Consider the following 72,089-nt stretch of genomic DNA (forward strand, 5'->3'; position numbering starts at 1 on the left):
GTGGTGAGAATGTGGAACTCGCTACTACAGGGAGTGGTTGAGGCGAATAGTGTAGATGCAGTTAAGGGGCGGTTAGATAAACATATGAGGGAGAAGGGAATAGAGGGTTGTGCTGATAGGGTTAGATGAGGAAAGACGGGAGGAGGCTCGAGTGGAGCATAAACATGGACTGGTTGGGCCGAATGGCCTGTTTCTGTGCTGTATATGTAATCCTATGTAATATGACAATGCCTATGATTGGTGTCTTTTTTTTACAGTAGTCTTCATACGGAATACTTACTGTTTGATGTAGATGCGCTGCATGATCAGTTTAGGTAGCTGATAAGAGCCGCACTCACATTAAGAAGCAAATCCTAAATCATTTAGGATTTGTTGGCTTACCCAAAAATCCCTCAGGCAAAGCCTTTCAATTAGAGCTGGTGGGCCATTGCAAGGCAGGTAACTTCAATTTGTCAGGCAAATGTCTCCCTGAAGCTTATTATAAGATCCATGTTGCCATACAACTCTTGCTGCATGACCAACTTGGTGCTTCTGTAACCACAGAGTTCAACGATCCTTTCGTCTGTATTACATGTAGCAGCAAATGTTTAACAGCACTGATCACCTCAGCTGAATATAGATCGGATTTCAGGCCGACCATTGTGTATCGGACTAGAAATAATATTCAGGAGCCCATCTGGTGAGGCGCAGATGTGCAATCCGACTGATGTTTGTAAATCAACAGCAGACGCTCTCACAAGGCCAGAATTGATTTTGTTTTACAGGCAATTTGAAAGGTGAAGGGTCGACAGGTTTAATAGTGTGTGTGACCATCCAGCGAACTTGTAAAATTAAAGTTGATAGAGCGGAGAGTATCATTTTTCAAGAAGTCATTATATCAGTCAGGCAATGTTCAAACTATTCATAACCGTACATACATAAAGTGTGGTAATGGAACATGGTTAAGAGACACAGGCTGAAATCTAGGGGGGAATTTTAACCCCCAAAATTGGGTGAGTTTGGGCCGGGTGTGATGTTAAAATTTTAGAAGTCGCATACCCGAACCTAACCCGCCTCGAACCCGCCCACTTCCGGTTTTAACGGAGGCGGGACAGGGGCGCGAGTGACCAAACCGCTCCCAGGAGGTGGGTCGTTCATTTAAATATGTTAATGAGGCTGCGTGCCTCATATTCTTCTCTCCATTTTATGTTTAACCCTGGCCCAGCTGCTAAATGAGGGCAAGGACTGTTGGATCCAGCAGCTAAATGCATTTCCAGCACTGCTGGGGGCCCAGGAGGAGCAAGAATGCTTCCCCCCTGACCGTCCAAGCTTAGCTGTAAACCATGCCCGCAATCACCAACTCTCCACTGCAATCAAACTCCACACCCGCCCACCCCCCGTCCCGATGAGCCTCAATGTCCGCCCAAGCCACGATCTCACATCAGACTGGCCTTTCCAATCTCCCCCTCGCCTCCCCTTGGCCTTTCCGATCCCTCACTTTTCTGCACTCCCCGGCTGCGGCCTCCGATCTCTCCCCGAACCTTCCGATCTCCCCCCTGACTTTTCCGATTTCCCTCCCCCGGCCTTACCGATCTCCCCACCAATGCGCCCCCCCACCCCCCGCAACCACCTGCCCGCCAGCCAGCCAGCCTCTCAATCTGGCTGGCTGCGGCCGGCAAACGGGGGACAAAAAATGTTAATCAGGTCCTGCCGTTCTTCCGGATTTCCTGAAAAGAAAACAGCCTTCTAGCCTTCTCCCTCCTCCCCCCACTCCCTCCCTGCCTCCCCATAATTAACGAGACCCAACTGTCTGTCGCTGTAAATATGATTAAAGTGATATCTGATCAACCATCCACAATTAGAACTCCCCTGGAGGCCCAGTGCTTAAAGGCCCCATTTAGTGTAATCTCTGTGCTGTTGGTGACAGCAATTCAGCTGCTTCTCTCATTCCATCTCCTCCATGCTCTGATCCAAAAAACACAGAAGAAATACATTGAACAATATTTTTTTAAACTCTGAAAAATATTTTCCCCTACTGTCACTTTAAATTTGGGCTTCAAGCAGTTTCCCTTTAATGTCAGGTTATAACGCCACCCAGCAGGACCTTTGCCTAACATCAGAAAGTGGTATGGGCCCGCCCTCGACCTCCATTAGTGTGCTGCTTGATGAAAAAGAAAGACTTGCATTTATACAGCACCTTTCTCAACCACCGGACGTCCCAAAGTGCTTTACAGCCAATTAAGTACTTTTTTGAAGTGTAGTCAATGTTGTAATGTAGGAAACGTGGCCGCCAATTTGCACACAGCAAGCTCCCACAAACAGCAATGTGATAATGACCAGATCATCTGTTTTTCTTACGTTGGTTGAGGGATAAATATTGGCCAGAACGCCAGAGATAACTCCCCTGCTCTTCTTCAAAATAGTGCCGTGGGATCTTTTATGTCCATCTGAGAGAGCAGACGGGGCTTCGGTTTAATGTCTCATCCAAAAGACGGCACCTCGGACAATGCAGCACTCCCTCAGCACGACATTGCAAGCCTAGATTTTTGTTCTCAAGTCCCTGGAGTGGGACTTGAACACACAACCTTCTGACTCAGAGGTGAGAGTGCTGCCCACTTTTTTTTATATTATACTTTATTGAACATTAAGAACATTTACAACATCGTGATCATTACATTGTATGATACAAATCAATTCCACCGCTCTGCACAGCCATTCCGCCACCACCTTTTAACATCAAAACCTGAAGTTTAATTTGTCACCTGCAACATATATTAATCGATTGTACTTTAAAAATTGGTTGTAAAATACTGTCCTTAAATTCCTTTCTGAATAAAACATCCATCGAGCCTTATAATGATCTTTTAGTTTATATTTAAATACACTTTTAGATTGATTCTCCTCCCCTTAAAAAACAGAGCATTCCTTCTTTGCACAATCACGAATCTAGCCAAACTGAACATTAAATTAATTGCTGTTCCGCTAGACTCTGGCAGACTCTCCTGCAATCCCCATCTTAAAATTGAGTCCCACGGAATTCCCATTCTCGCTCTTCGGTCCCCACCCAGCAAAAAAGCTTCACACAGCTGTCGAACATAGTACTTAAAGTCATTTAACTGCGGACATAACACCAGTAAATGGGACAGAGTCTCATCCTGTGTCCCACACATTGGGCAAGTTGCCGCCTCCACTCGTCCAATCTTGCACAAGACCATCATGGTAAAAATCCACTTATGAGCCAATTTGAAATCCAGTTCAATCCATTCTGGGCATTTAAAATTCACCCACACTCCCTGCCAAATCCTGTTGAAGTCCAGCTGTGGGTATATACTCTGCCAAAACTCCTGACCAGCAGGTGTCTTGAATCTCCATTCTCTGAATACCTCATAGAAATCTCGAGTATTACAGTTGTCAAATTGTACCAACTCTCCCCCTTTCTCCAGTACAAAGCTTGGAAAAACAGAACACATTTTACTTCCTTTGGAGATTTCCGCATTTATTTTTTCCATCCGATCCTGTGGCATTGCCCTCACAATCTTCTCATACATGATTCCTATTGCTTTTCCTTCTACCTCCTGATCCTCCTCCCACACCATGTCCCTCACTATCGCTTCCGGCAACCAACCTGGAATCACCTCGTATAATACATCTTTCACAGATATAATCCCAGCTTTTATAAAAGCTTGATTAAATAAAACCTCTCCTTCGATGTTGACCCACCTATTCAAAAATAAGGGCTGTTCTAAAAATTCCTCAGCCCCCTTGGGCATAAACTGCACACTTTTAAAAAATTGAACCCAAGTCTCTACAACCCCCTTATAAAACCTAGGGAGAAGTTTAATCGATTTCAAAAACATATTATTGTATTCCATATACAATATCCCCTGCCCTCCTATCCCACTTCGTTTTAAAAAATGCTCAAAACAACTCTTCCAAAAACTTGTATTTGACTTCTGAAGAAATCTCTTCACCCATTTGATTCTAAACGATTTTTTCTTCAAATCAATATCTGGGAAATTGAGTCTTCCCTGATTTCTCCGTCCAATGATGGTATTGTAAGCCACCAAGGCTGGTTTCCCTTCCCATAAAAACCTCACACAAGCCTCTCGGGTGGACTTTTCTGCCCACTCAGGAATATCCTCCACCGTCAATAAGTACCACAGCTTAGGTAGCAGGAGAGCAGACACCACTGTCGCTCTTCCTTGCACTTTCAACCACCTTCTTTCCCATCTTCCCAAAATCTTTTTAATTTTCATAGCCTTTGGTTCCCAATTTAATCAATCCACTTCTTCCCTGTCTTTCTTGCACCCCATATGCACCCCCAACCATTCCCCCCTACCCCTCTCTGCAACCAGGCACTGGGACTTACTATAATTCACTCTGGCACCTGAAGCTCGACAATATTCCTCCACTACCTCCGTAGCTTTCGTCACTGACTCCCCATTTCTCAATGTTAAGGTTGTGTCATCTGCATATTGGTGTATCACCGACACCAGCCCAGAACTGGGTACCACAATCCCAACTACACCTTGTTTCTTTCGCATCATGTAACCTAATGGTTCTGCTACCAATGTGTACAGCAATGGGGACAGGGGACAACCCTGTCTCACTGATCTCTGTATCGGAAAATACTTAGATAAAAAACCATTATATTTAACACAGCTAAATATGTTTGAATAAAAAATCCTTATCCACTGAATGAAATTTTCCATGAAACCAAATGCTTCCAAAACCTTCAATAAAAACTCATGAGAGACCCTATCAAAGGCTTTCTCTTGATCTATCTTTAATACATAAGCCTCCCTCCCACTCTCTTCCATGAGCTCTATCGCATCTCGGATTGAGACCACAGAGTCTGCGATGTCCCGGCCTATGACTCCATAGGACTGAGAGGGCCAAACTATCTCCGGTAACACCTCCTTCAAACGATTTGCCATAACCCTCGCCAAGATCTTATAATCCACATTTAATAGTGTGATGGGCCTCCAATTCTTCAGATCCCGTCTATCCCCTTTATTTTTATATAAGCTAAGTTTATGATACCGCTCCTCATAGATGGGGCCAGGCTTCCCTCAATATTAATTTCCTTAAAAACTTCTAAGAGTAATGGACTTAAAATCTCGAAAAATTCCTTATAAAATTCTGCACTTAGTCCATCGGACCCTAGGCTTTTCCCCCCCTTCATTCCACTTATTGCTATTTTTATTTCCGCTAATCCTACTTCTTTATCGCACATGCTTCTCTCATCCTCCTTTAAACCCTTTTCAATAAAAGCAGTAACCTTCTCCATCTCCAAATTGGAAATGTCTTCTTCTGTATATAGCTCTTGATAAAAGCTGCTAGCCGCCTCCAAAATCTCCTCACTTTCATGAATGATCTTCTCCCCAACCTTCAACTCTTCAATTAACGATAATCTCTGTCGCAGCTTCTCTTGCTCCAGAAAATATCTAGTGCATCTTTCGCCCTCCAATGCATCTCTAGCCTTTGCACGGAGAATGGCCCCCTTGCATTTTTCAGCTTGCAATAATTCCCACTCTTCCTTTAGCACCCAGAGCTTAGTCTCAGCTCCCTTATCCTCTCCGTCAACTGCTTTACAGACATCCGTAAACCTTTTGTTTATATTCTCTTCTCGATGCCGGTTAGCTGCCGCCCTCTTTTTCCCATAACGTACCGAAAAAACTTTTACCTCATATTTGAAATTGTCCCACCAAACTCTTCTTTCTTTCAAGAACAAAGGTTCCTTCCGAGCATTCTTTATTATATTTATAATCCCTTTCTTTCAGGTATTGATTGTTTAAAATCCACACCCCTGAACCGATCTTAACTCTGCTGTTCCTAATTCTAAGAACCAAAGCCGAGTGATCACTAAAAAATACTTTTTTATAATAAATCTCCATCACCTCCGAACTTAACCCTTCCCGCATTAACACAAAATCTATTCGGCTCTGTTTTAAAACATCACCCACCCAACCTGCTCTGGAGAACTCCCTTTTTATGGGGTTCCGGTCCCTCCATAAGTCTCTCAAATTTAAATTTGCCATCATTTTTACAATCATCCCTCTGGAGTTATCGGCCTAGAAATTCAGTGCCCTTAGCGCCGATTTTGCGGCGCTAGAGGGCCTAGCGCTGCAATTGGCGCCGGCGCCGAAATTGCCTGGGGCCCTTCCGCCGCGGTAGACCGGTAGCGCTGCGCCAGCACCGATGACGTCATCGGTGTGCGCAGCGTCCCGGTTGCCATGCCGACGGGCCCCAGCGCCGAAATTCAGTTGCGGCCGCCTCGCCCGTGGCAGCCGCAACTAAGGCTCTGGCAACAGAGTCTTACATGACTTTGCGCCGGTGCATTAAAGGCCCCGCGGCGGCCGGCCGCTTTCCCGCCGGCCGCAGCTCCCTCCCCGGACTTCCCCCCGCCCCCCCCCGGAACAGAAGCAAGCCCGGCACTTGTCCGAGGTGCCGGGCTCATTTTTAAAAAGATTTTCGTGGGCCGCGGCCGGGTGCAGGCAGCTCCTCCTTAAGGGAAGGAGGAGGCCTGCACTTCCCGAACCTGCCGCACCGCAGCGGGCGCCGCAGCGCCGGAATAGCGCCGAAATTCAGCGCGTTGCGCCAGTTTTCAGGCGCAAACAGCTCTCAGCAGCGCCGGCAGCCGTTTGGGCGCAGAACTATTGAATTTTGGGCCCGACCAGCGCGACTTAGCTCCGGCACTAACTTCCGGCGCTAAAGCCCTGGCTGCGCCAAAACTCAATTTCTCCCCCATCATCTTTAAAGGTCATCTGGGCTGAAATGTCCATCCAAGATAAAAATACATTAAAATCCCCCACTATCCAAGGATTTTCCACCTCTGCCACTTCAGTGAATAACCCCCGAAAAAACTCGCTACGCTTGCAATGGTCGTTCGGTGCATAGATATTAAAGAGATCACAATTAAATCCCTCCAATTTTACCCTTAGCCGTAAAAATCTCCCCTCAGTGTCCTTGTCCACCAAGGCAATGTTCTCTTCTATGGACGGACTCACCAAAACAGCCACCCCTCTACGGTTATTGTTTGCATAACTTGCAAACACCTCTCCCTTCCAAACCTTCTGAACTCTTTCTAGAATATCCTCATCCCAAAAGGTTTCTTGCAGACACAACAAGTCCGTGCCTTTAAAACCCTGCAACAACTGCTGCAATTTCTTCTCACCCCTCAGTCCGTTCACATTAATCAAGACCAATGTAATCATGGCTCCAAAGAAGGGAAGTATGCCCGATAATCTCCCCATCATTTAATCTCTGTCTCTTCCCTCCTCTCATGCTCCTTCTCAACTTTTCGGGCAGCTGTTGCTTTTTCCTACAGCCTCCGGCTCTTTTTCACCTCCTGTTTGACCCCTCCCTGCTGTTTCAGCCTCTTCCTTGCCTTAAGTTTGGACCCAGCAGCTGCCCTTTCTCCCTCCTTCTGCCCCTCACTAACCTTTCCCTTTCCACATGATGCCACCCCATCCCCGACTTCCATGTCTCTGTCCCCCTCTAATTCCTCACTCTCAAGCTCTTCTGCAACCCCCTGTGCCTGCTCCCCATCAGATACATAATCCTGCTCCCTGTCAGATACTTCATCTCCCATAGAGAGTCTTCCTGCTATTGCAGCTTCTCCCACTGTGACGCCCCCTTCGAGCACGTCTCCACCTCTGACCCTTGCACCTTGTTCCCTCACTCCATGGGACAATGGCGCACCTAAATTGTTCCCTTCTGACGTCTCTATCTCACCGATCCCATCCTGCTGTCCCTTTAAGGCTCCTGCCTCTTGCACACTCTCCCCACCCTGCCCCCTCCCACTCACCAAAATATCTGACTCCCCGCCTCTCCCCAGAGCACTCACTTCCACCACACACCCCGCTCCTGCCTCCTCTCCCCCCGCAGACACCAGACTCCCCAGGGGGAGCCAAACTGCACTAAGGCTCGAGTCTGCACTCGACCCTCGCTGCCCGCTGCTGTCTTTGTTCCCCTCCACAGCCCTTGCCGTGTTTTCCGCCATCTCCATCTCGATCTCCGCTCCGACATCCTCTGCCTCTTCCTGTGCTCCTTTTTCCTTCATTTTACCGGCTGTGTCCTCCGACTGCACCGCACCTCCGGCCGTTCCACACTCCTCTCCTGCTCCTTCTCCCATCTCCTCATCACTCATTTCGCTCCTTTCTGCCACACACTCACAGCGGATGGGGCCTTTACGACACACCCCACAGCTCTCTGCCTTGCAGCTCCGCGTGATATGTCCCGACTCACTGCAATTGTAACAATACAAATCAGGACAGTTTCTTACGAGATGGTCATGTCCCAGACAATAGTAACACACCTTTACTTGGTTATCGTGCAGCACACGAAAGTACTGCACTCCTTCCAGTGTCTCGAACTTCATACTGTACGGCAAAGACCTCACCCCCTCTGGGAACTGCACCTTTACATACCAGGTTCCGACTGCTACCCGTGTTCCCGGATAGTGCCTCCTCTTTATTTCGGAACAGATTTTAATGTCCCACGACTCCAACTTTTTGCTCAGCACTTCGTCCTCGATGTACACAGGCAAGTTCAAAAATGAAACCACCACCTCCTCTGAATATAGCAGAGTCACCTCCAAGAATTTCTCCCCAACTTTCAGACTGAGCAGCAGTTTTTCCACCTCCTCACGACCACTGACCGTCATCTCCAATCCCACATTTGGTTTTGGTCGGCAGGCAAAACAGCTTCCCTCACCACAGTCCTCATGAACCGCCTGAATTATATCCCAGGCTCGAATCTTCTTATCTTCACATTGCACCACCACCGTATTTTCTTTACCAAACCTCCTGAGGATCCGGCCCAAATCTTTGGGCCTTTTTTTCCCCATTCCCACCACAGTTCCTTCCCTAATAAAATTCCTCTCGGGAATATTGTCCTCTGAGGGGCCCGGCACTCCAGACCCCTCAGCAGCCATCTGGCTGTTTTTTGTGGGCCAAAAAGGCCCTAAATCCTGAAAACAACACCCCAAAACCCTCCACCAACTTTTTACAAAACTCCCTCCAACACCCAGCTGCAATTAGGCAACCAGTAACACCTGGCTCATTCCTAGCCCCTCCCACCTAGAGAGTGCTACCCACTGAGCCACTGAGGCTCCAGCTCAGAGCGACTGAGAATGATTTACTACCTAAACCGATATACATATGGGCCACATTTTCAATGGGGATCAGGCTGAACTGTTGGTTGCACAATTTCCCAGTTCCCCTTTGCCCAAACCCTTCTGGTGGTAGAATATTCACCTCATCATCGATAGAGGTATTCAAAATCATGAGGAGTCTGGACAGAGTAGCTAGAGGGAAACTGTTCACATTTGCAGAAGGGTCAAGAACCAGAGGACACAGATTTAAGGTGATTGGCTAAAGAACCAAAGGTGATGTAAGAAAAAACGTTTTTATGCAGCGAGTGGTGAGGATCTGGAATGCACTGCCTGAAAGGGTGGTGAAGGCAGATTCAATCACAGCTTTCAAAAGGAAATTGGATAAGTATCTGAAGGAAAGAAATTTGCAGGGCTATGGGGAATGGGTGGGGGAGTGGGACTAGCTGAAGTGCTCTTGCGGAGAGCAGGCACAGGCTCGACGGGCCGAATGGCCTCCTTCTGTGCTGTAACCATTCTATGATTCTATGATTATCTACAGAGTCACGTGACAGCAGCGGCACATTGATAAAGCAGATGTGTGCATGGTCAGGCAGCTGGAACAGAAGGTACTTAATGGTGGATAGAGCTTTTTAAAAAATTCATTTTCGGGATGTGGGCATCGCTGGCAAGGCCGGCATTTATGGCCCATCCCTAGTTGCCCTTGAGAAGGTGGTGGTGAGCTGCCTTCTTGAACCGTTGCCGTCTGTGTGGCGAAGGTACTCCCACAGTGCTGTTAGGTAGAGGGCGTTCCAGGATTTTGACCCAGCGGTCAATGAAGGATCGGCAGTAATGTCCAAGTTGGGATGATGTGCGACTTAGAGGGGAACTTGAGGTGATAGTGTTCCCATGCACCTGCTGCTGTTGTCCTTATCGGCGGTGGTGGTCATGGGTTTGGGAAGTGGGTCAGTACAGACCACCAGCATCCAAGGATTCAATGCTAAGCATTGCCTTGGACCCTATCACTTCAATAATTTCCTACGCATACACTTTTATGAGCTTTCACTGTGACTGGATACCTCCTGTACCCACATCAACACACAAATAATGAACAAGCATCATCTGCAGAGCAATACTGGGATGCCATACTGTGACTGTACACAATGACATCTTATTGATAGCATGAAAACATCCATGTTACACTATTGCCTAGAAATTGCTTCTGGTGTGCTACCAAGGGGTTAACTGAGTGTTACTTTTTTTTAATATTACAAAGATGGTTGGTTAACACAGGATCTTACTGATTTCAGCAAAACGTGCGCTTGAACGCCAGCACAGTGGGTCATCCAGCGAAGCGGAAGAAGCCACAAACCTAACAGTCGGCTGTGAACTGCAATTAGGAGCCAGTTAAAGAGCTGAAAAAGCATGTGGGAGGCACAGGGAAGATGTTAACTGAGCAACACCTCTGAGGAATGGAGCAGAGCAGGGTATTGAAAGCCAGGTCTCCTGAGCTGATCTTGGAAGCTCCTTGCTCCTGCAGGGACAGGCGGTGGTGACAGAAAGGGCGAGTGCAGTGTCGTGCTTGACAGCAATTGGTAAAGGATGTCAGACCTCAAGGAATCTACTAAAATAAACCAATAATATTGTTCTGTAATGGCAAGTAATCTGCTCCAAGGAAGCATGCTAATTCTGGAAGATGCTGTGCTTTAAGAGCAAAGTGCCTGAATGGAGTATTGTGTACAGTTTTGGTCTCCTTACCTAAGTGTAAGGGGTGGTGTGTGTGGTCAGCTTCACCTCTGACTCCCTGAGAGGTTCGAATCGCTCCCACTCCCTTGGTTCTAGACTTTGGACTTATTTGGGGGTTGTAATGAAATTGCAACAGACACCTGAGTTGGTCAAAAGAATTGAGATTTTATTTTGAGACAGGAAAATATACAATACAATGGCCTAGAAATTGGGTTTTGGCGCAGCGACGGCTTTAGCGCCGGAAGTTAGTGCCGGAGCTAAGTCGCGCTGGGCGGGCCAAAAATTCAATAGTTCTGCGCCCAAACGGCTGCCGGCGCTGCTGAGAGCTGTTTGCGCCTGAAAACTGGCGCTACGCGCTGAATATCGGCGCTATTCCGGCGCTGCGGCGCCCGCTGCGGTGCGGCAGGTTCGGGAAGTGCAGGCCTCCTCCTTCCCTTAAGGAGGAGCTGCCTGCACCCGGCCGCGGCCCGCGAAAATCTTTTTAAAAATGAGCCCGGCACCTCGGACAAGTGCCGGGCTTGCTTCTGTTCCGGGGGGGGGGGGGGAAGTCCGGGGAGGGAGCTGCGGCCAGGCGGCCGGCGGGAAAGCGGCCGGCCGCCGCGGGGCCTTTAATGCGCCGGCGCAAAGTCATGTAAGACTCTGTTGCCAGAGTCTTAGTTGCGGCTGCCACGGGCGAGGCGGCCGCAACTGAATTTCGGCGCTGGGGCCCGTCGGCATGGCAACCGGGACGCTGCGCACACCGATGACGTCATCGGTGCCGGCGCAGCGCTACCGGTCTACCGCGGCGGAAGGGCCCCAGGCAATTTCGGCGCCGGCGCCAATTGCAGCGCTAGGCCCTCTAGCGCCGCAAAATCGGCGCTAAGGGCACTGAATTTCTAGGCCAATAAATCTTATACTCTAAAAGGGGGAACACTTCAGAATATGCGAGGGAGAATGACAATAGACAAAATTACCTTACCCTCCCAATCCCACTATCCTAACTAGGTTGAATTCCAGAGGACCAGGAAATGCTCACCAAACGACTTTCTTGACAGATTGTAGAGGTACGCGATTTCGGGGTTCTCTTTAGTTGTGGCGGTTGGGGCCTGCCATACCCCGGACGTGGTGGAAGACTGCACCTGCGTTGGGTTTTCAGTCTTCGCCTGTCCGCTGATGCGGTTAGATGCGTAGTTGGATTTATCGGGGAAGTACCCAATTTCGTTTGGTTAGGTATAGTTTTTAGAGTCTTTTGTGTCAAATCTTACCCAGGGGTAAGTCAGGCTAGCTTGTAGAGTGGAAACAAGTTTGTGAATTTTCGACTTCTCGTGGTTGGTTTCTTGTTGGTCGCGGTGGCCCAATATTACCTAGTTGGTGGTAATATTGTTAGTTGTTGGTTTCTTTAGGCCTTTGGTTGCCGCGATTTCCTTTTCCTTCCATTTTATTCTTCTTTCTTCAAGTCTCCGATCCTTCGACTAAGTACAGTGATGATGATATCTTTTCTGAACCGTATTTTCTCTCTCCTGTACTGAACCTGAACCTTCTGGAGCTGTGTCCTCAACTGTGTGCTCTGTTTCACTGCACAGGCAGGCCTCAATTATATTGTTTTGAGGCCTGGCTTATCTGACCGCCATATCTCCTCTGGCCCTTTGTTAATTTTGGTGGGCTCGTTAATTTTAATATGTTTAAATTCTCATCGAGTTTCGGGGATGGTCCCATCTATTTTTAATTGGCTTTTAACTGGTTTTGGGATTGCCTTGAAATCAGTTTAAAATGTGTAAAGTGTTTTGGAAATCTTTCTGAACAGTTTTAAACTGTTGTTTGATTGTCTTTTCCTGCTGGGGCCAGGTTCTCTTTTGTTGACTGTTGGCATGAATTGTATTATTCATGTTCTTGATGGCCTTGTGAGTTTCGGCAGGAACAGACTTTTCCGTGGGCTTATTGTCTTTATGTAGAATGGCTGGGATGGCCCAGAACATTCCCAGATGATCTGGCCTTTCCAATACTCAAACTGTCTGTCCCACCCATTCCTTTTGTGGTAGCTTTTTCCACAGGCCTGAACATGCCTTTTAAACTAGCGAAATCTTCCTGGGGTTTTGATTGTAGGTCCCCTTTGGCACAATATTATTTCAAACAGTCCAATATCTCTTCTTTTCTTACTTTGGGGGAATTTGTATAATTTTGCGAGCCTTACATAAGGAAGGATATACTTGCCATAGAGGGAGTGTAAGGTTCACCAGACTGATTCCTGGGATGGGGGGAATTGTCCTATGAGGAGAGATTTGAGTAGATTAGGCCTATATTCTCTGGAGTTTAGAAGAATGAGAGGTGATCTCATTGAAACATACAAAATTCTTACAGGGCTTGACAGGGTAGATGCAGGGAGGGGGTTTGCCCTGGCTGGGGAGTCTAGAAGCAGCGGTCGCAGTCTGAGAATAATTTAGGACTGAGATGAGGAGAAATTTCTTCACTCAGAGGGTATATATGAATCTTTGGAATTCACTAACACAGAGGGCTGTGGAGGCTCAGTCGTTCAGTATATTCAAGACAGAGATCGATAGATTTTTGAATATTAAGGGAATCAAGGGATATGGGGATTTGGCGGGTTAGTGGAGTTGAGGTAGCAGATCAGCCATGAATGGCAGAGAAGGCTCGAGGGGCCGAATGGCCGACTCCTGCTCCTATTTCTTATGTTCTTATGTTCTGATGCTGTCCTGCTATAATAGGATCAAAGAAGTTTCTGTTTGAATAGCGACATTTAGTATGTAAAGTACATTTAGTGTTAGACAGGAACAATTCTTAAAGGGGCTTCAAACAAGGAATGTGGATTCTCAGTCAGGAGCATGAAGCAGTGAAGCTATACGACATTGGTGCCAATACTCTACGGGCCATTGTCTGGGTGGGTAGGGTTGGAAATTGGGGCGGGACCCAGTTATGCTTCGTGGGTTTTGTTGGAATTGGTGCCTCATACCTCTGGCCCCTTCTGTGCAAACATTCACTGCAAGAGATGGGGCTGAGATGAGCTCCTCCTCCATTGCCGCCACCACAACATATGCCTGCACGAAGGTGTAACTTGTTTGTTCTGACCTACTCCTGGAGCAGGTGGGGCCAGTGCAACTTACAAAGGCTGGTTTTCCAACAGAAAAGCCAAAATGAGAGGTTTGGCTTGCATGGCTGTTCCATCCACACAGCGAGCTTCCTCTGCCCATCCCTCCCTTCCCCCTGAGGGGTGCCCTAGTGGCACAGATAATAGTGTGGGCTTATGCCCTGACCCCTTAGGATTTGAGGTCATGCATGGGGAAGGCAAAGGTTCTCAGGTCTGCCTCTCACCAGACTTCCCAGGGCTTTCTGGCTCCTTCTCACTGCTCTACATGTTTTGACTTGCAGGACCAGATTATCTTTAATCAGTGAGAACAGACATGTACCAGAAGTGGCAAAAAGCATTTTAAGCCACTGACTTCTTTTGAAAAGGGCACCATAAAAATCATTCGCCGTGACAATCGAGGGATTGGGGAAGATGAAGCTGGAGGCTTCGTGAATAGCATGTTTACAGAGTTGGACACACCGCAGGTACAGGTTGGACAGGAAGAAAGGGAATGGGTGACCAACAGGCGGAGTACTAGGCGCAGGCAGGTAGTGCAGGGGTCCCCTGCGGACATCCCCCTCTCAAACAGATATACCACATTGACTGCTGTTGGGGGGGATGGCTTATCAGAGGAAAGCAGCAGCAGCCAACTTCCTGGCACCAGGGGTGGCTCTGCTGCACAGCACGGGAGGAAAAAGAGGGGTAGAGCTATAGTAATAGGGGATTCAATTGTAAGGGGAATAGATAGGCATTTCTGCGGCCGCAAACGAGACTCCAGGATGGTGTGTTGCCTCCCTGGTGCAAGGGTCAAGGATGTCTGAGAGCGGCTGCAGAACATCTTGGAAGGGGAGGGTGAACAGCCAGCTGTCGTGGTGCATATAGGCACCAACGATATAGGTAAAAAGCGGGATGAGGTCCTAAAAGCGGAATATAGGGAGATAGGAGGTAAATTAAAAAACAGGACCTCAAAGGTAGTAATCTCAAGATTGCTACCAGTGCCACGTGCTAGTCAGAGTAGAAATAGAAGGATATTTCAGATTAATACGTGGCTAGAGGAATGGTGCAAGGGGGAGGGATTCAAGTTCCTGGGACATTGGAACCGGTTCTGGGGGAGGTGGGACCAGTTCAAACCGGACGATTTGCACCTGGGCAGGGCTGGAACCGATGTCCTAGGGGGAGTGTTTGCTAGTGCTCTGGGGGAGGGTTTAAACTAAAATGGCAGGGGGTTGGGAACCTGAGCAGGGAGACAGAGGAAAGGGAAACAAGGATAAAAGCAAAAGATAGGAAGGAGAAAAACAAAAGTGGCAGTCATAGAAATCAGTGGTTTAAATCAAAAGTGGCCACAGTAAATAATAATTATAATAGGTCTAAGGGCGTTAAAAAAACAAGCCTGAAGGCTTTGTGTCTTATTGCGAGGAGCATTCGTAATAAGGTGGATGAATTGGCTGCGCAAATAGAGGTAAACGAATATGATTTGGTTGGGATCACGGAAACGTGGCTCAAGGATGGCCAAGGCTGGGAACTCAACATCCAGGGGTATTCGATATTCAGGAAAGATAGGCAAAAAGGAAAGGGAGGTGGGGTAGCATTACTGGTTAAAGAAGGGATTAACACAACTGTAATGAAGGATATTAGCTCTGATGATGTGGAATCTGTATGGGTAGAATTGAGAAATACTAAGGGGAAGAAAACATTAGTGGGAGTGGTATATAGACCTCCAAACAGTAAGGCGGAGGTTGGGGATGGCTTTAAAAGGGAAATTAAAGAAGCGTGCCATAAGGGCACAGCAGTCATCATGGGTGACCTTAATCTACATATAGATTGGGCTAACCAAATTAGTAACAATACTGTGGAGGAGGAATTCCTGGAGTGTTTACGGGATGGTTTCCTTGACCAATATGTCGAGGAACCAACTAGAGATCAGGCCATCTTAGACTGGGTATTATGTAACGAGAAAGGATTAATTAGCAATCTTGTTGTACGGGGCCCCTTGGGTCGGAGCGATCATAATATGATCGAATTCTTCACGAAGATGGAGAATGAAGTCGTTGACTCAGAGACTAGGGTCCTCAATTTAAATAAAGGAAACTACGATGGTCTGAGGAGCGAGTTGGGTAGGATTGATTGGGGAATGGCACTCAAAGGGTTGATGCTGGATAGGCAATGGCAAACATTCAAAGACCGAATGGATGAACTACAGAATTTGTTCATCCCAGTTTGGCATAAAAATAAACAAAAAAGGTGACTCAACCGTGGCTAACAAGGGAAATTAGGGATAGCATAAGATCCAAGGAGAGGACATATAAATTGGCCAGAAAAAGCAATAATCCTGAGGAATGGGAGCAGTTTAGGATTCAAAAAAGGAGGACAAAGGGATTGATTAAGAAAGGGAAAATAGATTATGAGAGTAAGCCTGCAAGGAACATAAAAACTGACTGTAAAAGCTTTTATAGATATGTGAAGAGAAAAAGATTGGGGAAGTCAAGCGTAGGTCCCTTGCAGTCAGAATCAGGGGAATTTATAATGGGGAACAAAGAAATGGCAGGCCAATTAAATACATGTTTTGGTTCTGTCTTCACAAAGGAGGACACAAATAACCTCCCAGAGATGCTGGGGAACATAGGGTCTGATGAAAGGGTGGAACTGAAAGAAATCAGTATTTGTAGGGAAATGGTGTTAGGGAAATTGATGGGATTGAAGGCCGATAAATCCCCAGGGCCTGATAATCTACATCCTAGGGTACTTAAGGAAGTGGCCCTAGAAATAGTAGATGCATTGCTGGTCATCTTCCAGAACTCGATAGACTCTGGAACAGTACCCATGGATTGGAGGGTAGCTAATGTTACCCCACTATTCAAAAAAGGTGGTAAATAAAAAGTGGGCAATTATAGACCGGTAAGCCTGACATCAGTAGTGGGGAAAATGCTAGAGTCCATTATAAAAGATGTAATAGCAGAGCACTTGGAAAGCAGTGACAGGATCGGACAAAGTCAACATGGATTTACAAAAGGTAAATCATGCTTGACTAATCTACTGGAATTTTTGGAGGATGTAACTGGTAAAATAGATGAGGGAGAACCAGTGGATGTGGTGTATTTGGACTTTCAGAAGGCTTTCGATAAGGTCCCGCATAAGAGATTAGCGTGCAAAATTAAAGCACATGGGATTGGGGGCAAGGTATTGACTTGGATAGAGAACTGGTTGGTGGACAGAAAGCAAAGAGTTGGAATAAACGGGTCGTTTTCCAAGTGGCAGGCAGTGACTAGTGGGGTACCACAAGGATCGGTCCTAGGACCCCAGCTATTCACAATATATATAAATGATCTAGACGAGGGAACTACCTGTAGATGTAATATCTCCAAGTTTGCAGATGACACAAAGCTGGGTGGGCGTGTGTGCTGTGAGGAGGATGCCGAGAAACTCCAGTATGATTTGGACAGGTTGGGTGATTGGGCAGAAGCATGGCAGATGCAGTATAATGTGGATAAATGCGAGGTTATCCACTTTGGTGGCAAAAACAGGAAGGCAGATTATTATCTGAATGGCAATAGATTGGGAGAAGGGGAAGTGCAACAAGACCTGGGTGTCCTTGTGCGCCAGTCGCTGAAGGTAAGCATGCAGGTGCAGCAGGCGGTTAAGAAGGCAAATGGTATGTTGGCCTTTGTAGCGAGAGGGTTCGAGTACAGGAACAAGGATGTCTTGCTGCAGTTGTACAGGGCCTTGGTGAGACCACACCTTGGGTTTTGTGTGCAGTTTTGATCACCTTATCTGAGGAAGGATGTTCTTGCCATGGAGGGATTGCAGCGAAGATTCACCAGGCTGATACCTGGGATGGCAGGAATGACGTATGAGGAGAGATTGGGTCGATTGGTCTTACACTCGCTGGAATTTAGAAGAATGAGAGGGGATTTCATTTAAACTTATAAAATTCTAACAGGACTCGACAGACTAGATGCAGGAACGATGTTCCCGATGGCCAGGGAGTCCAGAACCAGGGGTCACAGTCTAAGGATAAGGGGTAAGCCATTTAGGACAGAGATGAGGAGGAATTTCTTCACCCAGAGAGTGGTGAAACTGTGGAATTCTCTGCCACAGAAGGCAGTGGAGGCCAATTCATTAAATATATTCAAGAAGGAGTTAGATATATTTCTTAAGGCTAAAGGGATCAAGGGATATGGGGAGAAGCCAGGGACAGGGTACTGAATTTGGATGATCAGCCATGATCTCATTGAATGGCGGAGCAGGCTCGAGGGGCCGAATGGCCTACTCCTGATCATATCTTCTATGTTTCTATGTTGACTCCTTCAGTGTATGATCTTGCCTTACACCCAGCAAATTGTGGTTCTCCACAGTTGATATCTATATTTACAAATCTGTAAGAGGCTTCTCTTGTCTCTGGGTTGTTTCCATGACAATTGGCATTTTTACATGGACAGGCCGTTAGCCTGACTAACAACTCCCTACCAGCAGGATCGGTTGACTACCTTTCAGCCTGTCTGGCTGGGGTGGTCCTACCAGGAGTTACACACCCACCAGCATAGCTCTCGGGGTCATAAAGAAAGACTTGCATTTATATAGCGCCTTTCACAACCTCAGGACATCCCAAAGCGATTTACAGCCAATTAAGTACTTTTGATGTGTAGTCACTGTTGGAAGGTAGGAAACACGCCAGCCAATTTGTGTACAGCAAGCTCCCACAAACAGCAACGTGATAATGACCAGATAATCTGTTTTAGTGATGTTGATTGAGGGATAGATATTAGCCAGGACATAAGGGATAACTCCCCTGCTCTTTTGGCAATATATTGCCATGGGATCTTTTAGGTCCCATGAGAGAAGACAGGGTCTTGATTTAACGTCTCATCCAAAAGATGGCACCTCTGACAGTGCAGCACTCCCTCAGTCCTGCACTGGAGTGTCAGCCTAAACTTTTGTGCTCTGGAGTAGGATTGTGAACCCACAAACTTCTGACTCAGAGATGGGGGTGCTACCCACTGAGCCATGGCTGACACGATAGCACAAAGGAGCACACAATCTTTGTCACTATGTCAAAGTTCAGTCCCGAGTGAAGGCTGGCACAGTAGACCTACTGTGTAACCAATGGCACCTGACAGCAAGGCTTGTATGCCATCTGACATCATGGGTAGCTCGTTAATATTTTTTGCTTATCCTCCTTTGCCAGTTGTAGTTGTTGTACAAAATCCAATCCGCATAGTGCACAAAAAGTATAGGTTTCAGCTGAAGTATCCGAACATGGTGAGGAAAAGACCCACTGATCCATGGACGATCACCCGTTAAGGAAACAGTCTCCTGTCCACAAAATGCATTAGCACTGGAATATGAAGGGTGATTCCACAATATGATGCTCACAGGGAGCATATCTTGGAAAATTCATAGGAACTGTGAACATGATTTCCTGAGACGCATTTCCTGTGAGCCCCACCCCCACTGTCGGGAGTGCCAGTTTGCAGAATTACCCCTTTCCTGTACTTTCCACTTAAATATTTACTACTAAGTATATTCAAGGCTGAGATAGATAGATTTTTGGACTCTAAGGGATCGGGTGGGAAAGTGGAGTTGAGGTCGAAGAACAGCCATGATCTTATTGAATAGCAGAGCAGGCTCGAGGGGCCGAATGGCCTACTCCTGCTCCTATTTCTTATGTTCTTAAGCCAGTGACAAACTTAGTTACTGTTGTGCACATCCACAGCGCTGTAGCACACAGATTAAATTTGCCCAATGGAACAATTTTGTTGGATGTGGGTGGGAAGCGTACAACACTCCTGAAATTACTGTTCAGTTATCCCACCAAATCCGCAGGCATCGGCTTTAGTACCGACAGACATTCCCAGGCTTGAGCGCTTCGATGTTGTGTCTCCTCTATTAAAAAATGACTCCAAGTCTACATCTGTGAGCAATTACATCAGTGTGTAATCCTAAACTGTCTTACTGCAGTTTGCTTTAAGTTGTGTCTGCTGGAAAACTGCAGAAAAGAGTCGGGGAGGAACAAAATGGAAGCATGTCCCTATTTGGGTTAAATGGGCTACACTGATTGGCTGGGTGACGTCATGGTGGTGTAGATGCCGCATGGAGCCGGTGGTATACAAAGAACTGCCTTAAGGGGAAAGGGCAGAACAGAAGCGAAGAACAGGGGCCGTGAAAGGCGGCTCCTTTACGCCAGCCGTTAGCGCCTCCGGAAGGGGAGGGACGCTGAATCGCATCAGTGCTACGCGGAGCGGCCGCGTAGTGCTCCGGGGCTACCGTGCTTTGCGCAATCCGTCACCGCCCTGAGAGGAAGTAGAGCGCCCGAGATAGCGCTGCGCTTCCTCGCCAGGGCGGCAAGCTGAATTTAGCAGCCGGGGCGGTATTTCCGCGCCGGGTGCTAAACCTCCGGCAATAATTCGGGTACCGCCCCCAAATGAGGCGTAACCAAATTTCGCCCCCAAAGATTTTCAACATGTGATTGCCTGTTCTCCAAATGATTAGTGGTAATATCCATCTTTTGCACTTACTGTGTGTAACTAATTGTACTTGATCATTAACGTTATTCATGTCACCGTATTGGTTGTCTTCGCGAACTGATCTACAAGTGTCAGGACGGATTAGGGCCGCACATCAGTTCCACAATGGCATTGGCAGGCTTCACAGGTGTGGGCTATGTACAGATATCGAAGCTCACTTTCTCTACAAGCTAACACCAATTTCCATGTCTGCTGCTAGTCACACTTTTTGGATACTACATCGGTTTGGAGTTAATTTGTGCTGGTCCTTGCTGATTGCCACATTGCTGAATACTACTATCAGCTCCCCTCATTCTGACGCCTAGCAATTGCTTTTCTATCCTGTTATACGCTAGGTTCTTCTGGTATGTTAGTACATAAAAAATATCATGGAGCAGAAGAGGCCATTTTCACCAATTGAAGCTCATTACTCTGATTGTTCTGTTGCTCTCCACAGATGCTGCCTGACCTGCTGAGTGCTTCCAGCATTTTCTGTTTTTATTTCCTATTTCCAGCATCCGCAGTATTTTGCTTCTCATTACCCTGATCCCCTCCTTCCCTTTACTACTCTGGTTGCCAAATTGTTTCAAATGGTTACATAAGAACATAAGTAGTAGGAGCAGGAGTAGGCCATACGGCCCCTCGGGCCTGCTCCGCCATTCAATAGGATCATGGCTGATCCGAACCTAGACTCACGTCTGTAGTGTATGTACCTTTAAGGGGAGAACTACTTTTTACAGCTCCTGTATACTGTAGTACCGGCAGTGACCACACCTGTATATAAACCCTGAGTAGGAATCTGTACGTTTAGTTTTAGAGTAACCCTCATCCAGTAAATACCTGTAGATTGTTCCTGCAGTCTCGCGTCTAGTTATTGAAGGACACACAACATCAAAAATACACGGATCTAACAGTGGCGACGAGGCAGATTCGAACCTACCTGCAACTCTGCATTACCTCCCAGGGTTTCGCTCCTGGAGAACAGTGGAAGAAAGTTGAGGTCAAAAGCACGGGCGTCGACCACGAGCAACCGCCCAGTCATCCAGCAGAGATTGAGCATCGCAGGGGAGGCTGTTGAGAGCTGGGCTTGGTTCTCCAGTCAAGGTGGTCCAGCGAAATGGGCCGGCAACAGGTACGGCGCAGACCCTTCCCGGACAGCGGCAGCTAGAGCCGACCGACGGCACAGAAAAAGCCGAGCAGCGTCAACGGGAGAAGAGAGAGGGTAGAGTGCACAGGGCACAGCCGGTGTTCAGGACCGAGCGGCGTCGACGGGAGAAGAGAGACGGTAGCGCGCACAGGGCGCAGCCGGTGTTCAGGACCGAGCGGCGCCGACGGGAGAAGAGAGACGGTAGAGCGCACAGGGCGCAGCCGGTGTTCAGGACCGAACGGCGTCGACGGGAGAAGAGAGAGAGGCGCGAAAGAAAACGTGCAGAGCGCAGCCGGTGTTCAAGGGACGAGCAGCGTCAGCGGGGAAGAAAGGGAAATGCGCAGAGCACAGCCGGTGTTCAAGGGCTGAGCAGCCACAGCGAAGAAGAAGGGAGAGCGCGGGAAACGCCATTTTGAGCCGCAGCGGGGAAGAAGGGAGAGCGCGGGAAAACGCCATTTTGAGCCGCAGCGGAGAAGAAGGGAAGCGCAGGAAAACGCCATTTTAAGCCAGTCTAACCACACCCAGGGATGCCGAAGAGTGGCAGTATCACAGCGTTCGACAATGAAGTGGAAGATTGGACGACATATGTCAAACGCATAGAAGTGTACTGCAAGGCGAATGAAGTGCCAGATGAGAGGAAAGCGCTGGTATTGTTGAATTCCATGGGTGCAAAAACGTATGGCTTACTGCGAAACCTAGTAACCCCAGAGGAGCCAGTGGACAAGGATTTTGGAAATCATAGTGTCAACCCTACAGAACCACTTAAACCCCACACCGCTGCTGATAGCAGAAAGATTTAAGTTTCACAAAAGGAACCAGCATAAAGATGAAAGTAATGCTGAGTATTTAACGGAACTGCATAAGCTATCAAAACACTGCCAGTTTGGAGCGGGACTGGCAGATACCTTAAGGGACAAGTTTGTGTGTGGGCTTCAAAGTGAAGGAACCCAGAAACGGCTTTTATCTGAAAAGGACCTTACGCTGGAAAAGGCTTTCAGCATGGCAGTATCACACGAAGCAGCCGCACGGGGCGCTGCAGAGATACAACGGAGACCGCAAGAATATGGCACAAATGAAATGTCATACGGAACCGTGGAGTGTTATCGCTGCAGCAGAACAACACATGATCATAATGATTGCTGGTTTAAGGACAAAGTGTGCAGACAGTGTGGAAAAGTAGGACAGATAGCAAGAGTCTGCAGGTCGGGAAAGAAAACCAGCAGCAGGAAATCTCCACAGGAGAAGTACAAGAAGATACATAAGGTGATGGAGAGTAGTTCAGATGAACAGAAAAGTGATACAGACTCCGGAAGCAAGGAGCTGGGTTGTCTGAAACTACATAAGGTGATCCAAACGGAGGATCATCAAACTATCTGGGTCACGCTCAAGATAGCTGGAGTCCAAGTGAAAATGGAATTGGACACAGGATCAGCCCTAACAGTTATAAACCGAAGGGACTACAAGCGGCTATTCCCACATATACCCTTGAGAGATACAGAGATTGTCTTGAAGACGTACACGGGGCAAAAAGTCTACCCCAAAGGAAAAATAAGGGTGCACGTTGTATATAACGGTAAGGAAACACCAAAAATGGCAACCAGGAACGATATGCACACGGCAGGGGCCACTAATGTACACAGTGGATGTTGGGGAGAACATTGTGAGATGCCACGGCGACCAGATCCTAGAGTCACAGGAACGAGTCAACCCCATGTCTTGCGCTCCTGGTGATAGAAACATAGAAACATAGAGATAGGAACAGGAGTAGGCCATTCGGCCCTTCGAGCCTGCTCCGCCATTCAATGAGATCATGGCTGATCTTCGTCTGAGATCATAGCTGATCTTACCAGTTCAGTACCCCGTCCCCGCCTTTTCTCCGTAACCCTTAATCCCCTTAGCCTTCAGAAATATATCCAATTCTCTCTTGAAAATATTTATTGAATTAGCCTTCACAGCCCTCTGTGGCAGGGAATTCCACAGGCTCACCACTCTTTGAGTGAAGAAATTCTTCCTCATCTCTGTTTTAAATGATTTGCCCGCTATTTTTAGACTGTGGCCCCTGGTTCTGTGCTCCCCGGCCATTGGAAACATTCTCTCTGAATTCAGCCTGTCCAGGCCTGCCATAATTTTATATGTTTCGATGAGATCCCCTCTCAATCTTCTAAACTCCAGTGAGTACAAGCCCAAACTATTTAATCTCTCTTCGTAGGTCATTCCCGCCATTCCAGGTATCAGCCTGGTGAATCGCCGTTGCACTCTTTCCATGGCAAGAACATCCTTCCGCAGATGGGGCGACCAAAACTGTACACAATACTCCAGATGCGGTCTCACCAGCACCTTGTACAGCTGTAGTAAGGTATCCCTATTCCTATACTCGAACCCCCTTGATATGAAGGCCAACATACCATTTGCCTTCTTGATCGCCTGTTGCACCTGCATGCTCTCCTTCAGTGACTGGTGCACAAGAACACCCAGGTCCCTCTGCACTTCCCCATCTCCCAATCTATTGCCATTTAGATAATAATCTACCCTCCTGTTTTTACCCCCAAAGTGGATAACCTCGCATTTATCCACATTATAGTGCATCTGCCACGTATCCGCCCATTCCCCCAACCTGTCCAAATCGCACTGTAGCCTCCTGACATCCTCATCAGAGCCCACCCCTCCTCCTAGTTTAGTGTCGTCAGCGAATTTGGAAATATTGCATCCAATTCCCTGATCCAGATCATTTATATATATTGTGAACAGCTGGGGTCCCAGGACAGATCCTTGCGGCACCCCGCTGGTCACTGCCTGCCACTCCGAAAACGAGCCGTTTATTCCAACTCTCTGTTTTCTATCCGCCAGCCAGTTCTCTATCCACGTTAATACTTTGCCCCCAATCCCATGAGCCTTAATTTTACATGATAATCTTTTGTGTGGAACCTTATCGAAGGCTTTCTGGAAGTCAAGGTACACCACATCCACTGGCTCTCCCCCATCTATTTTACCAGTTACTTCCTCAAAAAATTCCAGCAGATTAGTCAAACACGATTTACCCTTTGTAAATCCATGTTGACTCTGTCCGATCCTTTCCCCATTTGTCAAGTGCTCCGCTATTTTATCCTTAATAATGGACTCTAGCATTTTGCCCACAACCGATGTAAGGCTTACTGGTCTATAATTCCCTGCTTTCTCTCTACCCCCCTTTTTAAATATTGGGGTAACATTAGCTACCCTCCAATCCACGGGTACTGTTCCCGAGTCAATGGAGTTCCGGAAGATGATCCTTAGAGCATCTGCTATCTCCAGGGCCACCTCCTTAAGTACCCTAGGATGTAGTTTATCAGGCCCCGGGGATTTGTCGGCCTTCAGTCCCCTCAACTTACCCAACACCATATCCCTAGAGATACTAATTTCTGTCAGCTCCTCCCTCTCATTAGTCCCTATGTTTGCCGATATTCCTGGGAGGTTATTTGTGTCCTCCTTTGTGAATACAGAACCAAAGTATGAGTTTAATTGGTCTGCCATTTCCTTATTCTCCATTATATATTCTCCCGAATCGGACTGCAAGGGACCGACTTGGGATTTTACCAGTCTTTTCCTCCTGATATACCGATAAAAGCTTTTGCAGTCTGTCTTTATGTTTGCTGCAAGTTTACTTTCGTATTCTATTTTCCCCTTCCTGATTAATCCCTTTGTCCTCTTTTGCTGTATCTTGTACTGCCCCCAATCTTCCGGTCTGGTGCTTTTTTTTGCCAGTTGATATGCCCTTTTTTTTGATTTTATGCTGTCCCTAATTTCCCTCGTTATCCACGGTTGAGTCACCTTTTTAGGTTTATTTTTATGCCAAACCGGTATAAACATGTTCTGGAATTCTTCCATTCTATCTTTGAATGCTTGCCATTGTCTCTCCACTGTCAATCCCCCCAGAAACACCACCCAATCAATCTTACCCAATTCCCGTCTCATACCCTCGTAATTCCCTTTATTTAAGTTCTGGACCTTAGTCTCCGATTCAATTTCCTCACTCTCCATCTCGACTGAGAGCTCGATCATATTATGATCGCTCTGACCCAAGGGGCCTCGTACAAGAAGATTGCTGATAAGTCCCTTCTCATTGCACAATACCCAGTCTAAAATGGCCTGATCTCGAGTCGGCTCCTCGACATATTGGTCCAGATAACCGTCCCGAAAACATTCCAGGAATTCCTCCTCCTCAGAATTTTTACTAATTTGGGTAGTCCAATCAATATGTAAATTAAAGTCACCCATGATGACAGCTGTGCTCTTATCGCACGCTTCTCTAATTTCCCTTTTTATGCCTTCCCTCACCTCCATATTACTATTTGGAGGCCTATATATCACACCCACTAACGTTTTCCTCCCCTTGCTATTTCTCATTTCTACCCATACAGATTCCGTTTCATCCGAGTTAATATCCTTCCTTTCCATTGCATTAATCCCCTCCTTTACCAGCAATGCTACCCCACCTCCCCTACCTTTTTGCCGATCCTTCCTAAATATTGTATATCCCTGGATGATAAGTTCCCAGCCTTGCCCACCCTGCAGCCACGTTTCTGTAATCCCAATCAAATCATACTTGTTTACCTCTATTTCCACAACTAATTCATCCACCTTGTTCCTAATGCTTCTAGCATTAAGATACAAAGCCTTCAGGCTTGCTTTTTTCACACTCTCATTATGAATTAGTTTGGCCCTTTGTGTTTCCTTTGCTTATTGCTTCTCACCTTTCTACCATCTATTTCTGACTTCATATGACTTCCCTCTTTTCCACTACCTAGGTTCCCATCCCCCTGCCAAATTAGTTTAAATCCTCCCGAACCGCCCTAGAAAATATTACCCCGAGGACATCGGCTCCCTCACAGTTCATGAGGGAGCCGATGTCCTGACCTGACATACAGGTAGCATCTACCCCAGAAACAGTAGCATCGGAAGCTGATGAACCAACTGATGACAAGGGGCCTCCGCACCAAGAACAAGACATTCAGAAAAGGCGCTATCCAGAAAGGATCAGGAAGCCGCCCCAAGACTGAATTTATAAATGGACTATTTTCAGTTAATGTGCATGTTAAAAGTGTTAATTGTTAAATGAATGTTATGGTACTGTCAATCTAAAAGGGGAGGAATTGTTGTGTATGTACCTTTAAGGGGAGAACTACTTTTTACAGCTCCTGTATACTGTAGTACCGGCAGTGACCACACCTGTATATAAACCCTGTGTAGGGATCTGTACGTTTAGTTTTAGAGTAACCCTCATCCAATAAATACCTGTTGATTGTTCCTGCAGTCTCGTGTCTAGTTATTGAAGGACACACAACATCAAAAATACACGGATCTAACAATGTCCACTTCCCTGCCCGCTCCCCATAACCCTTAATTCCCTTATCAGCTAAGAAACTGTCTATTTCCTTTTTGAATTTATTTAATGTCGCTGCTTCCACAGCTCTCTGAGGTAGCAAATTCCATAGATTTACTACCCTCTGAGTGAAGAAGTTTCTCCTCATTTCAGTTTTGAAACGGCAGCCCCTTATTCTAAGATTATGCCCCCTAGTTCTAGTCTCACCCATCAATGGAAACATCCTCCCCGCATCCACCCGATCAAGCCCCCTCACAATCTTATATGTTTCGATAAGATCGCCTCTCATTCTTCTGAATTCCAATGAGTAGAGGCCCAACCTACTCAACCTTTCCTCATAAGTCAACCCCCTCATCTCCGGAATCAACCGAGTGAACCTTCTCTGAACTGCCTCGAGAGCAAGTATATCTTTTCTTAAATATGGAAGCCAAAACTGTACGCAGTATTCCAGGTATGGCCTCACCAGTACCCTGTATAACTGAAGCAAGACTTCCCTGCTTTTATACTCCATCCCCCTTGCAATAAAAGCCAAGATTGCATTGGCCTTCCTGATCACCTGCTGTACCTGCATACTAACCTTCTGTGTTTCATGCACCAGGACCCCCAGATCCCTTTGTACTGTAGCACTTTGTAGTTTCTTTCCATTTAGATAATAACTTGCTCTTTGATTTTTTCTGCCAAAGTGCATAACCTCACACTTTCCAACATTATATTCCATCTGCCAAATTTCTGCCCACTCACTTAGCCTGTCTATGTCCTTTTGCAGGTTTTTTATGTCCTCCTCACTCACTGCTTTCCCTCCCATCTTTGTATCGTCTGCAAAATTGGATACGTTGCACTTGGTCCCCTCCTCCAAATCATTAATATAGATTGTAAAGAGTTGGGGTCCCAGCACTGACCCCTGCGGAACACCACTAGTTACTGATTGCCAACCCAAGAATGAACCATTTATCCCAACTCTCTGTTTTCTGTTAGATAGCCAATCTTCCACCCATGCCAGTATATTACCCCCAATCCCGTGATTTTTTATCTTGTGCAGTAATCTTTTGTGTGGCACCTTGTCAAATGCCTTTTGGAAGTCCAAATACACCACATCCACTGGTTCCCCTTTATCCACCCTGTTTGTTACGTCCTCTGAGTAAGGAAGATCCTAATATCTGCTTCATACTATTCAATTCAATTTCAATTCAATTCAAATGCTTTATTGGCATGAAAGTTTACAGGGAACCATATTGCCAAAGCTTACATAACAAAAAGTACAGTTTTCCAGCATTCTGTAGGTGTCAAACAATTCTGGCCTTCGTTGGGTACATACAATAATACTTTAAACAATATTAATTTAAACAGTCTTTGTACATCAGTGGGTACATTCAGTATTAATTTTAAACAGTCCTCAGGTTGTGACATGTTGTTACATATTTGGCACCAAAGTATGGTCTGTCTCCTTCTCCCAGGACTAATCTTAATTTTGACAGGTCATCCAATTCCTTGAAATCTGGGGTTGTTTGCCTGAGCTTGTCAAATAATATGTTTCTTGATGTGTTGAATTTTTCGCATTTTAGGAGGAAATGCATCTCTGTCTCAACCTCGCCGGCCAGACATTGATCACATATTCTATTCTCTCTAGGCTGCCAGGATTTCTTGTATCTTCCTTTTTCAATTGCCAGTTGGTGGTCGCTTAGTTTGTACCTGGTGAGGGTCTGTCTCTGTTTTGTGTCTCTGATGGTCGAGAGATAGTCTGCCAGTTTATATTCTCTTTTTAGGGCCCGGTAACATTCTAATCTGCTTTGGCTTTTGGTTATTTTGTTCCAATGTTCCAGGTAGGTTTCTTTGCTTTGTTTAATGATTTGGTTCACTCGGATTGGTGTTTGGACGGCAGTGTTGGTCTGGGACTGGTCAGGGTCCGGCTGAGTAGGACTACTTAGTTTCAGTAGCAGCTGACTCAGGGGACTCTTTTCTGGGTTTAGTTCTTGGGTCTGGAAGGCTTTAAAATGAAGGGTGTCTGGGGAGCTAGATTTGAGGTGATTTAGGAAGTTTAGTGCTCGTTTTTGGATGTTTATTATCAGTGGGTATCTGCCTAGTTCGGCTCTGCATGCATTTGTTGGTGTTTTCCTTTGGGTGTGAAAGATGCTTCGGCAAAATTCTGCATGTAGGGCTTCTATTGTGTGTTTCTCCCATTTAGTGTAGCTATGGTGATTGAGCGGGCCCCATACTTCACTACCGTACAGCGCAATCGGCAGGATTACGCTGTCAAATATTTTTAGCCAGATTTTGATTGGGATTTGGATGTTGTAGAATTTTCTTTTTATTGCATATAGGGCTCTTCGGGCTTTTTCTTTTAATGCATTCACTGCTATGCTGAAGCTCCCTGATGCTGTAATGGTTAGACCAAGGTAAGTGTAGCTCATAGTGTGTCCTATGGTGGTATCACTGAGAGTAAACTGGTATTTGTTTTCCTGACACTTGGGCCTTTTTTGAAAAATCATGATGTTGGTTTTCTTTAGATTTACTGTTAGGGCCCAATTTTGGCAGTATTTGTCGAGTAGGTCTAGTTGTTGCTGTAATCCCTGTTCTGTGGGAGACAGCAGAACCAGGTCGTCCGCATAGAACAGGGATTTCACTTCTCCATCCAGGAGACATAGGGCTAAAAATTCGGTTTCGCCGCGCCAGGACTTTAGTGCCCGAAATTTTGCGCTGGCCCGGATTCCCGTAGCGCCCGCCTGAAATTCAGTCGCGCTGGCCCAAGACGGAGGCGGGCGCTATTGCAGGGTTTGGCCGCCTCGTTTGGGGCGATGTATGTAAGTTTCAGGCGTCCAGCTGCCGCTGCGGCACCCGATGCGGTGCGGCAGGCTGGGGTACTGCAGGCCTCCTCCTTCTCTTAAGGAGGAGCTGCCTGCAGCCGTGAGTTCGGCGCGGGATTCCCCCGGCAAATGAGCCCGGCACCCCGGAGAAGTGCCGTGCTCGCGGGAGTCACACATCAATGCCGTGGGGGGGTGGTGCAGGAGTCCGGGGAGGGAGGTGCGGCCAGGCAGCCGCTGGGAAAGCTGCCGGCCGCCCCTCCACATTTATGCGCCGGCCTTTCGGAGCTGCAAGGCACCGTTTTACAAACGCTGTTTGCGGCCGCCACGGGCGAGGCGGCCGCAACTGAATTTGGTCATCGGGCCGGAACAGCATTGCAACCGGGGCGCTGCGCACACCGATGACGTCATCGGTGCCGGCGCAGCGCTACCGGCTAACGCCGATGTTAGGGTCCATCTGAATTTCGGGCGATAAAAAACTTCAGGCGCAAACCACTTTATAGCCAATAAGTGGGCGCAAACGCGACTGAATTTCTAGGCCATAGACCCGGTGACTCGCTTTGCTCCAGCATGTCTGCTAGTTCATTTATGTATATGTTGAACAGGGTCAGGCTCAAATTGCAGCCCTGCCGGATGCCTCTTCTCTGGGTGAAGAAACAGGTGCGTTTGTCTCCAATTTTGACACCGCATTTATTTTTCAGATACATCGATTTAATAAGGTCATAGACTTTGCCCCCTATTCCACACTGAAGAAGTTTGTAATAGAGCCCTTCGTGCCAGATAGAGTCAAAGGCTTTCTTGAAGTCAATGAAACAAGCGAATATTTTCCCATTTTTTGTTTGGTGTACATGCTTTTCAATGAGAGTGTGAAGGGTATAAATATGGTCGGTGGTGCGGTGTTTTGGAAGAAAGCCTATTTGATTTTTTCTAAGGATCTTATGTTTGTTAAGAAAATCCAGTAATCTACTATTTAGAATACTGCAGAATAACTTCCCTAGACAACTGTTGACACAGATGCCGCGGTAGTTATTTGGGTCTGATTTGTTTCCACTTTTGTATATGGGAGAGATGAGTCCTTGGCACCAGATATCGGGAAAACTGCCTGAACTTAATATGATGTTGAATAACTTGAGTACCGCACCCTGCATCTCCATATTGCTGAACTTGAGCATTTCATTTTTGATGTTGTCTGGACCACAGGCTTTCTTTAGGTGGAGAGATTTTGTTTTTGTGGCCAGTTCTTTCCATGTGATTGGGGAGTCTCGAGGGTTTTGGTTGTCTTTAATTGTTGCTTCTAATGTGTGGAGTTTTTCTGTGACATGATGTTGACTTGGGTTTGTTTCGTTTATTGGGATGTCTTTGTAGAGGTTTTCAAAATGTGTTCTCCAGATGTCGCCATCTTGGATTGGTAATGCTTGCAATTGTGTTGTACTCAGGCTATTCCACATTTCCCAGAATTGATTTGGATTAATGGAGTTTTCAATTTCTTCGAGTATTTTGTGGGTATAATTTTGTGTTTTGTTCCTAATGGTGTGTTTATATCTTTTGAGGGTCTCATTGTATCTAGTACGTAGGTCTGGATTGTTTGGTTGGCGATGTTTTTGGTTTGATATTTTTCTCAGGTCTTTTCTGGCATTTTTGCATTCGTGGTCAAACCATTTCTCATTTTTATTGTGTCTTTTGTAACGTTTCCTCTTCTGTTTCACAAGGTCGGCTTTTACAGCTGCCTCATGGAAGATCATATTTATATCATCTATGGCCATGTTTACACCATCTCTGGTGATCTCATATAGATTTTCTTTAAATTTTGATATTTTACTTGTGAGATCAGGTGAGTTTAGTGCTGTGATGAATTTGTCTCCACTGTCTGGGGCCCATCTGTATGTCTGGTTTATTTTATGGAGCTTACTGGGTTCCTTTTTTGTGTCTGTAGTTTGGGCAGAAAGTTTAAGGTACACATTTATTTGGTTATGGTCTGAGAGGGGGGATTGCTGCCTGACAGTGAATGCGTTGATATCGCAGGGGTCCAGGTCAGTGATTGTATAATCCACCACACTAGACCCAAGAGTTGAGGAATATGTGAGTCTCCCTAAGGAGTCCCCTCTGAACCTACCGTTAACTATGTACAGGCCTAAGGCTCGGCAGAGTTGCACTACCTCCCTACCGCTTTTATTTATTTCACAATCAAGGTTGTTCTGATTTGCGATGGCTGGTGTGACATATAAAGGGGTCTGGACAAACACATGGTTGTTGCCCTGTGGGTCTATGAAGTCAGGTTCACATCCGGTCCTTGCATTTAGGTCCCCACATAGTAGCACCTTTCCTTGGGCCTGGAAATGGCTGATTTCCATGTGGAGAGTGTCAAATATCTCTTCAAAATATGGCGATTCTATTGAGGGTATGTAGATCGCACATAAGTAAACATCTTTTTTTGCTATTCCTATATTTTTATCTAATTTTAGCCATACGTGTGATTTTCCCTGTTTTATCGGTGAGATGTGTTTGTCCAGTTCTCCTTTATACCACACCAAGATTCCCCCGGAGGTTCTGCCCTTGCGTGTCTTAGTGTTCTTTACTGAGGGCACAATGATTTCATGGTACATTGGAGGACAGTGGGTGGGCACGTCCTTTTGGCACCATGTTTCTGTTAACACAATTATATCAATGTCTTTTATATCTTTTAGGAATTCAGGGTCTGTACTCTTCATCCCAAAAGTTGAGTAGCGGAGACCCTGGATATTCCAGCAGCTTATGTGGAAAGAACGCATTTATATAATTCAATAAACGAAATAAAATGGACCTATTTTGTGGGATGAGTGTGAAAACACTAGTTTCTATAATGCTAAATGACGATTTAGTATAAATTTCATGAGGCATGCACATATTGATATCTAATAATAGTAATAGTAATGATAAAATAACAATAACAATCTCTCTCTCTCATTTAAGCTTGTCCTACTATTGTTCTTTCCTGCCTTAATTTGAAGTAATATTCAGGATTTACGCCATCTGCAGCATTTTACATAGATTTACATCACGGAAACAGGCCATTCGGCCCAACTGATCTATGTCGGTGTTTATACTCCACACAAGCCTCCTCCTACTCTACTTCATCTAATCCTATCAGCCTATCCTTCTATTCCTTTATCCCTCATGTGCTTATCCAGCTTCCCCTTAAATGCATCCATGCTATTCACCTCAACCACTCCCTGTGGTAGCAAGTTCTACGTTCTAAACACTCTCTGGGTAAAGAAGTTTCTCCTGAATTCCCTATTAGATTCATTAGTGACCATCTTACATTTATGGCCCCTAGTTTTAGTCTCCCCCACAAGGGGAAACATCTTTTCTATGTCTACCCTATCAAATCCCTTCATAATTCTAAAGAGCTCTATTAGGTCCCCCATCAGCCTTCTCTTTTCTAGAGCAAAGAGCCCCAGCCTGTTTAGTCTTTCCTGATAAATATATCCTCTCAGTTCTGGTATCAGCCTTGTAAATCTTGTTTGCACCTTCATATTTGGGTTAAACACGGATTGGCTGGGTGATGTCTTGGTGGTGTGGATGCCACATGAAGCTGGGGGTATTCAAAGAACTGCCTTAAGGGGAAAGGGCAGAACAGGAGCAAAGAACAGGGGCCGCAAAATTCGTCTCCTTTGCGCCAGCCATTAGCGCCTCCGGAAGGGGAGGGACGCTGAAACACATCAGTGCTACGCGGAGCGGCTGCATAGCGCTCTGGGGCTATCATGCTTTGTGCAATCCCTCACCGCCCTGAGAGGAAGTGGAGCGCCCGAGATAGCGCTCTGCTTCCTTGCCAGGGCGGTAAGCCGAATTTAGCGGCTGAGGCGGTATTTCCACGCCGGGCGCTAAATCTCCAGCAATAATTCGGGTACCGCCCCCAAATGAGGCGTAACCAAATTTCTCCCCCAAAGAGTTTCAACATGTGATTGCCTGTTCTCCAAAGGATTAGTGCTAATATCCATCTTTTGCACACGAGTTGTGCCACCATTATGCCATTAAAAAAAGATTTGCACTGTGAGGACATTTGCCTGAAGACATATTTCCCTGGGTCAGCTCATCTGCATACCCATGGATGTAAATCCCGTGTAAAATGGGTACAACTTGCTGGAGTGCATAGAAACTCGGTGCAGCCTTTAAAGAAGACAGTTCAGCCTGAACACTTCAGCATCAGACTGAGGGATAACCAGGTAAGGAATGACCAGCATGCGGCTCACTCAATTGACTCTCGGATAACTTTATTCTCTTGCTCCTTCTGGTTCCACATTCGGGTAAGTCATTCTTTTAATCCTCTTGGTGGCAGTATCCAGCAGTCCCTTTAAGGGCCGCTGGTTTGGCTACTTTAAGCCTGAGAAAACTGACCGCAGCATGCACGGCTCATGATGTTACATAGAAACATAGAAGATAGGAGCAGGAGTAGGCCATCCGGCCCTTCGAGCCTGCTCCGCCATTCAATGAGATCATGGCTGATCATCCAAATTCAGTACCCCGTCCCCGCCTTCTCCCCATATCCCTTGATCCCCTTAGCCTTAAGAAATACATCCAACTCTTTTTTGAATATATTTAATGAACTGGCCTCCACCGCCCTCTGTGGCAGAGAATTCCACAGGTTCACCACTCTCTGGGTGAAGACATTCCTCCTCATTTCAGTCCTAAATGACTTACCCCTTATCCATAGACTATGACCCCTGGTTCTGGACTCCCCGGCCATCATAAACATCCTTCCTGCATCTAGTCTGTCCATGCCTGACAGAATTTTATAAGTTTCGATGAGATCCCCTCTCAATCTTCTAAACTCCAGTGAGTATAAGCCCAATCGACACAATCTCTCCTCATACGTCATTCCTGCCATCCCAGGTATCAGCCTGGTGAATCTTCGCTGCACTCCTTCCATGGCAAGAACATCCTTCCTCAGGTAAGGCGACCAAAACTGCACACAATACTCAAGGTGCGGTCTCACCAAGGCCCTGTACAACTGTAGCAAGACATCCTTGTTCCTGTACTCGAACCCTCTTGCTACGAAGGCCAACATACCATTTGCCTTCTTAACCGCCTGCTGCACCTGCATGCTTACCTTCAGCGACTGGTGCACAAGAACACCCAGGTCTCTTTGCACTTCCCCTTCTCCCAATCTATTGCCATTCAAATAATAATCTGCCTTCCTGTTTTTGCCACCAAAGTGGATAACCTCACATTTATCCACATTATAGTGCATTTGCCATGTTTCTGCCCAATCACCCAATCTGTCCAAATCATACTGGAGTTTCACGACATCCTCCTCACAGCTTACCCTCCCACCCAGCTTTGTGTCGTCTGCAAATTTGGAGATATTACATCCAATTCCCTCGTCCAGATCATTAATATATATTGTGAACAGCTGGGGTCCTAGGGCCGATCCTTGCGGTACCCCACTAGTCACTGCCTGCCACTCGGAAAATGACCCGTTTATTCCAACTCTTTGCTTTCTGTCTGCCAACCAGTTCTCTATCCAAGTCAATACCTTGCCCCCAATCCCATGTGCCTTAATTTTGCACGCTAATCTCTTATGTGGGACCTTATCGAAAGCCTTCTGAAAGTCCAAATACACCACATCCACTGGTTCTCCCTTATCTATTTTACCAGTTACATCCTCAAAAAATTCCAGTAGATTAGTCAAGCATGATTTACCTTTTGTAAATCCATGTTGACTTTGTCCGATCCTGTCACTGCTTACCAAGTGCTCTGCTATTACATCTTTTATAATAGATTCTAGCATTTTCCCCACTACCGATGTCAGTGGCAGTTGCCAAAGGGGCCTGAAACGGGCTTTGGGCCCTCCATTTTGATAGGCACTGGACCTAACTCTAGTTTTAGGCGAGCGCCCTAACCAGTTTGGAATGCAGCGCTTTCGTGTCATGGACTGAGCATGTGCACACCGCATGCCATATTGGTCCCTTCACCTGAAAAAAGACAGGTGCTGCGTAGTGCAATGTCTAGGCCACAGAGCTTTAAAGATTGGGGTCCAGGTTAAAAAAAAAGGCCATTACAAAAAACAAACGTGATTCTGGGTTTTATACAAAGGGGCATTGAATATGAAAGTAAGAAAATAATTCATACACTACATTGTTTGGGGTACAATTGGAGTATTGCGTAGAGTTCTGTCCACCCCATTATAAAAAGAGAAAGAACTTACATTTATAAAGCACCTGTCAGATCTTCGGAATATCCCAAAGAACTTCAAAGACAATGAAGTACTTTTTTTTTAAAGTGTAGTCACTGTGGTAAGATTGGGAACATGACAGCCATTTTCCAGACAGCAAGGCTCCTCAAACAGCTATAAGATAAATGACCAGATAATCTGTTTATAGGAAGGATTTTAGAGCTGTGGGAAGGTTACAGAGAAGATGAACTAAAATGGTACCAGAAAAATGATGTTGGTTGAGGGATAAATATTGGCCAGGACACCGGGAAGAACGCCCCCGCTCTTCTTCAAAATAATGCCATGGGATTTTTTGCGTCCACCTTAGAGGGTAGACGAGGCCTCAGTTTAACGTCTCATTCAGAAGACAGCAGCTTCCTGTAATGCGGTGACCAGAACTTCACGCAGCTAGAGTACTGCATGCAGTTCTGGTCACCACATTACAGGAAGGATGTGATTGCACTAGAGGGGGTGCAGAGGAGATTTACGAGGATGTTGCCTGGGCTGGGGAATTTTAGCTATGAGGAAAGATTGAATAGGCTGGGGTTGTTTTCTTTGGAACAGAGGAGGCTGAGCGGGGACCTAATTGAGGTGTATAAAGTTATGAGGGGCCGAGATAGAGTGGATAGGAAGGACCTATTTCCTTAGCAGAAGGGTCAATAACCATGGGACATAGATTTAAAGTAATTGGTTGGACGTTTAGAGGGGATTTGAGGTGAAATGTTTTCACCCAGAGGGTGGTGGGGGTCTGGAACTCACTGCCTGAAAGGGTGGTAGAGGCAGAGACCCTCATCACATTTAAATAGTACTTGGATGTGCACTTGAAGTGCCGCAACCGACAAGGATACGGACCAAGTGCTGGAAAGTGGGATTAGAGTGGATAGCTCTTTGTCGGCTGGCGCGGAAAAGATGGGCCAAATGACCTCCTTCTGTGCTGTAAATTTCTATGATTCTATGTCAGCACCTCTGACAGTGCAGCACTCCCACAGTACTGCACTGGAGTGCCAGCCTACGTTATGTGCTCAATGAACCCACAACCTTCAGACTCAAGAGGCAAGGGAGCTATCCAGTGAGCCACGGCTGTAAGTTCTATATAAGGCACTCTCTGGCTTTATGTACAACACTGAAATGTAAATGTGATTACACCAAATCTAGGATTACAGCCAAAACAACACTGCTGCTGTAAGTTGTAAACAGATGGGTAATATTACCACAGATAGAATGTTTTTCCTTGAAAAAACAGATGGGAGACTAACTATAGAAAAAACTCTTGGGGTTAAATAAATATTGAGACAATGTTGACAGAAAGATAAAAGAGCAGTTTGAATCCAATTTACCCACAATGAAATGGCAGGCCTTATTGCAGTGCTAAGTGTTTTGACAGTCCATGCATGTGGATGAGCAGCCCAATAATGTCACAACACAGAAAACAGGGGCTTTATATATCATCATAATAATATTCCATTGTGCAAGAAGGGCCTTGTCAGAGGGTGAAGAAAGAAAAAGGAAATGCACGTGAATTTATTGAGTGGTTAGAGAAAGTTCAGGCCTTGTGGAAGTTGACTCCTGTCAGAGATTAATGCGGTGTTTGAAAGGATCTGCAAAGTTGCAGAGGAAATATCGGAAGCTCTGGAATGCTTTCAAGAAAACTTTGTTTTGTTGGGAATGGTGACTGCGCACAGGTAACGGAAAATGGATGAGCAGCCACAGAAATGGGAACAATATTTGAAAGGACATCCCACAACAAACGGGCAAAAAAGTTCACTAGTTGAAATTCCTCTTAGCTCCCAATCAGCTAAGCTGGTTGCCCTTTTTTAGTCACAGGAATGCCTGATTTTTGTGCACTTTACTGGAAGCTTGGGTGCGTTAGCGTACCTTAAAGTAATGTGCAACTGGGTGGCCAGTGAAGAGCACGGTGGCATAGTGGTTAGCACTGTTGCCTCACAGCGCCAGAGACCCGGGTTCGAATCTAGCCTCGGGTGACTGTCTGTGTGGAATTTGCACATTCTCCCCGTGTTTGCGTGGGTTTCCTCCGGGTGCTCCGGTTTCTTCCCACAGTCCAAAGATGTGTGGGTTAGGATGATTGGCTATGATAAATTGACCCTTAGTGTTAGGGGGATTAAATACGTGGGGTTACGGGGATAGGGTGGGATATGTGTTGGTGTAGGGGTTATGGGGATCGGGTGGGATATGTGTCGGTGCAGGCTCGATGGGCCGAAATGGCCTCTATCTGCACTGTAGGGTTTCTGTGATTCTGTGAAGACTGCTGCATGAACTAAACCAGTGTAAGTAACATGTAATTTGGCAATTCAAATGCTCCACATCATTCTTAGAGCGTTAACCATTAATATCGGGGCGGTGCGTTCTGCAGCGCTACGCACTGGGCCACGTAGCGCTACCTCATGGAACGGCTCTTGCCCTCATTAAAGGGGAGGGCCCAAGCCCACAACTCTGCGGGGCCCTACCTGGACCACCGGGAAGTGGGGGTGCCGTGCCAACAGCCCAGCACACAAGAGGAGTGCCGGGCTTCCAGATCGCGGCACGGACCCCATGTTCAAAGACGCAACAGACCGCGACAAGTAAGTCAGACGATTTTTTTTCGCCTGCCCACCACCTCCCCTTTAGTTACCACCCCGCGAGTCTCCTGCCGCTCCATTCCCACCCCCTGAATCGGTCGCTGTCATCGCCCGGCGCAGTTTCAGGGGGCGGTCAATTTTACAGGCAGGGCGAAAATGGAGCGCTGCGCACGGTGATGACGGCGTCATCGCCTGTGCAGCGGAGCGGGGCGCTACCGGTTACAACTGAATTTAGCGGGAGTCGTTAGCGGTGTTGCGCCCGGGCAAAAAGTCGTTTGTGCCCCGTTAGCGCCCCCGGAGGTGCTAACGGGAGATGCAAATGCACCGATTTTCTAGCCCTACAGAATCCTACAGCATGGAAGGAGGCCATTCAGCCCACCTTGCCTGTGCTAACTATCCAATTAGTTCCATTCACTTGCTCTTTCTCTATAACAGACCAAAAAAAAAATAGGATTACCTGGAAAGATGCATATGAAAAAGATTGAAAACTGACTGTTGTTATTCAGACATGCAGCTAATGGCCCGTATTTTCCGATCGCAGCCCTCCTGCAGGCGGAGGCCTGTGATCTGGAAAAATCTGCGCCCTTACCTGAGGGCTCCCGGGATGCACTCGCTTCCGCTCCTGGGCCTCACCAAACTTGAAGTGCGCAGGGCCCACGTATCCCAGGGGTGCATGTAGTTCGCAGTGTGGGCCCTGCGCACTTCAAGTTTGATGAGGCCCAGGAGCGGAAGTGTGTACAGTCAGTTTTCAATCATTTTCATATGTATCTTTCCAGGTAATCCTATTTTTTTTGGTCTGTTGTACTAGATCTCACTTATCTTCCTTACTCCCCTTTGTGTGCCAATTAAAGACTGCCTATAACTCACTTTGATTGGCATCAATGGGAGACTCAAAATTGACAACCAATGTTATTTTGCAATCATCATCATTTCTCACCTTTCCCTATAGCCCTGCAAATCTTTCCTTTTCAAGTATTTATCCAATTCACTTTTGAAAGTTACTACTGAATCTGCTTCCACCGCCCTTTCAGGCAGTGAATTCCAAATCACAACAACTTGTTGCGTAAAATAAAAATTCTCCTTAACTCCCCCCGCCTTATTTACTCCATCCATATAATTTTAAACACACCTATTAAATCTTCCCTTAACTTTCTCTGCTCTAAAGAGAACAATCCCACTTTCTCGAGTCTCTCTGAAGTCCCTCATCCCTGGTAGATGTGTGAGTGCAAAGTGAAAGAAAGATTTGCATTTATACAGCAACTGTCACGACCTCAGGACACCCCAAAGCTTTAAAGTCAATGAGGTACTTTTGAAGGGTAGTCAACAATGTTCCCATTAATTTTTTTTTTGGACGAAAGGCCATCGACCTGAAACGTTAACTCTGTTTCTCTCTTCATAGATGCTGCCTGTCCTGCTGAGTTCCTCCAGCATTTTCTGTTTTTATTTCAGATTTCCAGCATCTGCAGTATTTTCTGTTTGTATTACCTTTTTTTAAAGTATTTTTAAATGATGAATCAGTGAAAAAAATTTTTTTTTTAACTTTTTTTCAACTCTTACACTGGTAAAAGCAGGCGTAAGAATTGTAAGGGTTTTCTGCGGGTGGAGGGTCTCCAAAAAGCGGAACTATCCGCCCGCAGAGGCCCTTCTCCAGTGAAGCCGGAGGATCTGTCAAGACCATTCTTGACAGATCGGAAATGCTGGTTTTCAGTGCATGCGCTGTGCATGGCTGAAACCGGCATTTCCAATGTCCCTACGGGTGGGTACACAGCACGTGCACACCCGTAGGCATCGGAATGCTGCAATGCACTCAGTCAGATCTCAAACATTCACCACCAAGGTTCACGCATAATTGTTGGTGACGTGGATGAGATTTCAGAAGACACGTGCTGCCCGAACATTTGTATCCCAGCAAGACGTCAATACCGGAGATATTCAGGGAGTAAAAAGTGTTGATGAACGGAGGGGTTATACCGTACAGAGTAGTAAAGAAAAAGGACCTGCATTTGTATAGCGCCTTTCATGTCCTCAGCACTTCTCCAATTGCTTCACATCCAATGAACTGCTTTTGAAGTGCAGTCACTGTTGCTTTGGAGGTGAACGTGGTAGCCATTTTGCAGGCAGCAATGTGCCACAAACGGCAATGAGATGAGTGACCAGCCAATCTGTTTTTGGTGGTTTTAGTTGAGGGCTGCATGTTGCCCAGGACATTGGGAGAACTCCATTGCTGTTCTTCAAAAGAGTGACGTGCGATCTTTTACGTCCACCCGGTCAGACAGATGGGGCCTCAGTTTAATGTCTCATCTGAAAGACGGCACCTCCGACAGTGCAGCACTCCCTCAGTACTGCACTGGAGTGTCCCTGGACCCATGAACCCACAACCGGCTGCGTGAGAGATGGGAGTGCTTCCCTCTGAGCCACCCCTGACACTAAATCTAGGCTCAGTACTGCACTGAGGTGTCAGCTTAGATTACCTGCTCATGTCCGGCCAGGGTAGAAGTCCCCTTTATTGTGCATGGCCATAAAGGATCGTCTGGGCACAGTTCAACATTAATTCTTGGCTCGGCCACTGCGGAGCAGCCTCTGGATTTCTTGCCACTTACCCCATCCCCAACCCCGAACTACTTGATTATGAACACACACATGAGTTTGACTCCATTTAGACTTCACAAACTGAAGTACCAGGTTCAAACAAATCTGAGATAGAAACAGGATCATCTTTGAATTCGGAACCAAAACAAAACAGCCCGAAAATCGGTTCAACAGCAAAACCTTTTGTAAGGAGATCAGGAAGGTTCCACAAACCTTATTAAACTGGATTTGTAGTTCATTTGTAGGATTTGTAGTTGATTTAAAAGAAAAAAAGGTGGGAGTTTTTGTTATGTGGTACATGTAATAATGGGAAAAGTGGGACCGTACTTTTGTTGTATTTGCGAGGGGAATATGCACATTTTAAGGGCAAAGCAGTGTAATGTATTATCACATGGTTTGTCACATGGTTTGGTATGAGCATGCTCAGTTCGCTCTGGCCTAGTAAAGCAAGCCCATGAACGAGCAACTCATTGGCCCCGATTTTTGGCTTGTGTGGGAAATGGTCGGGTTTCCCCGAATGTGGGGTTTCTGACACACATAAAAAAGTGTCAGCCAGCTCCATGCAATTTTCCCTCAAGTGGACAATTAATTCCCAGCATGTGGGAAGCCTTGCTAATTGTCCAATTCGAGTCAGAAATCCCCACAGTATGATGTCATCATTTGTGGTGCTTTCAAGGTCCATAGCAAGCACTGCATCCTCTGAAGGCTTCCAAACGAACCATACAGGATGGCAGAGGAGCCTGCAGCAGCTGTAGCCAGTGCCACACCCCGAGCTGCCTCCAAATTTGACGAAGCTTCACTGCAGGCATTATTGGATGGGGTTAGGGCCCACAGGGAGGTCCTCTTCCCTAGGTCAGGGAGGAAGAGGCCTCCCACTGAGACCAATGCTGCATGGATGCAGGTGTCAGCAGATGCCAACTCACTGGGAGTCACCAGAAGAACCTTGGCATTACATCTCTAACTCCTTCCTTTACTCCCCCACAGTACCATCCAGAGCCCCCGTCCTCACTGTGGAGGAGGAAGAGGCTGTGCAGCCAGACTCCTTAGAGGAAGCTCCAATCTCTGAGGGCGCAGCGTCAGCAGAAGTAAGCGCACCCAGCACCAGCGCAGACACTCACACCTCGGCGGGACCTTCGGGACATAGAGTAGTGTTGTCACCTGGTGTTTCACAGCTCACAAGTGAGCCTCAGCAGATTCTGGAGACAGGGACAGCAGTGGAGAGTCCTCGTCGGAGGGCGCAGGACTCTGCCAGCTCAGCTCAGCTGCGCTGCATGTTGACTCTCTGCCTCTGGATCCATCCACAAGAGAAGAGGTGATGGATCTCCATGCACAGATGCAGGAGTCTCTGGCAGGTTTTGTCTCCAGGGTCGCTGCGAGTGTGGAGCGAATGGAGGAGTCCATAGCGACCATGAGCAGAGCCTTTGTGGAGTCACAGGCGCATGAACGCATCACCATGGAAAGGTTGGCAACCTCCATGGAGGAGATAACTCGCCAAGGTACGGAAAACATGGTGAGTGCTCATAAGAGAATGACATCTCTTGAGGAGCGTTGGCCATCTGTTGAACAGAGAAACCAGATCTTCATGGAAGTCCTTCTGAGTAGGACTGCCAGTGCAGAAACGGGTCCCCATGGCCCCCTAAAGCGCAACAAGGTGCTCTCAAGCCACTTCCAAGCACTGGCCCCTTCTGGCCTGTGCAGCTTCAGGTGAGTGAGCAGCAGCCTGGTGCTCCTGTTGCTGATCCTGCTGTTCCTGGTTCTGCGGCTGCCGCCTCTGCTGCTGGAGATCCTCTAATGGCAAGAAGGGAAGGAAAAAAAGGCATCCCATGCTTCTGGTAGATGCCTCTGCTGAGGAAGCGCTGAGTGAGGGTGGCGAGAGGGGCTTCCCAGGAGATCGCATTGGAGAAGTGTCTGAGGCTCCAACCTTCCACAGCTGTGCCTAAGCCTTGAAGAAGTAGCCCCAAACTTGCAGCAACAAGGTCCTTCAACATACAAGTGCTGTCCCTTTAAATCGCAGCTTCTCCGATTGAGCTGCAGCTGCCAGCAAGCAAGCCGGCAAGCTTCACGCCAGGTCTCAGCAGCGGGGTTCCCCGCAGGCGGGTTTCAGGTGGGGAAAGCCCCAAATTCAAAACGGCCCCGGAAAATCTACTTCAACAAGGTAATAATTGGTCATTAGTGCTCTGACGACCAGTCTTGCCAGCGGCGGCTGGGACTGAAGTGGGTCGCGGAGAAACCGCGGTCCAAAAGTCGGACGGGGCGGGGAATCAGGCGGGGCGGCGGGGTCGCGACCCGCTTTTTCGGTGATTTTCGGCCCCCGGCCGCCTGGAAAGCTGCCCGACGGCTGCCAGAAAATCGACCCCATCGTGTCTCTGTCCTTCATTTGTTCCACCCACATATATAACAAACAAGATCACCCGAAAACTGACCCTGTAGAGTTAAACGGGAGGCGTACAATTTGCCAGCTTTTACTTTGCCAGATGAACTGTGTAAAGCCAACTATCACGAGCACTATAACCTGCTAATTGAACCCAGCTAAGTTTACAGTAATACTGAGTTGTGTTATATTACATTGAAGCCAGCTAAGAATTAACTGTTCATAAACCATGTCATTGTACTGGTTGTGATGATCACACTAACATTTATATTGTTCTTGCCTGCATAGAAGTAGTTCTTGACACTACAAACTGTTCCTGGTTTTGTTCTTGATGTAACTGTGATGTTCTAAGGAGTAAATGGTACATCAACTAATGCTGTACTGCCATCCTACTTATGCTGAACTGTGCTTTAATTATTTAGTTTGAATCGGCCGATTTGGAACCAAATTAGGCACCACAATGAAACCCTGGATGCAAACATAAATCCTGATCTATTTTTTTGCACAATGAATGTGCAGATAAAAGAATTGCTTTTCAAATTCTTAAGGCCTAGAAATTGGACATCGACAAAAACCTGCCGGTGTCATGGGTTTAGGGCCGCTGAAAATGGCCGCAGCGCTACCAGGCAAAGGTTCACGCTGGGGGCTAAAGATTTTGAGGCCAGCGCTAACTTACAGTGTAGCACCCCCCTGGTGGCATTAGTGGAAGCTTCGGACCCGACGTTCCCGTCCAGGAACAGCTTTGCAGCTTCTTACAGCCTCTGGCAGCGAGGCTGTGGAGCTCGCGATGAACTGTGGGCAATTAAAAGGGCTACGAATTAAAGGGGCAATGCATTCAGAACTTATAAAAATTACAATCAAGTGAAAAAATGTACTTTTCAGCCCTTACTACCTTTCAAAGAAAAAAACATTAACATTAAAAAGTCCCAAATAGGAGTCTTCAGCACTTAAAGCTGAATTTCCAAACCTCAAAAAATGGGAAAACTGGCTCGGCACTAACACAAATGGCTCAGCAAGCCAGGGAAGGGGCACCCAGGGTCTTACATGCAACACTCCAGCTTTGTGCAGGGGGTCAACTCTGCAAGACAGGTCCTCTACCCACAGGGGCCAGGAGGCCCTCCAGAAAGAATGATGTGGGAGTACATCACCGAGGCCGTCATTGCCAGCAGTGTCGCCCCCACGACTTGGCTCCAGCGTCCAAAGAAGCTTCATGACCTCAGACCACTGGTCAAGGTCAGTGAATGCATCTTCAAAACCCGTCTCCTAACAGCTACACCACTAACCTCACACACTGCTCAATGCACGACTGACCCCACCACCATCACTCACCTACCAACAATCTGTACCAATGATGAGGCACATCCCCCATTCCTAGCCTCACCTCACCCCCTTGGAGGGGATGGTGCAGGCCATTCTTGGGCAGGGGAATAGCTGAGCCTTTGGCCAGCAGTGAGGCTGGTATCCTCATACGATATCCTCCTTCTGGCATGCACCTCTTGCCTTCTTGCCCTCTGCTCATCACAACTCCACCCTTGGACTAAGTACTGAAAATAGTGTATGAAAACACCTTGAATGGATGGACTGATCAATGTATGGACACAGAATTGAAGCCACTCCATAACCGTCGTACTGAATTGTCTTGTGAGCAAGGTTGTATCAAGTGGGGAAATACAGTGGTGGTATCGACTTCATTGAGAGATAGAATTCTGTCCATCCAGGGATCGTCAGTATGAAATCAATTGCAAGAAGCTTTGCTTATTGGCTTGGATTGGACAGTGATCTTGAATCACTTGTCAGCAAATGCAGCATTTGCCAAAATTGCAGAAACAAACCACCCAAAACTCCACTACAACCCTGGTCATGGCCAAGTAGACCTTTTCAGAGAGTACATGTAGACTTCTGTGAGAAAGCAAATGATTATTTCCTGGTACTTGTAGATAGTCACTGAAAGTGGATTGAAGTGAAACACATGGGTTCAAATGCTACAACTAGATGTACCCCAGCAGAACTCTTGATGAAGAGGAGATTGAGAATATGATTGAGTCGTGTTCAACCAAATTTGGCCTCAAGAGTTGAACAGAAACAGTTGAGTCAGAAAGTACGCAGTTTCAAATAAAATGACTGTGTTCGTGTTCTCAGTCCCCCTGGTGAGTCGAGTTCACACAAGTGGAATGTAGGAACTATTGTAGAGGTTGGTGGAACCAAGAGATATTTGCTTGAAATTGGTGACACCATCCGAAGTGTTCATGTAGATCAAATGATCTCTGCTAGAGATGAACCAAGGCGTGATCTTGAACCACTTGATCATGAACACGTACATGAGTTTGACTCTGCTCAGACTTCAGTAACTGAAGTACCAGATTCAAACAAGTCTTTGATAGAAACAGCATCATCTTTGAGGTCGGAACCAAAAGAAAACAGCCCGAAAATCAGTACAACACCAAAACCTTTTGTAAGGAGAGCAGGAAGGTTCCGCAAACCTTTATTAAACTGGATTTGTAGTTCATTTGTAGGATTTGTAGTTGATTTTAAAGAAAAAAAGCCGGGAGTTTTTGTTATGTGGTACATGTAATAATGGGAAAGGTGGGGCTATAGTTTTGTTGTATTTGTGAGGGGAATATGCAAATTTATTTTATGGGGAAAGCAGTGCAATGTACTATCACATGGTTTGTCACATGGTTTGGTATGAGCATGCTCGGTTCGCTCTGGCCTAGTAAAGCAAGCACCTGAACTAGCAACTCATCGTGTCTCTGTCCTTCATTTGTTCCACCCACATATATAACAAACAAGATCACCCAAAAATTGACCCTGTAGAGTTAAACGGGAGGCGTACAATTTGCCAGCTTTTACTTTGCCAGATGAACTGTGTAAAGCCAGCTATCACAAGCACTATAACCTGCTAATTGAACCCAGCTAAGTTTACAGTAATATTGAGTTGTGTTATATTACATTGAAGCCAGCTAAGAATGGACTGTTCATAAACCATGTCATTGTACTGGTTGTGATGATCACACTGACAATTATATTGTTCTTGCCTGCATAGAAGTAGTTCTTGACACTACAAACTGTCCTTGGTTTAGTTCTTGATGTTACTGTGATGTTCTAAGGATTAAATAGTACATCAACTAATGCTGTACTGCCATCCTACTTATGCTGAACTGTGCTTTAATTATTTAGTTTGAATCGGCCGATTTAGAACCAAATTAGGTACCACAATGAAACCCTGGATGCAAACATAAATCCTGATCTATTTTATTGCACAATGAATGTGTAGATAAAAGAATTGCTTTTCAAACTTAAGGCCTAGAAATTGGACATCGACAAAAACCTGCCAGTGTCACAGGTTTACGGCCGCTAAAAATGGTGCAGCGCTACCAGGCAAAAGTTCACGCTGGGGGCTAAAGATTTTGAGGACAGCGCTAACTTACATGTAACACCCTCCTGGTGGCGTTAGTGGAGGCTTCTGACCCAACGTTCCCGTCCAGGAACAGCTTTGCAGCTTCTTACAGCCTCTGGGAGTGAGGCTGTGGAGCTCGCGATAAATTGCAGGCAATTTAAAGGGCTACGAATTAAAGGGGCAATGCATTCAGAACTTATAAAAATTACAATCAAGTGAAAAAATGCACTTTTCAGCCCTTACTACCTTTCGAAGAAAAAAACATTAACATTAAAAAGAAGTCCCAAATAGGAGTCTTCAGCATTTAAAGCTGAATTTCCAAACCTCAAAAAATGGGAAAATTGGCACAGCACTAACACAAATGGCTCAGCAAGCATGGGAAGGGGCACCCAGGGTCTCACATGCAGCACTCCAGCTTTGTGCAGGGGGTCAACACTGCAAGACAGGTCCTCTACCCACAGGGGCCAGGAGGCCCTCCAGAAAGAATGATGTGGGAGTGCATCACTAAGACCATCACTGCCAGCAGTGTTGTCCCTACCGCCTGGCTACAGTGCCCAAAGAAGCTTCATGACCTCAGACCACTGGTCAAGGTCAGTGAATGCATCTTCAAAAGCCATCTCCTACCAACTGTACCACTAACCTCACACACTGCTCAATGCACGACTCCCCATCACCCACCTGCCAATAATCTGTACCAAGGACGAGGCACATCCCCCATTCCTAGCCTCACCTCACCCCCTTGGAGGGGATGGTGCAGGCCATTCTTGGCAGAGGAATGGCAGAGCCTTTGGCCAGCAGTGAGGCTGAAAGGATACAAGATGCTGGTATCCTCATGTGTTATCCTCCTTCCGGCATGCACCTCTTGCCTTCTTGCCTTCCACTCACCACAACTCCACCCTTGTGCCGTCTTCATTTCACACATCCAAGAAATGCAGCTTGCCCACCCAGTGGTTGGCCAAGAAGAGGGAGAGGAGAGTGAAGAGGAAGAAGAAACACCGTCACTTGATTTGACACTCCCAGCCACCAGTTCCTCATGTTCTGCATATAGATTGGGCTAACCAAATTAGTAACAATACTGTGGAGGAGGAATTCCTGGAGTGTTTACGAGATGGTTTCCTGGACCAATATGTCGAGGAACCAACCAGAGATCAGGCCATCTTAGACTGGGTATTATGTAACGAGAAAGGATTAATTAGCAATCTTGTTGTACGAGGCCCCTTGGGTCGGAGCGATCATAATGTGATTGAATTCTTCATTAAGATGGAGAATTAAGTAGTTGACTCAGAAACTAGGGTCCTCAATTTAAATAAAGGAAACTACAATGGTCTGAGGAGCGACTTGGGTGGAATTGATTGGGGAATGGCACTCAAAGGGTTGACGGTGGATAGGCAATGGCAAACATTCAAAGACCGAATGGATGAACTACAGAAGTTGTTCATCCCAGTTTGACATAAAATTAAAACAAAAAAGGTGACTCAACCGTGGCTAACAAGGGAAATTAGGGATAGCATAAGATCCAAGGAGAGGACATACAAATTGGCCAAAAAAAACAATAATCCTGAGGATTGGGAGCAATTTAGGATTCAACAAAGGAGGACAAAGGGATTAATTAAGAAAGGGAAAATAGAATATGAGAGTAAGCTTGCAGGGAACATAAAAACTGACTGTAAAAGCTTTTATAGATATGTAAAGAGAAAAAGATTGGTGAAGTCAAGCGCAGGTCCCTTGCAGTCAGAATCGGGGGAATTTATAATGGGGAGCAAAGAAATGGCAGACCAACTAAATACATATTTTGGTTCTGTCTTCACAAAGGAGGACACAAATAACCTCCCAGAAATACCGCGGAACATAGGGTCTGATGAAAGGGTGGAACTGAAAGAAATCAGTATTTGTAGGGAAATGGTGTTAGGAAAATTGATGGGACTGAAGGCTGATAAATCCCCAGGGCCTGATAATCTACATCCCAGGGTAGTTAAGGAAGTGGCCCTAGAAATAGTAGATGCATTGCTGGTCATCTTCCAGAACTCGATAGACTCTGGAACAGTACCCATGGATTGGAGGGTAGCTAATGTTACCGCACTATTCAAAAAAGGTGGCAGAGAAAAAGCAGGGAATTATAGACCGGTAAGCCTGACATCGGTAGTGGGGAAAATGCTAGAGTCCATTAAAAAGATGTAATAGCAGAGCACTTGGAAAGCAGTGACAGGATCGGACAAAGTCAACATGGATTTACAAAAGGTAAATCATGCTTGACTAATCTACTGGAAATTTTTGAGGATGTAACTGGTAAAATAGATAAGGGAGAACCAGTGGATGTGGTGTATTTGGGCTTTCAGAAGGCTTTCGATAAGGTCCCGCATAAGAGGTTAGCATGCAAAATTAAGGCACATGGGATTGGGGGCAAGGTATTGACTTGGATAGAGAACTGGTTGGCGGACAGAAAGCAAAGAGTTGGAATAAAGGGGTTGTTTTCCGAGTGGCAGGCAGTGGCTAGTGGGGTACTGCAAGGATCGGTCCTAGGACCCCAGCTGTTCACAATATATATTAATGATCTGGACGAGGGAATTGGATGTAATATCTCCAAATTTGCAGACGACACAAAGCTGGGTGGGAGGGTATGCTTTGAGGAGGATGTCATGAAACTCCAGTACGATTTGGACAGGTTGGGTGATTGGGCAGAAACATGGCAAATGCACTATAATGTGGATAAATGTGAGGTTATCCACTTTGGTGGCAAAAACAGGAAGGCAGATTATTATTTGAATGGCAATAGATTGGGAGAAGGGGAAGTGCAAAGAGACCTGGGTGTTCTTGTGCACCAGTTGCTGAAGGTAAGCATGCAGGTGCAGCACGCGGTTAAGAAGGCAAATGGTATGTTGGCCTTCGTAGCAAGAGGGTTCGAGTACAAGAACAAGGATGTCTTGCTGCAGTTGTACAGGGCCTTGGTGAGACCGCACCTTGAGTATTGTGTGCAGTTTTGGTCGCCTTACCTGAGGAAGGGCGTTCTTGCCATGGAGGGAGTGCAGCGAAGATTCACCAGGCTGTTACCTGGGATGGCAGGAATGACGTACGAGGAGAGATTGTGTCAATTGGGCTTATACTCACTGGAGTTTAGATGATTGAGAGGGGATCTCATCGAAACCTATAAAATTCTTTCTGGTCTGGACAGACTAGATGCAGGAAGGATGTTTATGATGGCCGGGGAGTCCAGAACCAGGGGTCATAGTCTAAGGATTAGGGGTAAGCCATTTAGGACTGAAATGAGGAGGAATTTCTTCACCCAGAGAGTGGTGAACCTGTGGAATTCTCTGCCACAGAGGGCGGTGGAGGCCAGTTCATTAAATATATTCAAGAAAGAGTTGGATATATTTCTTGAGGCTAAAGGGATCAAGGGATATGGGGAGAAGGCAGGGACAGGGTACTGAATTTGAATGATCAGCCATGATCTCATTGAATGGTGGAGCAGGCTCGAAGGGCCAAATGGCCTACTCCTGCTCCTAGCTTCTATGTTTCTATGTTTGACCAGCAAGGCCATTTGCAGTGCCCCCCACTGAAAGTCAGCAGCCTTCCACCAGCCATGCTGCAGCCACTGGCGTAGCACTGCGTGACATCAGTATGCTAGACAAAGACACACACAAGACAGTCACTAAGAGAATGCATAAGGGTGATGAGTTGATTTCTTGATGACCTATTAGATGGCTTGATGTATAAAGTTGGATTGAAAAGTTTGTTTTGTGGTGGCTTTTAATTCAGCATCGTGGCCAAGAGGACGCTATGATGGTCAGTAACAAATGGAAGGTAAGGTGTGGGCCTAATGTTGAAAGGAGAATTGGGATTTCGGTCACTAGGACCAAAGGTGGATGAGTCCATCCCGGATATGCCGTCTGGGATGCATCCTTCCATCTGATTCCTCCTCTTCTGCTTTCTTCTCTTCGGCTTCTTCCTCTTCCCTTTGCGTGCGGATGCCTTAAAGAGCAGGGGAGTTATCCCCGGTGTCCTGGCCAATATTTATCCCTCAATCAACATCACTAAAACAGATTATCTGGTCACTATCACATTGCTGTTTCTGGAAGCTTGCTGTGCACAAATTGGCTGCCGCGTTTCCTACATTACAACAGTAATTACACTCCAAAAAGTACTTTATTGGCTGTAAAGCGCTTTGGGACTTCCGGTGGTCGTGAAAGGTGCTATATAAATGCAAGTTGTTGTTGAGTCGAAGTTCACTGTGGTGACGGTAAGTCAGTGTTTCACAAAAATGGAGGACCCGCGACCAGCTGGAAGAAGAGTGGCGGCCGTTGCTTTCTCCACATTACGTGGCGCTAAGGTAGGGAATTTATCCCCCTCAGTCTGCTGGTTTTTATTAAATGAATAGGTAGTTGTTACCCCCCACCCCTCTCCCAAATCTCTGGTTTATTGAGCAATGGATGTTAAATCTGGGAATAAATCTTTACTGACTGAACATAAGACATAAGAACATAAGATATAGGAGCAGTAGTCGGCCATTTGGCCCCTCAAGCATGCTCTGCCATTCAACAAGATCATGGCTGATCTTCAACCTCATCTCCACTTTCCTGCACTATCCTCATATCCCTTGTTACATTAATATTCAAAAATCTATCAATTCCTGTTTTGAATATACTCAATGACTGAGCCTCCACAGCCCTCTGGGGTAGAGAATCCAAAGATTCACCACCCTCTGAGTGAAGAAATTTCTCCTGAACTCAGTCCTATTTGTTTGACCCCTTATTCTGAGACTGTGACCCCTGGTTCTAGACTCCCCAGCCAGGGGAAACATCCTCCCTGCATCTACCCTGTCAAGCCCTGTGAGAATTGTGTATGTTTCAATGAGATCATCTCTCATTCTTCTAAATACCAGAGAATATAGGCCTAGTCTACTCAATCTCTCCTCATAGGACAATCTCCCCATCCCAGGAATCAGTCTGGTGAACCTTCGTTGCACTCCCTCTATGGCAAGTATATCCGTCCTTAGGTAAGGAGACCAAAACTGTACACAATACTCCAGGTGTGGTCTCACCAGGGCCTATATTATTGCAGTCTTTACTCTTATACTCAAATCCTCTTGTAATAAAGGCCAGCATACCATTTGTTTCCTAATTGCTTGCTGTACCTGCATGTCAGTGATTCATGTACAAGGACACCCAGGTCCCTCTGAACACCAACATTTCCCAATCACTCACCATTTAAAAAATACTCTGTTTTTCTAGTTTACCTACCAAAGTGGATAACTTCACATTTCTCCGCATTATATTCCATTTGCCAAGTTCTTGCCCATGCACTTAGCCTGTCTATATCCTCTTGAAGCCTCTTTGCATCCTCCTCACAACTTACATTCGCACCTAGCTTTGTATCATCAGTAAACTTGGATATATTACATTTGGTCCCTCATCCAAGTCATTGATATAGATTGTGAATAGCTGAGGCCCAAGCACTGATCCTTGTGGTACCCCATTAGTTACAGCCTGCCAATTCGAAAATGACCCGTTTATTCCTACTCTCTGTTTTCTGTCCATTAACCAATCCTCAATCCATGCTAGTATATTACCCCCAATCCCATGAGCCCTAATTTTGTTTAATAACCTCTTGTGTGGCCCCTTATCTAATGCCTTCTGAAAATCCAAATACACCACATCCACTGGTTCTCCCTTATCTATTCTGCTAGTTACAACCTCAAAAAACATTAACAGATTTGTCAAACATGATTTCCCTTTCATAAATCCGTGTTGACTCTGCCCAATCCTATTATTATTTTCTAAGTGCCCTGTTATCACGTCCTTAATAATAGAATCTAGCATTTTCCCAACTACTGATGTCAGGTTAACTGGTCTGTAATTCACCGTTTTCTCTCTCCCACCTTTCTTAAATAGTGGGGTTACATTTGCTACCTTCCAATCTGTGGGAACCATTCTAGAATCTATGGAATTTTGGAAAATGACAACCAATGCATCCACTATCTCTATAGCCACCTCTTTCAAAACCCTGGGATGTAGGCCATCAGGTCATGGGGATTTATTGGCTTTCAGTCCCATTAATTTCTCCAGTACTATTTTTTTACTAATATTAATTCATTTCAGTTCCTCATTCTCGCTAGAGCCTTGGTTCTCCACTATTTCCAGGAATTTTTTGCATCCAAAGGGTTGGATTTTACAAGCCCCGAGGAGGCAGGACCCCTGGAAAGTGACAGAATTTGGGGGAGGGTGGCAAACCCGCCCCCAACCCACCTCCGTGCCCTCTTGCCAGGAGGCGGGAAGCTGTCCCGCCCCGGGTCCCATCTCCTTGGAGGTGAGAAGGGTTTAAAGCCTATTAACTGCCTGTTAACAGATAGTTAACAGGCAGAAAATAGGATTATCCCCATTTTTCATCCTGAAGTATGGGCTTCCCAACCTGGGGGAACCCCTCCGGGGTGTAAGAGGTGAGTAGGAGGTCTGCGGGGGTTGGAGGGGTCTGAAAGTGCAATGTAAAGGTGAGTGATGGGTACAAGTGTGGAGTGATAAGTATGTGAGGTGAGTATAAAGTGTTAGAAAATGTTAACTTACCTTTGTTTCTGCCTACAGCCTTCAGCCACTGTGGAGCCGGAGTCCCCGACATCTCCATTGTAGAGATCACAGACTGGCTGTAGCATCCTCTGATCCATCAGCCAGCTGATTTCTGCAAAGTAGAAAGGTTTGATGAGTCCTGAACACAAGGACTCATCAAACTACACAGAATGTCAGCGTTTGACAGCTTCACAGAGCTGTCAAACGATGACATTTCTTCTTTCAAAAATTCTTGACAGATGGCACGTCTTAAGTTGACATGCTCTGTCACTGGCCTCCCCCTAATTGGCCTGCTGAGCCCGCTGGGCGGGCTTAACAAGGTCAATCAGGGGAAAATCCCACTGGTTGGCCAGAAGCTGATGGAGGCGGGACTGAAACTCGGCAAGCAGCAATCCCGCCTCCAACACGTTTCCATTCATAAAATCCAGCCCAAAGTATTTATTTAATTTTTCCGCCATTTCCTTATTCCCCATTATAATTTCTCCTGTCTCAGCCTGTAAGGGACCCACATTTACTTTCACTAATCTTTTCCTTTTTACATACCTATTGATGCTTTTACAATTTGTTTTTATGTCTCTTGCTAGTTTACTTTCAGATTCTATTTTCCATTTTTTTATCAATTTCTTCCTTTGCTGAATTCTAAAATCCTCCCAACCCTCAGGCTTACTACTCTTTTTGGCAACATTATAAGCCACTTTCTTTGTTTTAGTATCATCTTTAACTTCTCTTGTTAGCCACAGTTGGAGCACTTTTCCTGTGGGATTTTTGTGCCTGAAAGGAATGTATAATACATAATTTACAACAAATTAAAGTATTCATTCTTTAAATGCTAGCCATTGCTTGTCTACCATTGTACTTTTTAATGTAGTTTCCCAATCTACCTTAGCCAACTAGCCCCTCATACCTACGTATTTTGCTTTGTTTAGATTTAAGACCCTAGTTTCGGATTTAACTAAATCACTTTCAAACTCAATATAAAATTCTATCATATTATGGTCACTCTTCCCTACAAGGCCCCTTTACTTCAAGGTTATTAATGAACCCTTTCTCATTGCACAATACTGGATCTAAAATAGCCTGTTCCCTAGTTGGTTCCTTAACATACTGATCTAGAAAACTATCTTACATACATTCCATGAATTCGCCCTCCACACTATTACTGCATATTTGATTTGCCCAGTCTATATGTAGGTTAAAGTCCCCCATGATTACTATATTACCCTTGTTACATGTGCCTCTAATTTCCTGATTTATACTCTGCCCTACATTACAACTACTGTTTGGGGGCCTATAAACAACTCCCACCAATGTTTTCTGCCCCTTGCTGTTTCTTAGCTCCACCCAAACTGATTTTACTTCTTGATTTTCGGGCTAAGATCCTTTCTCTCTACTGTCTTTATCCCATCCTTTATTATCAGGGCTACCCCTCCTCCTTTTCCATTTTGCCTATCTCTTCTAAAAGTTAAGTATCCTGGAATATTTAGTTCCTAACCTTGACCATTTGGCAACTAGGGGCACGATCTTGCCAGCCCTGGGGAGGCGGGTATGGAGGCAGGACTGCTGGGAAAATGGCAGAATTTGGAGGCGGATGCCCAACCCGCCCCCAATCTGCCTCCATGCCATCTTGCCAGGAGGTGGGTAACCGACCCGCGCCGGGTCCCATCTCCTTGGAAGCGGGAAGGGGATTACAGCCACTTAACTGCCTGTTAACAGGTAGTTAACAGGCAGATAAGAGGATTATCCCCATCTTACCCACACAAGTGCGGGCTTCCCGAAGGCTGCGAACCCCGCCAGGGTCACCGAGGCGAGTAGTGGGTCTGCGGGGGTCGGAGGGGTGCAAAAGTGCGCTGTAAAGGTAAGTGTGTGTGTGTGGAGAGGTGAGTATGTGAGGTGAGTGGAAAGTGTTAGAAAAAATATACTTACCTTTGTTTCTTTCTGCAGGCTTCAAGAGTAGGGGATGCGGAGAGTCTCACACCTTCGCAGTAGAGATGACAGATGGCTGTTGCACTCTCCAATGCAACAACCATCTAATTTCTGCGAAAGAAAGAGGTTTGATGAGTCTTGAATTTAAGAACTCATCAAACCAAAGAGAATGTCAGTATTTGACAGCTTCACAGAGCTGTCAAACGATGACAATTCAGCTGTCCAAAATTTTTGACAGATGAAACGTCATGCGCTGACGTTCTCTGTAACAGGCTTTCCCTTAATTGGCCTGCTAAGCCCGCTGGGCGGGTTTAACAAGATCAAGCAAGGGAAAATAGCGTGGGTTGGCCACAAATCGATGGAGGCGGGACATCGACCCGACAAGCAGCAGTCCCGCCTCCAACGTGACCCCATTGGCGAAATTGCCCCCCACGTCTCTGTTATGGCTATTAGATCAAACCTGTTAATTTCTATCTGCGCTATTAATTCATCTATTTTGTTGCTAATGCTTCACGCATTCAGATATAGTGCCTTTAGCTTTGACTTTTTTCTATTTTTCCCTGATGTTACCTTAGTTACTGATGCCTTACTACCTCTATTACTTTCTCTGTCCGTTCTGCTTATTTTTACCCAAAACACTACTCTGCTCTAGAGCCTTGACATTTCTCTCACTGCTTTTAAATTTACTCTTTCCTGAATCTTCCGAGCCCCCCTTCATTAGTCTACTGTCCTTGTTATTCAGTTCGCCAGGACACTGGTCCCAGCCCGTTTAAGTGGAGCCCATCCCAACGGAACAGCTCCCTCTTTCCCCAGTACTGGTGCCAGTGCCCCATGAACTGAAAATGGGATTTATTTTCTCCCAGTGTAGGGGGTTTCTCTTGCTTGCTCTGGTCTCCTGCCAGGCTTCTTGCAATAATTACCCTTGAGTGGTTCGACCCACTCTTCCCTACGGTTCTAGACCTTGGACTTAGGTGCAGGGAACTGTAGTGCAGAGAAAACTCAATAGACCAGGTTGAATAGCACGAAATGGATGCTTTTATTAAATAGTTTGCAGCATTATAAAATACATGTCATAAGCACAGATTAAAGCTACTACAAGCATGCACACATCTATGAACTTAACTCTACGGAAATGGGGAACACACGGCACATCGTAAAAGGGGTAACACATTACAACTACCCTTAACCCCCTCCCCTAGACCTAGCTAAGTTTCGACTTGAGGAACTCGGGATCATGCTCACCACTTTCAGAATTGCGAAAAGGGGTTCGCAGCCTTTTTGGCACAGCTTCCCGTCGTCACGTGGATTTGGAAACTACTGGCGCAGCTTGTTTTCCTCTTGGTTCTCCCGCGATGAGGCAGTCGATACAGCCTTGGTGAGCGCTCGCCACGGATGAATCCGTTACCGACGTGACTTTAAGAACTGGATGCACATGGGTGAATCCATTACCGATGTGATGTTGAGACACTGGAGTGCTGGGCCCCGAGTGTCTTCTTCTCTGGCCTGGGTCGTCGATCTCCCGATGGTCTTCCTCGGGGCGGGACGCTGGTCCGAAATAGCTTTCTTTATGCAGTCATAATGTCCTTCTGAGGGTGTCTTCTTCTTCGGCCTGGGTCGTCGATGATCTCCCGACAAAAGTACCCGGGCCACCCTCGTTGTCTTCCCGTCGTGGCTGAGTCTTGCCTGGCCGAACACCGACCACGTTCCGAAACCGAAGTGCTGCCTTAACCAAAGAGTCGTAGAAGTTCCGAAGCTACTCCCAAGCGTTGAGCGTACTGATGGACTTTTTCAATCCACAGTTATACCTTTTTGGAACATTCTTATCTCCCGCCAGATCATAGTCCTGTCTTTGTAATATTTTTGGCAGGCAGAATTCTCTGCAGGGGTGTTTTGTCTTCATAACGGGAGTCGGTGATGGCTGAACTGGCCTTCCTGGGCCGATAATGTCTTTGCTTTGTCACCGTAACTCGGTTTGTATATTGATCGGTCTGGAGATTGCCCTTGATGGCTGTTAAACGGCTTTTCTTTGTACAGTAAATGGGTTTAAGTGTCCGTTCAATTGTCCGCCCATTTCTTGATGGGCCTCATCCTGCTACCCAAAACTGTCCTGTACTTATAATCTAATTAATATGTATGCTCAGTTCCCTGAGTTTCGGTTTCCCGAAACTGGTTTTCGCGGGCTTAATGTCCTCAATCCACAAGCCTGTCTGACTTGCAGTAACAGAAATTCAAATGGTCCCAGAAACTGGTCACGAGGTCCGGCGGCCATTTTGTGTGCCCTTTTATCAAAGGTTTCTCTGTACAAGCATCTTTTGGTCAATAAAACTGTCTTATTATCCCTAATTTACTGCGTGGTTATTAATGAAAATTTCGAATCTTACAGTCCCTCCTGTGATACTGATAGCTTGCTTAAAGTATCAATTGACCCTTGGTGAGCAAATTTTCCCTGATTCCTCACATCCAAACATTCCTGGTAATTAGCTATCTATAACCCCCACGACACATGCAGTTCCCATTTCAGAAAAATTACATTGTGTACAGTTAGACAATCATAGGCAGTACTACCTTAAACGATAACACATTCATCTTTCAGATGTGAAGGGGCCGATACCCCTTTCACCACCTGTATACATATTTTATTAATCAAAAAAAACGAAAACCTTCTGAACGGCTATACCGCAACAGTATTCACACACTTAAATCATACAGTGACTAAAACCAAGAGTGGAGGGACGCTTTATCCTTTAATACTTAGCAGCTTAAACTGGGGTGTCCTCCTCACCCACTCGTACGTAGCGTTCTCTCCATTCTCCTGTGTTCTCGTGCCTCTGGAGGCGTTTGCCTCTCTTGCAATGCATGACCAGTAAAAATACTACAATCAAAACCTGACACACTACTAGGATGTGGGACGCTATTCTAATCCAGGGTGGGATCTCTATATTAGTGAACAGGTCCCACCATGGTGGGGTGACTATGTCTAATATGTCATTTCCTATCTCTAAAGTCTTCTGCTCTAATGTGTAAAAATGCTTCTGTGAGACTATTATGGCTTTTAAAATCTTGGTGAGGTGTTCGGGGAGAGGGGGAATGACATAACCAAAATGCGCAACGAATCGCTGCAAATCCGTGAAATTCTCTTTCACAGTGAGGTGAACGGTGGAAAGTACAGGAATGGGGACAGTTCGCTGTTGTGGCACTTGAACTTCAGCCCTGGGTTTGAAACAGAAACTGCTGTCACTGACCGGACACCATCCATGCTGTCCGTGTTGGTAGTGAGGCACTGCAGTGGTGACACAGTATGTCCCACCTCCGATATATGCCACCTGCGGGGGCACATGGTCCTTTGCCATTGCCTCCATGGTGCAATTTATCGGCTTCGCGCTAGCGGCTCTGAACGCGCACTGTGGTTTCAAAAATGCATTCAAGTGCTGGGGACACAGGATGATGTGTGCTCCCCGACTACGACACCCCGAGAGGTCGGTGCCTGTCATCGTACGCTCCCATCTGATGATGTAAGGTGGGACCACTGCGTAACGAATGTGCGCACCCCCTTGTAAGACTCAAATGTTCTCCACCCTGTATACCGGGGCGGGCTTTGCTGTGGGACCCAACACCGGCATCCTTACCACTATTCCCATGATAGTGTGATTCGAGCGTCCGCAGTCCACTGGGACTGGGTACGCCTCTGCAGCTGGTCTGAGCTGGCACGGACTTAATGCATTCTCAAAGGGGTGGAGCGCTAGCAAGTGCTTGTTGCTGATCCAGGACGGGACCAAACCTTGTTTTAAATCCTCCAGATTACTGCGGCCCTCGCCCAGTAACCACGCCCCGTATAGCATACAAGCCTCGTTCTGTGCTGCCTGATCGGACGCATTCCGATCCTCCCGAATGAGTGCATTTACCGTTCGAGCGTGTTTCTCCAGCTCAGCGATTATTTCTTTTAAGTGTAGTGTCATGGCCTGATCCTCATGTAGTTCAGAGCCCACTACCTTATTTTCGTTTGTCAGTATGTTCTTTAACTGGGCCTTTAGACCATTAACCTGTGTCTGCAGCTCCATGTTGTCTAGAGCGTTGACAACAGATGTCCCGGTACTAAAAGCAGTGAAAACGTCATTTACAGCACCCCTTCTTTGCCTCTCTACCCGATCCAAAACTTCCTGTGGTGTGGTGTACAATTTGGCTTTGTCGATGTCGGCAAAGTCAAATTCATAAAATTGTCTGAACATTCTGGTTAACAGGACCTGGTACAATTGTTCCGTTTCCTTGGGACACCACTCCGGCAATCGTACCTCAGTGAGGTTTAAAATCACTGAGGCCACCGCGTAGTGTACCCCTTGGTACAGCACCTGACCGGTGGGTACCAATACTAAACCGTTCCCGGGCCCCTTTGTGGTGGTGGGGCACCCTTCCTTCTGGGCTAGTGCTACTGGAATCGTGGGCAGGGGCTTGCGTGGGCGGGTGATGAGTTCAGTGGCGTTTACCGGAATCAGGGAGAATGGGGCTCCGCACGCCCGGGTGCTGACGTCCCACCTCATCCCTTTTCCTTCATCCTGCCACTGCCTCTGGAAAAAGATGGATATGCCCTTGGGGCAAACGCGCTTCGAACCCCACATGCAGACATATATCCCTTCATCTGGTTCCCACCATTTGTCCCAACACACACGTAACTGTCCGTGAGTCCCCGTAATTGTCCGATGGGTATTGTTACCCAGTCGCTCCCACTCGATTGTAGAGTTCTTCATATTCTTTCCCAGCTTTCGCAGCCACCACCATCAACTTAGCGGTACGTTCCCATTACACACCAAACAGATCCTCTTTCCCACGGTAACGCTGACTCTGGGTGCAATGATCCTCACCCGAGGGCACCGTAATGAAGTCTCTTGGTAGGCAAACCCGGATTTGCTGGAGTATTCTGTGGAGTTCGAACCCAGCCATCCTGGCCATCTCCCTTCGTGGAAGTAGGTGGCGGTTTCCTCAACCTCTCACTTCCCCGTCCCATCCGTCGCGATGGGTGCTGTTGTGTATGTAACCTGTTCCACCTTAAGAGAGCTTAAGCCTGTTCCACCTTAAGAGATGTACTACTTTCTCAGGCTGCTGTAGACGTAATACCGGGGGTGAACACACCGGTATATAAGCACTGTGCAGTAATCTTGTATTCAGTATAGTCCCTACCTCCAACCAGTAAAGACCTGTTTTTATTGTTACTCATTAGTCTGTGTCTTAATTAACTAAATAATTCACAGACTTAACACTGGCGACGAGTCAGGTTCTTACCCTGCAGCAGTTATTCCACGGCGGTTGAAGAGAGGTTTCAAACCTCACCACTCACCACCCCACTGGAAGCGACAGGCATTAGGACCCTGAAGCCTCCATCAGCTTGTGAACCAGAGTAGAAGACAGGGCTGGGGAAGACAGAGGTACAGGGCGATAGCGATCGGCAGATAAGGGCCGGGCCGCTTTCAAATCGATCGCATCTGCGATAAGGGCGCGAGAGCCGCTTCGAGTGGGAGGCGTTTCAAGCCAGCGATCGCACTCCAGATAAGGGCCGAGAGCCACTTCGGTCGGGAGCCGCTTCGCGATCAGCGATCGCATAAAAGATAAGGGCCGCACTCGGGCTTACAGACAGCGTCGGGGGACGGGTGAAGACCGCCAAGCGTGGGAAAACCGCCATTTTGTGGGCGGAGGACGACGGCAAGAGCGGGAAGCCGCCATCTTTGATAACAAGTAAAGAAAATAAAATCTGAGAAATTGCAAATCTACAATGCCTAAACACGGGAATATTAGCACCTTTGATAGTGACCTCGAAGATTGGGCCATATATGTTGAAAGAGTAAAAAATTATTGTAAGGCCAATAAAATTCGTGACCAAGATAAAGCTCTAACATTATTAAATTTAATGGGTGCGAAGACATACGGGCAATTGAAACACCTGTTATCACCAGATGAACCGGCGGATAAGACGTTCGATGAGATTGTTACTGTCCTGAAAGATCATCTAAACCCCACGCCGCTGATGCTAGCGGAACGATTTAAATTTTATGACAGAAGGCAGCTACAGCATGAAAGCAATGCTGAATATTTGCTGGAATTGCGTAAATTAGCGAAATATTGCCAGTTTGGAACGGGACTGACAGATGCACTACGAGACAAATTTGTGTGTGGTTTATTTAAACAGGATACACAAAAGCGACTGCTCGAGGAGAATGAGCTGACGCTTGAGAAGGTGGTCACTATGGCAGCAGCACACGAAGCCGCAGCGAGAGGCACGGCAGTAATGCAGCTACGGTCACCGGAGCTCAGTGCACACAAATTGGGTGTGAGTTCTGGCAAATGTTATCGTTGTGGAAAGACAACGCATGATCAGAACCAGTGTTGGTTTAAAAACCAAGAATGTAGAACTTGTGGTAGGCTTGGACACATAGCTAGAGTATGCAGGTCAGGGAAGAAGACCAGCAACAAGAAGTCACCGCAAGGAAAATACGCAAAAGTACACAAGGTGGCCGAACAGGAGTCCGATTCAGACGCTAGCAGTAATGAACTGGCTGGCTTAAGCAGTATTGAACTGGCTAGCTTAAGGGTACTCAACGTTGGTAAGGGTGCAGACCTCCAGGCAATTTGGGTCACTCTTCAGATAGAAAGAGTCCAAGTAAAACTGGAATTGGACACTGGATCGGCATTGACGGTCATAAATAAGAAAGATTATGGAAGGTTATTCCAACATATTCCCCTACAGGATACGGAGCTCATATTGAAAACATACACGGGGCAAAGAGTGTACCCCATCGGGAAAATTGAGGTCACAGTGGTCCACAAGGGCGAAGAAAGTCAAATAATGGACTTATATGTGCTATCTGAAGGAGGTCCTCCACTACTAGGACGGGAGTGGATTAGGAAAATGAATATCGACTGGCATTTCCTACAAACAATAACGAGTGAGAACTCGGTGAACATAATCAACCCAGACTCTGGAACTGATGATGGTAAGACCAACCCGTGTGCAAAAGACAAAGTTTCAGCACAGAATTCCACTGAGATAGAGAATTCTGAGTCTGTCCAGTCTACTGACATGCACATTTCTGAGGGACACTGGGCTCGAACTCAACTCCATTTCAAACTACAACAGCAATTAGAACAAATGATTCGCCGTTTTGAGCAAGAGATGAATGAAATAAAAAAGTTCTTTGTTACAGAGTGGGAGAGTCTGGAAAGGCAACAGAAGCAACTGATGGAGAAAATGGAGCAGGAGCACACCAACCATCTGCGCGAGGAGGCCGAACGAATCAAAGCTGATTCAGGTTCTGAAGGTGCGTGCCATAATCTGGTGTCAGAAGAGTTAACGGTCAGCCAACTCCTTCATATGCTGAGGGACAAGACTCTGAAATGGGAAAAACTTGAACACGAGCTGCGATCTGCAAAGGAAAAGGGTTCGGAGCTCTCAAAAGTCATTGAGATGGCTGATGTGACGACACAGACTGAAACGACTGCAACAGAGCAGCCATTGGATGCCAAAAGTACGCTGACTCACGTCAATGTAGAACAACAGACCGCTGAAACAGCTGCTCCGGTAGAGGGATTGCATAGTCCGATCAATCAATCTCCAAAGGAAGTTGACGTATTAAAATCACAAATGAGGTCACTAGTAAACGACTTGCTGAAAGCCCAGAAAAAGCTGGATGCAGAGGTACACATGAAGAAGTCTCTTCAGGAAAGATGTCTGGATTTGGAACAAGAGCTGGCTAACGTCCAGCTGGGTATGGAGGAAATAGACGACCCTCTCACTGGTCTAGCTCAGGACGACACCGAATATTACCATGACCTGATGGACGACACCGAATATTACGATGTCCTGTCCTGCCCAGCTTGTAACTTCGACTCCCAAAGTGCAGAAATCATGGAGGAGCACCAAAAGTCTACGGAACATCGGGAGAAGCTGGCTCTACGACGGAAACAGGAGGAAGAGAAGGAGGAACTGCACATGCAGCTGGCAGCTGTGGCAGCTGACAATGGAGCCCAGAGAGTCTCCAAGAAGCAGAAAAGGAAAAGTAAAAACAGAAGATGACCCATCTGAACCATTATCACCTCTACCAGATCACACACGTGGTCCCTCCGAACGGAGCCAAATCAGTTCGGAAGTTCAAGCTGTTAAATCCATGAAAGGACTATTGAATGAGTAACGTGAGCCGACTACACCACAGAGATTGAATCTGTGAACTGTTTTCCGCAGAGACTGAATCTGTGATATGTTACGTTAAACATGAAGTTATATATGTATATATGTTATTACGTTATGTTAAATGGGGGGATGACTATAAAGCTAAGAAGGGAGGAGTGTTGTGTATGTAACCTGTTCCACCTTAAGAGAGCTTAAGCCTGTTCCACCTTAAGAGATGTACTACTTTCTCAGGCTGCTGTAGACGTAATACCGGGGGTGAACACACCGGTATATAAGCACTGTGCAGTAATCTTGTATTCAGTATAGTCCCTACCTCCAACCAGTAAAGACCTGTTTTTATTGTTACTCATTAGTCTGTGTCTTAATTAACTAAATAATTCACAGACTTAACAGGGGCTGTGTCCCCGGAGCATCCGAACACGATGACGTCCTTGGTGCGGCCTCGGTAGGCCAACCCGCACCCGATCGCCGCGAGTACCACGAGAATCCTCTCCATTGTATTCCTGGTTTCTGTAACCGATAAGATGATGTAGCCAGGCTCCCAATAGGTGCTGGCTTAATTAAACGGACGCTGGGGTCCCCTCACCCCGCTTCCAAACACACACACACATACTGGGCAGACTCCGAAAACTACCTTTTAAACATTCCCATCATCTTAAACTTTACATACCTTAAACTAACATTAAAATTACTTAAACTTAACATCATTACCTAAACTTATGTACAGCGCCACCCTCCTTCGGGTGGCCTACCTAATTCCTGTGAGGGCTGCAGCGTGCCGCTCCCTGTGGTGGGGCTGCACTGACCTTCGGCTTTGATCCCCCGCAGCCTGTCGCTGCTGAACGGGAACCGTGCCTTCCTGGGGCTACCCTGGACCGAGGTTGGGGAAAATACGGAGAATCTGGCCAAGTCTTTCTGGGCTGAGGCGTCCGAAGCGACCTACGAGGGGGCGCCTTGGGCGAGGCTCCCAGGGCTGACGGACCGGGGACCGGGACCTTCACCGTCACAGCCTGTGGTCCCACCACAGCTGCTGGCTCCAGCTCCCTTTCCTCAGGCTCCGCCCCCCCGGGGCCGGGATCTGTGGCATCCGACTCCACCTCACCTGTCCCTACAGGTGGTGAGTCTCCGCCCCCAATCCCTACCTCCCCTAAGCTTGAGTCAAGGGCGGGATCTTCATCCTCCGACTCTTCCTCCTCCGTGATCGGGTCAAGGGCGGGGTCGAGCTGTTCGGGCTCTTCCTTGTCCGAATCCCAAACTAGAGGGGAGACCTCCCACTCCGATGGGATGACTCCTCCCTTCACGCAGGCTACAGTTCCAGCCTGTGTGGTCTGTGACTCTGTCGCAGGCTGAGGATTTTTGTCCTCAGACCTGGCCCCTGTTGTTGGCCCTTGTGCACCTGACTTAAACAGTTTACACTGGTTAATGTGAAACCATTTCGTACGTCAGGGTACCTTCACTGCATAAACCATGGGGCTGGCCTTGTCTACAATGCTGTAAGGCCCCATGTACAGTGGTTCAAGACTCCCTACTCGGGCATAGTTCCTAACCATGACCTGGTCTCCGACTTCCCACTCTTGCTGCTTACGAGGTTCCAGCAACAGTCGGTTGCCCTGATGTTGTCTCCCCATGTTCCCAGCCGCTTGCTCATAAATCCGTTTCAGGTGCTCCTTTGGACTGGCTGGCCCGGATCCCCATGAGGATTAGAAGCAGGATCTCTGCCCATTTCTGGGGCGAGCCCATCACCTCTTTCCTCAGCTTTTCCTTGAGGGTCCGGTTCATACGTTCAACGATCCCGGATGACTGGGGATTGTACGCTACGTGCCACTTCCCTTCGATGCCCAAAAGCATGAAGGTGTTCTGCATCACTTGACCGGTGAACTGACTCCCTCGGTCGGACTCCACAAAACGGGGGAGCCCCCACCGTGAGAACACTTCCCGGACCAAGATCTTAGCAGTACCCAGCGCCGTAGCTGTTCTACATGGGAAGGCTTCTACCCACTTGGTAAACACATCCACCAGGACAAGGCAGTACTTATAGCCTCCCTGTGCAGTGGGCAGGGGCCCGATGTAGTCGACCTGTATCGACTGCCATGGTCCCTCTACCCTCCTGATGTGCCCCATAGGCACCTTCCTTTTCTGGAGGTCTGGGTTGTTCGCGGCGCACACAAGACAACTTGCACAGAACTTGCGGACATCGTCTCGAAGTCCCGGCCACCATCCCGTCTGCTCTACCCGTTGCCAGGTAACCTCAGGCCCGGGGTGTCCTGCCCCTGGACCCTCATGGGCCAGTTGAAGGAATTCCCTCCGGTGCTGCTGCGGCACAACCCACTGTTCCTCTCGGAACAACATGCCTTCCTTAACTGAGAGGGCTGCCGCACTGTACGGACCCTCTACTTGCTTGCCCTCAGTAATGGCCTTGAGGACTGTTTTTAGGGCGGGATCTAGGGTTTGGACGGTCTTTAGGTCTAGGGGCGGTGTCACCCCTGTGTTCCCTGGAGCCCCCTCCCTTCCTTGGATCGCTGCCATGGGTCCGGGTCCATAGGGGTCCCAGAAAATGCCGTTGCGGGCACCCTCCCTGGCTAGCGCATCCGCCTGCTGGTTGCCCTGACTGCGGGGTTCTGTGGTGGAATGAGCCTTCACCTTGTGGATGAACACCTCCCCTTCCTCCCACACTGCTGCCAGGATCTTTTCCAGCAAGGGCTTAACTGTTAAAGGTCGTCCGTCCGCGGAGGTATATCCGCGGCGGGACCAGATGGCGAGGTACTCCGTGCATGAATTGCATGTGAACGTGCTGTCCAAGCAAATCGTGTATGGGGTTGGGAAGATCTCGGGGTGGGTAACCACGTACGCCACCGCGGACAGTTCAGCCTGCTGTGCACTCATAGTGCTGGGGAGCTTAATCGCCAGGGCAATGTCTGCCGTAGGGTCATAAACTCCACACCCTGTGAGTCGTTCGCCAACAGATACCGTGCTGGAACCGTCTACGTAGATCTCGCGGCCTGTGGGGTGTATCCCGGCCTGTAAACCTATGTTGACCTCCCATACCCCTTCGACAGAACACCGATGGGCTGTTCCGGGATATACCAGGTTCGCCGCGAGCTTCGGCTCGCAAAGACCTTTAACTTTGAGATCCATCTGGGAAAGGAGGAGTGTCCAGCGTGCAATCCGAGCGCTGCTTACGGTCCCATCCTTAATCCTCCCATCCAGAAGCATCTTTGTGGGGGTGTGATGGGTGAGGAGAGTGATGGGAGAGGTTCCTGTGAAGATCACTGATCTGTTCACAGCCCAATGCGTGGCCAGGAGATGCCGTTCGCAATTGGAAAAACTCCTCTCCACATCCGTGAGCACCCTGGAGGAATAGACCACCGGTCTCAGCTTGCCGTGTCGCTCCTGGAGCAGCACGGCGCTCAGGCTGTCCCCACTAGCGGCTACTTCCAGGAAAAACTCCTCCCCCCCATCTATGGCCCCTAGGGCTGGCGCGGTCTGCAGATCCCTTTTCAACTTCTCGAATGCTGCCTGACAACCCTCGTCCCAACACCACTCGACCCCCTTGTGTAAGAGTCGGAGTAGCGGGGCTGCATAGTCCTCGATGAAATCTCTGCAGTACCCGGTCAATCCCAAAAAGGACCTCACACCCATAACTGTGTTCGGAATCGGCAAGTCCTGCACCGATTCCCGCCTAGCCTTATCTATGGCTCTTTCCCCAGCTTGGATGGCCAGACCCAGGAATTTCACCTCTTGCTGGCCGATCCGTGCTTTCTTTGGGTTTACTTTGAAACCCTTCCTTTCCAATAGCCCCAATAATTCGGCTAATAGTGGGCCGTGCTCCTCTCTTGAGTCCGTGAACAGGAGCAAGTCGTCCACATACTGCACTATCTGATTGGGCTGGCTAAATTCTTTTAGACTTCCTGCCATGCACTGATGGAAAATGCTGGGGCTGTTGTGAAATCCCTGTGGCAGGCAGTTCCAAGTGTACTGTTGCCCTTTAAAAGTAAAAGCAAACTTGTACTGATCCTCCCGCCGCAGCGGAATGGACCAAAAACCGTTCGAGATATCCAGCACTGTGAACGTGGTCGCCGATGCTGGAATACTCCCTATTAGGTCGGCAACTGCTGCTACCGTGGGCGCGCAGGCTGGAATGTTACTGTTGAGGACTCTATAGTCCACCGTAGCCCTCCACGAATTGTCCGGCTTCTTTACCGGCCATAATGGGGAGTTCACATGAGTGGCTATCGGCCTCAACACGCCCTGCTGCACCAATGAAGATATTGCTAGCTCCATGTCGGGTTCTGCCTCCTTGGGGAAGTTATACTGCTTTTGGGGTCGGATCATGGGGTCCCCGTCTACTCTGACCTCAAACCCGATGACTCTCCCACAGTCGTGCTTGTGGGTGGCAAACGCGGTCAGGTTTTCCGACACACACGCTTGCAAGTCCGTTGGGATGTCCGCGACCAGAAGCTTGAGGTCATAACCCCCTGACGGCTTCATGGTGCACAGGGTCCCCTTTTCTCCCTTCCCTGGGATCACGACTACCTTACCTAACCCATTCTCGGCTCCCCAGAGACAGTGATTTCTGAGGTCCACGAGGATCCCGTGTTCCACCAAGAAATCAGACCCGAGGATGCCTTCACCACCCCCCTCATTCCACTTTAACAGGATACACGTCCATGTGGTGTGGAGCGCTCCCAAATGAATGGAGAGCGGGATGGAGTACGCGCCAGCCTGTTCTTTGCCTGTGAAACCCGCTACTGAGAATGGAGCCTGGGTAGACAGAGGTGAGGCAAAAGGCTTAGCTGTGTGGATCACGGTATATGATGCTCCCGTATCCAACAGGTAACTACCCTTTTCCTTCTCCACCTCCATCTTCACAACGGGTCTTCTCCACGCGTCATAGCGGAGCGGACACAGGTTGAAGCCCGCGCAGCCCGTCTGTCATTTGGGCTCTGTGGTTTGGGTTGGGGGAGCAACAGGGCTGTTGACGACTGCCACTTTCCCCTGCGAGGTCATTAGAGACCGCATTGCCTCTAAGACCGACTCGATCGTATCGGGATGGATCGACACATCGGCTCCCTTCTCCCGGACGGGCGTTTGGGCTGGGGCTGAGGGAGTATTCCCCTTTAAATCCTTCCAGGGATTTTTACAGTCCTGGCGCCAATGACCCTCCTTCCCACACCCGTAACAACTGCTCTTGGCTTGGGGAGGGTGATTCCCCTCCTGATGCCATTCCTTTTTAGCAGGAGCTGCAGGCCTCGTCTCATGCACCTTTCCCTTTGTTGAAGGCACATCCCTACTCTTGCTGTTCCTGTAACCTATCGTGAGCTGATCAAGTACTAACTCTTCCGTGGAGCGGGGGTTAGTGGGGTCAAACCATGTTTTGGCCTGCTCCCTCACCTGTGGCAAGCAATTGGCGACCAGGCACCGGAGCCAATGAGCCTTTTGGTCATTGTCCAGCCCGTTTCGGGCTGGCCCGCCCGGGCAGCTGCGCCGATACACTGGCCACAACCTTCCGGCGAAAACCCGTGGGGGTTCTCCCTCTAGCTGTACCGTCCTTTCCAATCGGAGGAATGGACTTCTGTCACTCTCCTCTATAATCTCCAGGATCTCGTCCCGTAACTCCTCATACTCCTTGTGCCCTCTCTTGCTCTCGTCAGGGAGACACTGGAGGAGTGAGCTGTCCAGGGAGAACAGCAGCATTTTGGACTGTTCAACCCCGTCGCAGTCATTAACTGCTGTGGTCTGCTCCACATCCCTAAAATGGACGGAGGGATATCCTGACTCGGAGAGTTTTGGGATGTGACTTATCATTGCCCTCAGCTGTTGTGCGCTGTGGGGCATTATGATCTGATTCACGAGGGGTCCATCCTCGCCATCCACTGCGCCCGGACCGAGCCTCCGGTGTCTGGTTGGACACATCGGCGCCGGCCCTGACTCTGCTACCTGGGATTGCTCTACCTCATGAACCTCTTTCTCTAACTTCACCGTTTCCTTCCCCGGAGTCCAAGACTCAGTATAGGTGAGAGGTGCCGAGGGCTTGGGGGTTGGTACCCCAACTGCCTCTTGCGGAATCGGTCTTTTGGATTCCTTGGCTAACAGTAGCTGGCTCACTGGTGGGTTTATGAGGCACACCAAGCCGTTTGCCTTCGCTAGGGCCATTCTCAGTTCCTCTAGCTCCCTGTGGCAAGCGCTATGGTCGGTGTTCTCAGACCTATCCTCCATGGCCATCTTGTATGCTGCCCTAGCTCCCAGAATACTTTCCTCCTGTGTCTCTACCTGCTTAGCTGGGCGGAAACACCTGTCTCTCATCCTACCTTCATTGGCCTTGGCCTCAATGACCTGACACTTCAAGTAATCTATCCTGGTCTCATGGCGGTGAGTTATGCATTGGCGTTCCTGATTGAATCGCTTAACGCGCTCAATCAGTTTCTGACCTCCCGCAACCTTTTCCTCTACTTCTGCTAGTAACCCTATTATCTGGGCTGTCTGTGCTACAATGACTTGGTCCAAAAGCTGGACTTGCTTCTTGTAGCACATCAGCCAGACCGCCTTTTCTACCGATCTTTTGTGCTCTTTGCTTTCTGTCCATTTGATGGCTGCGTCTAGCGGGCGCCTATCTCTTAATAGGTCAGATATCCACTGTTTTGTAAGGTTTACCTTCCCAAAAACATAGTCCGCTATTCTCTCATCCATCACATTTCGTTTATTCAGACCTTGATCTAAAACACTACATTCCTGCTGCCAAGGTCCTGCCGCGGTCGCCATCTCTGTAAGGGGGTTTCTCTTACTTGCTCTGGTCTCCTGCCAGGCTTCATGCAATAATTACCCTTGAGTGGTTCGACCCACTCTTCCCTACGGTTCTAGACCTTGGACTTAGGTGCAGGGAACTGTAGTGCAGAGAAAACTCAATAGACCAGGTTGAATAGCACGAAATGGATGCTTTTATTAAACAGTTTGCAGCATTATAAAATACATGTCATAAGCACAGATTAAAGCTACTACAAGCATGCACACATCTATGAACTTAACTCGACGGAAATGGGGAACACACGGCACATCGTAAAAGGGGTAACACATTACAACTACCCTTAACCCCCTCCCCTAGACCTAACTAAGTTTCGACTTGAGGAACTCGGGATCATGCTCACCACTTTCAGAATTGCGAAAAGGGGTTCACAGCCTTTTTGGCACAGCTTTCCGTCGTCACGTGGATTTGGAAACTTCTGGCGCAGCTTGTTTTCCTCTTGGTTCTCCCGCGATGAGGCAGTCGATACAGCCTTGGTGAGCGCTCGCCACGGATGAATCCGTTACCGACGTGACTTTAAGAACTGGATGCACATGGGTGAATCCATTACCGATGTGATGTTGAGACACTGGAGTGCTGGGCCCCGAGTGTCTTCTTCTCCGGCCTGGGTCGTCGATCTCCCGATGGTCTTCCTCGGGGCGGGACGCTGGTCCCAAAAAGCTTTCTTTATGCAGTCATAATGTCCTTCTGAGGGTGTCTTCTTCTTCGGCCTGGGTCGTCGATCTCCCGATGGTCTTCCTCGGGGCGGGACGCTGGTCCGAAATAGCTTTCTTTATGCAGTCATAATGTCCTTCTGAGGGTGTCTTCTTCTTCGGCCTGGGTCGTCGATGATCTCCCGACAAAAGTACCCGGGCCACCCTCGTCGTCTTCCCGTCGTGGCTGAGCCTTGCCTGGCTGAACACCGACCACGTTCCGAAACCGAAGTGCTGCCTTAACCGAAGAGTCATAGAAGTTCCGAAGCTACTCCCAAGCGTTGAGCGTACTGATGGACTTTTTCAATCCACAGTTATACCTTTTTGGAACATTCTCATCTCCCGCCAGATCATAGTCCTGTCTTTGTAATATTTTTGGCGGGCAGAATTCTCTGCAGGGGTGTTTTGTCTTCATAACGGGAGTCGGTGATGGCTGAACTGGCCTTCCTGGGCCGATAATGTCTTTGCTTTGTCACCGTAACTCGGTTTGTATATTGATCGGTCTGGAGATTGCCCTTGATGGCTGTTAAACGGCTTTTCTTTGTACAGTAAATGGGTTTAAGTGTCCGTTCAATTGTCCGCCCATTTCTTGATGGGCCTCATCCTGCTACCCAAAACTGTCCTGTACTTATAATCTAATTAATATGTATGCTCAGTTCCGTGAGTTTCGGTTTCCCGAAACTGGTTTTCACGGGCTTAATGTCCTCAATCCACAAGCCTGTCTGACTTGCAGTAACAGAAATTCAAATGGTCCCAGAAACTGGTCACGAGGTCTGGCGGCCATTTTGTGTGCCCTTTTATCAAAGGTTTCTCTGTACAAGCATCTTTTGGTCAATAAAACTGTCTTATTAACCCTAATTTACTGTGTGGTTATTAATGAAAATTTTAATGGTTTATTTTTAGAGTACAGAACCATTATTTGGCCAATAGAAAGAAAGACTTGCATTTTTATAGCGCCTTTCACGACCACCAGACGTCTCAAAGTGCTTTTCAACCAATAAAGTACTTTTGAAGTGTAGTCACTGTGGGAAACCCAGCAGCCATTTTGCACATAGCAAGCTCCCACAAACAGCAATGTGATAATGACCAGATAATCTGTTTTTTGAGGGATAAATATTGGCCAGGACACTAGGGATAACTC

The sequence above is a fragment of the Somniosus microcephalus genome, chromosome 2 (assembly GCF_052327205.1).
Source record: "Somniosus microcephalus isolate GS21.2 chromosome 2, FLI_Smic_1.0, whole genome shotgun sequence".
NCBI lineage: Eukaryota > Metazoa > Chordata > Chondrichthyes > Squaliformes > Somniosidae > Somniosus > Somniosus microcephalus.